Consider the following 72,089-nt stretch of genomic DNA (forward strand, 5'->3'; position numbering starts at 1 on the left):
GTCTCCTTAACTTGAGCTTGAGCAGATGACAAACTCTGGCGCTGTCAAATACTTGGACGTTCTTAGAACTCACGGGTCGGGATGTCTTGCGCTATTCCTGGACATGTAAATACGTGATTTGGGGAGGGGGGGGGGGTTGAGACGATTCAGGCACTGGACTTGTATGAGAGTAAAAAAAAAGAGGGGGGGGGGGCGATTCGATGCATGCTATTGCTTCTCCGTGCCCACCCAGCTAAAGCCAGTGCAACAATGTCCCATGTAGCCAGTATAAAAGCTTCGGACGTCTAAACCCAGACACATGAACACTAGCCACTTGGAACGGGATAAACTATGCTCCTAGTTTCTAATACATCTTCAGACCATTACAGTGATTTCTATTTGGACTTTATACACTTTGTTCATTCTAAAGCGTGCTACTATTCATTTCGTTCTAGTCAATAAAGGAATACTAAATGATTAAAACAGAAGTTAAGTCAAAGGATAAACTACGCTGCTTCAACTAATACAAAGAATAGTTCTGTTTGAAGAATTGTCTAATGAACAATTTCTTTTGGTTCAGAATTGAAAATAGTAAAAAAAGAAAGCGAAAAGCCTCTAATTTTAAACGTTTTTCTGTCATTAAGGAGTATTTCTAATTGACTATGTGTTTTCACATCTAAACAAAGTGTGGAGCTCTACAAGTGTCTGTGTCATTGAGTCAGCTGAAATGTTCTTTCAAGAAGTCTTGCTACACTCTGTTCTAGTGATGTTCTATCAGGTGAGGACATACTCAATATCTTATTTGATATATTCGTTATATGATACATGTTACTACTAATGCATGGCCAGCTATAAGAACTGCTAAAAATTAGTTTAATGATATACTAATGTAATACTAACGATATGCTATCCTTTAAAAGATAGCCAAAGTTCTCGTCAGCAACTTTGGCTCTTAACAAGTCTTTGGGTTATATAGGTCTGTTTGGGAGTCGAGTGTGAAAGCCCTTTTTTAAAACAAAATATTTGGGTGAAGGGGGCGATATGTCAAATCTTGATGAATACTTTTCATACGGGACTTTAATGGGGTCCCTAAATCCACGAAGCTGTAAATAGTATAGACCTATATGATTAAGAAAGTAAAAAGCGGTTGGCCGTTGTGCTGGCCACATGACACATTAGTAAACCTGACCTACATAAAGTGACATAGAAAACTAGATCTGCGCTTGAAAAGGAAACGTTACTAACATGACATGCACGATGAATATTAAAAATCTTGATTCTAAAAAACAAAACAAACTGTAAATCTCTGCCATTTTAATAATGTTCTCTTTCCTTCAACTTCTTGCACCCAGAAATAGACAAACATTATCTGTATAAATCTGTGCGCCAAAAATAGACATACATTATCTATATAGATCTGTGCGCCCAAAAATAGACAAACATTATCTGTATAGATCTGTGCGCCCAAAAATAGACAAACATTATCTGTATAGATCTGTGCATCCAGAAATAGACAAACATTATCTGTATCCATCTGTGCGCCCAGAAATAGACAAACATTATCTGTATCGATCTGTGCACCCAGAAATAGACAAACATTATCTGTATACATCTGTGCACCCAGAAATAGACAAACATTATCAGTATACATCTGTGCACCCAGAAATAGACAAACATTATCTGTATCGATCTGTGCACCCAGAAATAGACAAACATTATCTGTATCGATCTGTGCACCCAGAAATAGACAAACATTATCTGTATACATCTGTGCACCCAGAAATAGACAAACATTATCTGTATAGATCTGTGCGCCCAGAAATAGACAAACATTATCTATATCGATCTGTGCATCCAGAAATAGACAAACATTATCTGTATACATCTGTGCATCCAGAAATAGAAAAACATTATCTGTATAGATCTGTGCACCCAGAAATAGACAGACATTATCTGTATAGATATGTGCACCCAATAATAATAATAATAATAATCTTTATAATCCATATGGAAAGAATTTGTGCATTACACCAAACAAAAAATGATTACTATAGAAAATCAAAATACATTCACACCAGACTCACTCATAATTTACAAGTGAAATAGACAAACATCTGTACAGATCTGTGCATAAGTATATTTAAAGTTAAGCTACATATAAAATGAGAAGTAATTCTAGACATATAGATTTAATGATCTACACGTGCAATTATGTATTCAGGTACAAGGCGTCTATTCCAGCGGAGTGTTGACTGTTAGGCTTGGAGAATTCAAAAATCCTTCGGGTCGTACATATGATGGAACATGTTGTGACCCGTTGGCCAGACAGGATGACCCATTGTGCAGCGACCAGTGTGATTACGTAATGAGGCTTATAGTGACAGGGCTTGGCAGGTTGGTAAACATGATTTGACGAGCTGGTAGAATAGACATGAAAACTTATGGTCACATGACCTGACGAGTTAGTAGAACTGACACATGACACTTGATCAAGTGAAATTGCATAAACAAAAACAATTAGTAAAAATATTTCTAATCGAACAGATTTATTATTGTTTGTCTAGATCTATTACAAATTTAATTACATGGCTGATCCAAACTGATTGATACAATTATACTCAAAATAAGTTTTTTTTATTTGTATTTTTCTTGTATTTAACCGTGTAGACAGAGAGATGGACACATTGGATCATTAGTTACATTATAGAGTATATAAGACTGAACAACACGAACTGCCATTCTTTAAGAAAGGTGCAAAACAAATAAACCTAGATTCAGACAATTAAACCTAGATTCAATACTCTCAAATTCTTTTTTCCTGTCTGACATGCAGATCTACACAAATCTAGTTGATCAAAAACCTTTTTGTTCTTCCCAGAGCCAACGATCACGTGTTCTTGTTTCATCGACCTTTGAAATACGACAGCAACAACATTGAATTTGACCACAAGGACAACAATTTGTTACTTACAGTTTTGTTTGACCACTGGCCAGAAGACGTAAGTAGCCACCATTTGTTGACAATGGAGGCAACCCAGATAGCGATAGAGTAATAAACACTAGACACTACAAACTTGTATGTTCTCTTTTAACTTTTAAAGGTCACACAGACTATTCCTTTACCTATAGTATTCACGGGATAATCTTTTCACTTTTTATCTTCTATTGTCACATGTCATGTCTGGCATCTCGGCTTGTGATATGGTCACATGTCATGTTTGGTATCTCGTCTTGTGATATTGTCTCATGTCTGGCATGTTGGCTTGTGATATAGTCACATGCCATGTCTGTAATCTGCTTGTCATAATATCACATATCATGTCTGACACCTGCTTGTGATATTGTCACATGTCATGTCTGTAATCTGCTTGTCATACTATCACATATCATGTCTGACACCTGCTTGTGATATTGTCACATGCCATGTCTGTAATCTGCTTGTCATACTATCACATATCATGTCTGACACCTGCTTGTGATATTGTCACATGCCATGTCTGTAATCTGCTTGTCATACTATCACATATCATGTCTGACACCTGCTTGTGATATTGTCACATGCCATGTCTGTAATCTGCTTGTCATACTATCACATATCATGTCTGACACCTGCTTGTGATATTGTCACATGTTAGGTCACTGTCAGCTGGTATTAATTCACATAATATAACATTTAATTGAAAGAAAAGTAATACAATTACCTTCTAGCAAACATCGGGTAGCCTACTAGTACTAGGTAGACATCGGGTAGCCTACTAGTACTAGGTAGACATCGTGTAGCCATGTAGCCAACTAGTACTAGGTAGACATCGGGTAGCCAACTAGTACTAGGTAGACATAATGTAGCCATGTAGCCAACTAGTGCTAGGTAGACATCGGGTAGCATTGTAGCCTACTAGTACTAGGTAGACAACGTGTAGCCGTGTAGCCTACTAGTACTAGGTAGACAACGTGTAGCCATGTAGCCAACTAGTGCTAGGTAGACATCGGGTAGCCAACTAGTACTAGGTAGACATCGTGTAGCTATGTAGCCTACTAGTACCTGGTAGACATCGTGTAGCCATGTAGCCTACTAGTACTAGGTAGACAACGTGTAGCCATGTAGCCTACTAGTACTAGGTAGACAACGTGTAGCCATGTAGCCTACTAGTACTAGGTAGACCTCGTGTAGCCGTGTAGCCTACTAGTACTAGGTAGACCTCGTGTAGCCGTGTAGCCTACTAGTGCTAGGTAGACATCGGGTAGCCAACTAGTACTAGGTAGACATCGTGTAGCCATGTAGCCTACTAGTACTAGGTAGACAACGTGTAGACATGTAGCCTACTAGTACCTGGTACACAACGTGTAGCCATGTAGCCTACTAGTACCTGGTAGACAACGTGTAGCCATGTAGCCTACTAGTACCTGGTAGACAACGTGTAGCCATGTAGCCTACTAGTACCTGGTAGACAACGTGTAGCCATGTAGCCTACTAGTACCTGGTAGACATCGGGTAGCCATCTAGCCAACTAGTACTAGGTAGACAACGTGTAACCATGTAGCCTACTAGTACTAGGTAGACATCGTGTAGCCATGTAGCCTACTAGTACTAGGTAGACAACGTGTAGCCATGTAGCCTACTAGTACTAGGTAGACATCGTGTAGCCATGTAGCCTACTAGTACTAGGTAGACAACGTGTAGCCATGTAGCCTACTAGTACCTGGTAGACATCGTGTAGCCATGTAGCCTACTAGTACCTGGTAGACAACTTGTAGCCATGTAGCCTACTAGTACCTGGTAGACATCGTGTAGCCGTGTAGCCTACTAGTACCTGGTAGACATCGTGTAGCCATGTAGCCTACTAGTACCTGGTAAACATCGTGTAGCCATGTAGCCTACTAGTACCTGGTAGACATCGTGTAGCCGTGTAGCCTACTAGTACTAGGTAGACAACGTGTAGCCGTGTAGCCTACTAGTACTAGGTAGACAACGTGTAGCCGTGTAACCTACTAGTACTAGGTAGACAACGTGTAGCCGTGTAGCCTACTAGTACTAGGTAGACAACATGTAGCCGTGTAGCCTACTAGTACCTGGTAGACAACGTGTAGCCATGTAGCCTACTAGTGCTAGGCAGACATAGTCAGATTTTCATTTCAAAATAAAAAGGGGGAGGTAACTAAAACGTCAAGTGCTCTAACATCAACAGACAACCTTATCAGAACCCAGAATATGAGTCCAGAAAAAACAAACATAAACTATCATTCCATTGAAAAAAAAAAGAACAACAAAAAACACAAAACAACTCACGTAGGCAACAAGAATCAACTCTTAGTTATAACCAATGTGACGAAGCACGTTGGCGGAAACACGCACACACAAACTTACACTCTCGGGGCTGTCTCTTGATCTTCTCACTCGTCTTCTAGGGTCTGGTGAAGATGAACGCATTCTTTTACGACTACGATGACTTTGACCATACGACTACACTGGTGGACTGGTTCGAGACTGATCTCAAACAAAGCAACTTCACGTCTGCTAGTGGCGCGGTGTGGGGACAGTATCAACAGCAGACTGTGGTGGGCAACAGACATCTGGATAAAACCTTGTAAGTACACTAGTTTATTACTCATGGGTCATCAGTAAATCTTTCAGCTATCTATGGGGTCCTGTATGGACAAGTTCAGATCTAAACAGAATTAACTTAATCAGTTAATATAAACAAACAAACGAAACTTTGAAAACATTATACAAAAATCAAAGTAATGCGAAATGTTGTTCTTACATATTGCAGATCTTTAGTTCTAGATAAGTTATATGTTTTCGTTGAAATATTAAGATCTCAACTAGCCCTACTGCAAGTTTAAACTCAATTTAAAAGAACTTTTTGTCATTGAGAATGACAATTGTAAAAATAACTTGTCAAAAATTTGTCCTACTTTAAAGTTGAAACCGTTTTATTTACAGGCTTACTTTTGATTGGTCAATTATGCACCCGGAAGATGAACTAGACACACCCAGCATAGAAGAATATGACCAGGAAATGAAAGAAACGGACTTAATCACTACCCGATCAAATATTGTGAAAGACAATTCGGTATTTCGACAGGAATCAGTTGAGGTAACAGACACTACGGACACTGGCTATAGTTTTACCGAACACCCAACAAAGGTTTCTACAAACTCAGAAGCAGACAATAACGTGATGAAATCAGGCGAGGAAATACAGACGAATAATGTCAAGTTTAAAGAGCCAAATATTAATCTTAAAGATGAAAACATAGATACAAATACCATTATAGATGAAATAATTTACAAAGGTAACTCTCCAATCAAGGAAGAAACCATTATTTTTGAAAAACAAAACTTTGATCAAGAAAATAGCCAGAAAATCGATTCGAGTGGTTTTCAAAATAAAATCTCACTCGAAGCATTGTCAGACGCTGATAAATCTAAATCTAAAATTAGTTCTCCATACAGATCAAGTAATGTCGTAAGTAATATACCAGTAGCTATTATGGGAACCAAGTATTCTGTGACATTACTACCAACAGTGTCCAATAGTAGTCAACAAACGAATGTGTACTCTCGTTTAACTACAGCGTCCTTAGCAACCAAGGCTTCTGATAACAATTTTACATCAAACGAAAACATTATGTCTTCAAGTGTTGCACCAACTCTGACGTTAATAGGTCTATCTTTAGATGACTACAGTTCCACTCTTAGTTCTAACAACAACGAGAGAAATAAGTCTGGTGAACTTTTAATGTTATCTTCATTAGACAACATACATGAAAAACCGCAGGGCCAGTTTGAAACAACGAGTAGTCCCAGCAGAACTAATCAGAACTCTTCCGAAGACGAAATGAATAACAAACTAGATAGATCTAGTGTTACACAAGAAACAGCGCCACCTACAGCTAGAACTCAACAGAACGTCTCCACAAGTCAACATGTTACTCAGAAGAACTTATTCTTTACTACGCTGTCTTTCAATCTTGAAGACGACCTCCCAATGTTCATATTTCCTCCTCGTGCTCCAGAAACCCCTTACAATCATCCCAGACGAGACCATCAAACAACGGACATTAACTCTCGCCACTTTCTGGAGAATGTTTATATAAGTAACGTACCATCTAGTGCCAATACGACCGTCTCGTCTGCAAGTGTAAGTAATGCCACATCCAACATGTCTACCCAAAACTCTGAAGACCACTTAGCAGTTCATCCATCGGCAGTCACTTGGCCTGTAATGTTAACTTATTTATCTCAGGATCAAAATCATTCCACCAAAGACTCTTCCTTTGTTTTACAGCCATTGCTTGGCAACACTGACACTACCACCAAGCAAGACGAGATATTTCAATCAAAGCATTTGAAGGAAATGATGGAATTAACTGAAGTTAATGTAGGCGCAGTAATCAGCACATTAGCAGACGACATACACCCAGCCAACGTTTCAATCAAAAAGTACATGGCAGACATGACTTTATCAAAAGACAAGACGGTCGACATCGACGATGACATAAAGCATGAGTCTACTGAATCGAACGTCCATGAATCAATCTCTGGAAAAAATGAAAACGAGGCCCCAAAGTTGTGGTACAACGCGAAAAAATTTCAAAAAAGCAACAGAGAGTTGCTTCATGACAACATTCAGGTACTGAAAGCAGTGAAGTTTCAAACAGCAGCTCCCGTCATGTGGTTTGTCACTGCACAAAGACCACTGACTCAGATAAAGAGTCAATTTTCAGAATTTATCGACGACATTATTCCTGAAATATCAGCTTCATCATTAACAGTTGCCAACTCAAGAGAACTCCCAGATATTGTCAAACAGAAAGATAATGCATTCTACACCAACGCTATTTTAAACTCGACTAAAAATGAGCAGTCAACGGACTCTAGCCAGAAGCTTAATATTAAAGAAATGGATGTCTTGGCGAAAACTGCTAATAAAAATGCTTCAACATCAAAGGTACGACCAAGTCAGTTAAACAAAAAAGCGGACATGATTAACAGTGTCGCTTCTATTGAATCTCCTAAGGACAGAAGTCAAGCAAAGCTCCCAATGGAACATTTACCAGCTCTAAAGGACAATGTCAATGACGGTGAACGTCGAACAAGTCAAGTGACACCAACAGTCATGACAAATCAGAAAAGAAATACTTTTCAGAAACTAAGCGATATTCATGATCAGACAACCATTAGAAGCGATGCTGTAGATCTAACTAGAAAGGCAGAAATATTAAAAAGTGGCACCACCTTTGCTGACAAAACAAATAACGGTAAAAATGTAGATACATTTATTTCTAAACAGACGGAACCATTTTCTTCCTTTGAAATCACTCCAAAAGTAACATTTTCTCTGGACTTAAGAAATGTCAACATCAATGATAAAGCAGATGCCAACACAAATAATTTTAAACTGGACTCTAAAGATGAAGCCAAGAAATACCCAGCCATCTACAGCTCTAACACATTACAAGATGAATCTCTTGCAGCGACTTATGTTGGCACAACGAGGAAGCCGATTGATACAATTAAAGATGAAACTGTAGCATCAAATTTTTTTACAGGCCAGATCTTGAGTTACCAGTCTAAGGACTACAAAGATGGCGCTGCTCAAGAAAAGATTGTTGTAGACGACATATTTGAAATGCAGCATGACTATCGTGATAGAGACGCCGCAAAGACTAATGTCAAAATAACTAACACTTCAGAACACGGGCAGATTGATGAACACTATTTCAAGGGAGATCAGTCTAGAGTGGAAAAAGCTGAACCGGATGACAGGAGTGCTGCCAGATCACTCCAAGTGATTCATTCCACAAACAAAGTCAAGGCCAGCCAAGACGAAACAACTAATATTTACCTACAGTTTTTAATGAACACTGACCCTTACAATAACAGAAACAATTCTGCTGAAAGTGTTGAGGCTAAAAAAGACGTTAAAAAAATGGATACAGCACTTGACAAAATTGAATGGAACACAATTCTTAGTAAAACGGAAGACTTTGTGAACATAAATGAGCAGACGACTAGAAGGAATGACATCAAAGTTCAGCCAATAGATGGTATACTATCAACAACTGTAACTCCAACGAAAATAGATGAAACCGTTCAAAGTCTCAAACCAAAAGTTCTCCAACAATCTGCACCTAATCCCAACTTCTTGTCCAATAATATTGGAGCTCGTGACGTTGAGATTCACACGTTCAAAGACAACGTTTGGACGACAACAATGGCTAGCTGGCCAATCACAGACCAGGAGCTCTCCAATCAATTAAAAATAAATAAAGAGACTGACGATACTTTGGACTTTTATAGCAACAAGATGAACCAGAAATCTGACAATTTAGAATCAGCCAATCATATGTTTGAATCTCAAGAGAATAGCAAGGAAGCACATGACATGAATTTAAAAACTAAAGGCACAGAAGAATTACATTTTAAATCTCAAAGTAATAAATATAATAAACATTTTCACCAAGAAAAAATTGAGGACACAAAAACATTTTCTTATTTAGCAACTAAAGATTCCAGCCATCATTTAGATCAAAGCAACCTGTCTAACGAAGAACAGCAGGATTCTATAAAATACGGAACACCAGTAACAGAAAACGTCTTGCATAGTCAGTCAACATCCGACAGATACACAAGTGGAACTTCTTCTTTCGAGCGCCAAGTGACTCGACCAACATTAGGTGCTAATAATGTTGCTAAAAGCCTTACTGAAGTCACCAACAACCCTCAAACAAATCCGACAAACTTTGACTACACTGCCAACATTCTCACAAGCTCTGTTGATGTTAAAGACAGTCAAGTTAATGAAGTAACACAAGACTTCAACGAGCCCCACAGAACTATCGAAAGGATTGTATTGACAAGTCAGACCACTGAGGAAAGACCTCCCACAGGAAGTGCGACACCGAAAACTATGACCGAAAAAGCTGAAGAGAAAACAGCCATTGAAAGTTCTACAAGGAAATTTCAATCCACTGCTGAACAAACTACAGGGAAATCTCAATCCAATACTGAACAAACTACAGGGAAATCTCAATCCAATACTGAACAAACTACAGGGAAATCTCAATCCAATACTGAACAAACTACAGGGAAATCTCAATCCAATACAGCACAAACTACAGGGAAATCTCAAACCATTACTGAACAAACTACAGGGAAATCTCAAACCATTACTGAACAAACTACAGGGAAATCTCAATCCAATACAGAACAAACTACAGGGAAATCTCAAACCATTACTGAACAAACTACAGGGAAATCTCAAACCATTACTGAACAAACTACATGGAAATCTCAATCCAATACTGAACAAACTACAGGGAAATCTCAAACCAATACTGAACAAACAACAGGGAAATCTCAAACAGCAACTAGTTTTACTAATGTGTACATATCGACAACGCCATCTCTCAGGGTTGCAACATCTAAGAATGTAGCAAGTGTTTCCAAAACCCAGAAAATCAATGACCCGTTTGATCTGATGAGTTTGTTTATGGCTAACATCAAGCTTTTGAACATTCCAGTTACGACTGAGGAAATGGCGAATGTAGCAGGTAGTGTTACACCATCAATGTCTGAAAAATATGAAAAAACCTTTCAAAACGGTGGTTCTTTTAACCAGCAGATAGAAGAAAAGGATTTATTCGACAGAACATATTTGAACGAAGAGAAATATAAAATAATAAAAGACTTACCCACGACATCTAAAACTTTAAATTATAAAGATCAAGACAGCACTAGAATTGTACTAAGCACAGAAAGCAGTAGGCCTACACCATTTGTACTTTATAGTGCAGCAGTAGACAGGGGTGTTGAATTGAACCAGAATAGAAAGGCGACATTAGCGGAAAGTAATTTACTACAAGCTGAGCCAGATGGTCTTACTGATCAGCAGGGCGAGAAGTATTTGGACAAGCCAGATATGTCTGAACACGAAACACTTAATACAAATGATTTAGAAGATAAGACAAATTCAAAACTGGCCAACAAACAGAAAGTTGAGGAATCAAAAAGTACACTGATACCAGGGGACATACATTTAATACAAAAACACGGTAATAAAAATAACCAAGAAACAATAAGGACAAATTTCAAACCGGATGAACAAAGCAAACCTGAAACAACAACGCAAAAGGTAACTGAACAGAACAATCCAGAAACAACAACGCAAAAGGTAACTGAACAGAACAATCCAGAAACAACGACGCAAAAGGTAACTGAACAGAACAATCCAGAAACAACAACGCTAAAAGTTAACGAACAGACCAAAGTAGAACAAACAGCTCAGAAACAAACTGAACAGAACCAACCAAATGCAAAAACAAACGAACAATACAGTTTAGCTGATCAAACCAAAGATGAACAACGAGATGAGTACAGGTCAGAAGAAACATCCCAGGTAATGATGACCCAGGTCGAATTAGAAAATAGAAACATGTTTAATACAGCGGAAGTAAACAGATCAAAAGAAGAAATGTTGATGAAACATGTCCAACAGTTAGAAAATATGACACAGAATTCAATCGAACAAAACAAAGACAAACAAACCAACCAAATATTTGAACAAAACATACAAGTTGAAATATCAACAGAGTCCTTACCTGAATCAGAACAAATCATCACACATTCAATAGAGCAACTAACTAGACAGTCAATAGATCAAACTACCTTTCAAGAACTAACAACATTTAACCCCGATAATTTACAAAAACAATCAGATTTTTCTTCAATCGAATCCACGTCAGAATCGAGATCACGTGATGTTGAATCTCCAGAGGGAAACACTCCCTCAGACATCAAGGCATTGTCGTCTGACACCCCTACAAACGAAATGGGATTGACATCCGAACTGATATTTGGTAATAAAGTTGCAGCAACCAAAACTTATCAATTAAGTCATTCTAGAAATCTTAAGTCCAACTTGCTACCTGGCATATTACAACCTGTTCTTTATGTCCCTCCTTTAAAAGAAACCAAGATGGCTGCTGTGGACAGCATTATTCCAAAACGAACTGTCAACACAGAGATGAAGACTTTGCCTGAACATGGCTTCAAACTTCATGCTAGCGTTCAGAACGATGGAAATGTACATCATTCATCACTTCAGGAATTGCCAACTTTGCAGCTCTCTGGAGCCAAATCTGGGACGAAAAGAACGAATATCCAAGCCAAAATAAACTTAGACAAGTTAAGAGACTACATGCAAATAATTCGTTATCGACCCACCGTTAAAGTGCCTAACCACGGCCTCTATACGCCCAAGAGTGAAGTGCTCAATCTGACTGAGTTCACTGCCCTAGTGCTGCCCAAATCAGTGGAACGCTATGGATCAACGTACCAACCACTGGTAGGAGTCAGCACCGTCTTTACACGTTACTGGCCTGCTGTCTTGGGTGTTACCATAGGGACAACATTCTTGTTGACGGCTTTGATCACATCTATACTCTGTAGACAACGAAGGTGAGTAGCGTGTTTTAGGCAATAGGCCTATCATTCATTCAGTTTTAAAAGCATGGTTCGTGGGGTAGGTTACAAACTGGCTTTGTTAATTCTTAGCTAAATAATCTAGAGCTTCCTTATAAAAGAAATCCTAATGTCTCGAACGAAAAGTAAGCCAACTGGATTAGGTTTTATTATTTTGGCAATGGTGGCTAAATAGCTCAGTGGCAAAACGTATCGGCCTTCCATCTTGGAGGCTCAATCAGCTTTTTTTAAATAAAAAAAACAGCTTTTGAAAAGGCAGCACTGAAACCTTTTCCCAGATCCCGCTCGCCCCACCCCAACTGGTTATTTCTCCCACTAGCCATTTTGGGATCAGGTGGAGACTTTGAACAGTTATCTCGAGATCTCGGGTTCGAATTCAGACTCGAGCAACAAAAAAACAACAACTTTTGAAAGAGGAGCACGGAAACCTTCTCCCGATTCCTTCCCAACAGTCAACACACAAAGTGATATAGGACCATAAGGCACTGAGCATGCGTTGTAAGCATGTAACAAAAACAATAACACTTTTCCAATCACACAAATCGTATTATTATTAGTCTTGATCTAATAAAAATAATTATATGATTGATTCAAAATAATTGATGCAATTTTACGCTTTTTTTAAAAAGTATTTTTAATATTTTACTTGTTAACTTTTGTAGACTACTAATTCAAAGAGCGAGGTGGCTGGACTCGCCCCAGCATCTAAGTGAACCTCCAGACCCAAGTGAATACGCCACATCATCAGCTGCCTCCTTAACCAGCGATTTAACTAGATCATCAGTCAACTTAATAGGATCACGCCATGGTTCACGGTAGACTACAAGGGTTCTTGTCCAGATGTCATTTTTCCAGGTTAAACATCAAGTCCGGCCATTCCGAGTCATCACTGAATCTAGATGATGACAGACGAGTTACTGTCCATTGATTCACGTCTCGTCATCCCTGGTACACAAGCCTTATCCAATGAACATGATACAGCTACTTCAAATTTCTGACACAAAAACGAACTAATTTAAAGTGGCCAACCAAACGTCACAATAAAAACCCTGCTTTCACGCCCCCCTTTTTTTGTACATATTATATAGAGCTAGTCTTAAACGAATGCTATTTAAGTCACATGTACTTTCATTAAATGCAGAGGCTTGATCTTTTTAATAGCCTGATATGTGGAACCTTCTAAAACACCCATCTTTCTTACTAATATCAAAAGGGTGTGTCAGCGGGATATTTTGGGACCTGCAATAGAAATAAGACATAAATCGGGACTTTTGAAGAGTTTGCTATGCAGTGATTTCACCAATGAGGTTCCCCTCCCGCAATATTTAACGAAATTGACTAATAAACATTCCATTCAAAAGACATGTCAAGATATTCTCTCTTACTACTCTACTTAATAAATCCTAAAAATAGAACTTAAATGGAGATTTTCACGGAACTAAGTAAGGTCAAGGTCGCTAAATTGAAATCGCCAACTGAAAGCCACCAATAGAAGAGCTTTCAAACTGCTCCAATGTGCCCACACATGAGATCTAGAGTGTCACTTATTAGAAAACAAAGCTTACCAACACGACGTCCTTGACGTTGAACACCGGATACACCAAAAAGCTTGCTATTTATAGTTTGTCCGTATGAAACTCTCCACTATTTGGTGAACATGTATGTACAAAGACATCTGAGCTTGACTGGGATAGATAGAAGTCATGTATGTTGGAAACAAACTTTCTTTGTAATAAATGTTATGAGTGCTACTTGTGTGGAGACTATGTGTATGTGACAATCATTTCATGCTGGCATGAACATATCAAACGTTACATGGTAGGGTCGGATGTTTCCTTCAGATGTGTAGATGTGAATGTTTCCTTCAGATGTGTAGATGTGAATGTTTCACGTGGTGAAAAGATCCCTAAACCATAGATGGGATGGCCTACTTTTATAAACTAGTTTCAATGGGGAAGAAAGGATGGCGACACGTTCATAATATCATCTGCAACCCCATGACAAACTTACCCATTCAAACATTTATTTTTGGTTCGATATTTTCAGAAGATAATCACTATATTATTATTTGTATAAATCATGTGTGTAAATGCTAAACAATACTATCGGTATTGTGCGGATGTATTGCTCTGATCAACTTCATTCTAAATTAGTTCGTGTATCTAACAACCCGCAGGAAAAAAACAACACTCCAGCGTCCATTATAATTTGATCACGAGCAAACACTCAATGCAATGTTTCCACAAAGTCCTCGTGTTTATAAATGAAATAAAATGATGATAGATTTAGTCTTTATATTGTTGTTTTCTTAGGATATTTAAATTATTGTAAAAGCAAATAAAATTGGTATCCATTTAGGAAATGAAGTTTGTTTCTTTCTTTACACCATGCAGAAAAAAACAAAATCTTGTTCTGAATGAGTTCTTTAGGCCACTGAACAGTGTTGACATTAGACAATACCAAAAATTTCACTTCTAATTTGTTAATTCTCATGATTGTCAAACCATCTATGAATCTGTGTAGCCTAGCTGTCAAGTTGATGTATTGAAACTACCAATAGCCTTAAGGCATTAAACAATTAAGTTAACATTTTTTAAAACATTGGCTCCGGATATATTGAGATTTTATGTGAAAAGAGATCCAATACTTGTGTGACATCTTGGTATTTTGCGATTTATGAAAATTTTATCGTATGCTTTTGAGAATGGACTTATTGATGAAAAAGGATTTATTGATAAAGTCATACAATGAAAAGGGCTTATTTAACTCTTAAGACAAAAGAACTTTAACAAACTTTCAAAAGTGACTTTTGATTTTCTGATGCCTCAAGTATCACAGAGACTTCCTTAATAAATAATTGTCTGTACATAAGACAGCCTAGAATTATGTTCTTACTGACTCTTTCAATAATTGAAACTTTGTGTTGACACAATCAGGTAAGGACTAGGTCACTAGAAGACATGACTCTAAGAATGCTGCTTTGGATTTTTACAGGGAACAAAAAAAAAACAACTTGAATAAAAAGGGAAGGGATCAATTTGAATATCTAAGTGTAGAAGCAAGCTGTTTGTGCAAGAGCATGCCCAGACGAATGTAACCCAGATCAAACTTTATGATCTCTGGAGAGCACAATCGGCTCTATATGTGTGAATAGTTCACTAATAGGTGCAGGACAATTATTTTGAACTTTATCCAATGAATGATCTTTTTTAAATATTTGTATACCTTTTTAACTATTGTTTGCTATGTGCCCTTTTTAAACATGATTTCTTAGCTAGCAATTTACTTTCATTGGTGAATAAATCCATCACAGAAATTTGAAAGAAGTTTTGAAAATGCTTTATGATTGTGTTGAGGGATGTTTCAGACCTTGTGATCTATAGGGCAGATGATGTAAAGGTCATGTTGAGGGATGTTTCAGACCTTGTGATCTATAGGGCAGATGATGTAAAGGTCATGTTGAGGGATGTTTCAGACCTTGTGATCTATAGGGCAGATGATGTAAAGGTCATGTTGAGGGATGTTTCAGACATTGTGATCTATAGGGCAGATGATGTAAAGGTCATGTTGAGGGATGTTTCAGACCTTGTGATCTATAGGGCAGATGATGTAAAGGTCATGTTGAGGGATGTTTCAGACCTTGTGATCTATAGGGCAGATGATGTAAAGGTCATGTTGAGAGATGTTTCAGACATTGTGATCTATATGGAGATGATGTAAAGGTCATGTTGAGAGATGTTTCAGACCTTGTGATCTATATGGCAGATGATGTAAAGGTCATGTTGAGAGATGTTTCAGACATTGTGATCTATATGGCAGATGATGTAAAGGTCATGTTGAGAGATGTTTCAGACCTTGTGATCTATATATTCCACTCAGTTTCACACTAAACACTGATACCGGTATTTCACAAATCCAATTTTATGCTGTATTTTGTTCAGTTAATCGACAGGCTATAAATAATAAAGATTTTTTTCTTACAAATACAGTAGAGATGTACAGATTTAAATTAAAATAAATTTAGAAAAGGAAAAAAATTCATAAAATTAAAACCTAACTAAGAACAATCATGTATGAAAACATAAAACATGAATGCAAAACCTTCATTATATAGAACGCAAATCTATATTAGATTCATTAATATCGTTGTCTACATAAGACACTCAACTCTTCTCATGTCATCCATAAAAGACATTTAAAAAAAAATATGTCATGTAATGACATTTACACACTCTTATAATTTATGAATTCAATGTCCTAGTTAATTCAAATAATATATTAACACATAAGAACACATCAGGTAACATATGAACACATCAGGCTACAAAAGTGAACACATTCTGGGAAAAATTTGAAAGCATCAGTGAAGTACAAACTTTGGGTGTGATGTTCACTATATGAACTGTATCAAAGTCAAAGCTGTATATGTTGTAGTGACAAAGGTTGCATCATGAACAAGAGAAACTCAACACCAGTAAACTCAACGTACTACAATTTTTATCTCATGAATGAGAATATCTGACATAGAAATATAAATTCCAATACAACTATTGTAGTCTTTAGTCATTCTAACAAAGTTCACACTATAAAGAAGTGACATGATGTAGCTGTCTCTGAGTAAAGAAACGATTTCGTACTAATTCAGGCTTGCAATCTTTTTTATTGAAGAACTGCGTCAAAGTTGGAGTACCTTTATTTTCATTCTCATCATCATCATCTTCCCTATAAATTAAAATAAAACTTTTAATGAGTTTTTAAAGAGAAAAAGCAAAACATTAATTTAAATTTCTTAAGGTTAAACAATGACCAAATCAGAAACTATAGTGACAACTTACCATAAAACAGAAACACCCTTTTTATCAATTATCTGTGAGGCTGTTGACCAGCTGTAGCGTACAAAAGAAGGGAATCCAAAAACTTTGTCAAAACTTTCTTCCAAAAATTTCTTGGTTTTAGGATCTAAGGAGACAATGTGAAATAATTTTTTTATGACAGTATAGCACACAATTTATATTTATTTTAAGTTTCTATGGACTAAACTGTTTTCGATTTGATTTATTAATCTGAATTAAAATACTTGCATAGACCAACAATTTAATATTGAATTTCTAGTCCAAAAGTTTGGCGAGTAATAAGAGATAAACTTACAAGATCAAACAAAATAATTCCAAAGGTGAGAAGAGCACAGCTCTATCGATTCCTCATTAGTGTCAAAAGAGGACTTTGTGAAAAGAGAGAGAGTGAACATCTCATCAATTTTGAACCCACTTCCTGATTAGCTCCAATAGGTGAGCATAGTAAAAAAAAAATTTCTGCTGATAAAAGTGGTACACCAAAGAATGCTGACCATGTCCTTTAAAGCTGCATACAAGAAGAAAAGTTGTACGAAGAGCTGCCTAATCTGGAAACCACTGCTCATTTCATCTCAGATTTCGGACTACTTGTCTGAACCATCCAATATAAAGATGAGAACACCAGTTGGGAAGAAGATGCAAACATTGCCAGACTCCCATCATGCTGTTCTGATGCCTGATTATCTCGAATAGGAGCAACCAGTAAAAGAAAAATGGAAAAAAAAATAATTTTAAGAGTACCTCCTGGATAGCCTGATCCATAATCTGGTTCTTCAAGTGAAATATTTTCCTGAAATTTCCAATTTTTGACAGCCTGATCTCTTGCAACCTGACAAAATTAAACACATTGAAAAGTCAGGAGATTTGCTATCCATTTTAGACATAGAGCTAAATTATTTAAGTTAAAAATTTTCTTTTAATTAACTACTGCAATATTTCACAACACTTTTTATGAAAATAAACAGGTTCAACAAAATAACAAGACATTAGACAGACTAGATTTCTAGTCACATTCTAATCATTTTTTTTAGATCGACATTAAATGAGGCTGCTATCAAGGAGTTCAAGTCCCAACTTGAGCTGAGTTGAGTTTGCTGTGCACCTAAAGAGTAGCATGGAAATCATCTCCCCCAAAAGGTCCATACGGCGGAAAACAGATTTCCCATTGAAAATGCATTTTTGAATGTCAATATTCATTATCTCTGAATTTAAGCCACCTGTAACGTATTTTTTAGATCTGATACGTAGATCTATGTTTGTGTAAGCTTCATAAGCAACATTTTGTGGAAATTCGTTTTTATTAAGATTTTGTGCACTTGTGAAATTCACCAAGTAGGCTATTCACGACAGAGAGGTTTTACTTGTGGTTTTATGTGATCCCCTTTGAAAAGGTAAGAAACATATTATTTTTATAGTTATATGAAAAAAATTGCCTACTTATCATTAAAAAATGGTTGTTGTAAATGTTCAAGGAAAAAAAAAGTAAATTGAATGGTTCGTTTGTCCTAGATTTTAAAAAAAAATAGCCTCGATGCAAATACGAAAATTGGCTGTCGCGAATGTACGCTTGCCGATATTTATTTATTTACACTTAAATATTACCAATTTTAATTAGGAAATACATATTTTTATTTTAGAAATCATATTGCAATATTTTCGTACTTAAAAAAGAGGAAAAAATATAAAAAATAATGTTTTATTACGTTTTTTATAAACCAATCGGAAGTGGTGTCGTCGAAATCGGAGGGCTTACGCTTTTTTAAAAACTTGTTTTTTCAATCATTCGCTCTGAATCCTCGAGAAAGAAACATCGCTAAAAGCGATCTCAGTCCGAACTATCCATAAGACAATAGTTTTTATAATATTATCAACTATTAAGGTAATTATTGTACTTTAATACTACGTTGTCGCTTTCGAACAACCGATTTTCGAATAACCGGACATCGGCAATAACGCACGCGTGCTAAACAGGCTAAACGCTACACAGCGTGATGCCGCATGGAGATCGATATATCTTAATTTTAACTTATATTTTATAATCTAGACTAGATCTAGATTATAGAATACATAGATCTATAATAATAGAGATTAGACCTAGCCCTAGTCTAGATCTAGTGAAATAATAGAGGCTAGATCTAGATCTAGAAAAACTTCTACGGCGACTACGAGTGTTTTTTTCCTTTGTAAATTCTTTTTACTAACGCCAAGAAAACCAAGATCGGGATTTAAGATTGGATTGTAGATATAGACTCTAAATGTTTAGATTAAAATTAATTACGGTATTGCTAGATTAGATCTAAAAAAAATGCTGACCGGTAAAAAATCGAGTGCTGTATCACTTCCATTGTTAGATCTAGATCTAGACAGTAATTTAGATCTAGGTCTAGAGGTACTAGTAGATCTAGACTAGAGATACCAAAATAACGCAGATACTACATTTTTCTTTATCTAGACACTAGATCTAATAATACTTGTTATGTTTGTGATTTATAGATCTAGACTAGTCTAGATCTAAGACTAAATAGTAAATTCTAAATCTCTATAGATTATAGATTCTAGATTACTATAGATATAGACTATAGAAGAATAGATCCACTTATCATCTTATGACTTAAACTTAAGACATCGTTAAAAATAACAACAAACACATATAAACCAAATATAAATGTTTTTATTTCTTTTCTCAGCAACATTTACAACAGATACAAAAATTGAGATTATTTGAGATAGTAAACAGAAAACACCATGCACTTCTAGCTTAAGCCTATTATTAGGTCTAGAGTCTAGACCTCAAATGCCTAGATCTAGAAATGATCAAGAACAAGATCTATTTATATCTTGATAATAATTCATTTAATATTAGATCTTTTCTAGTCTAAAATACATCTATATATTATACTGTATTTATGTAAAAAAAAATGAAGATAAATATAAGAAAAAAAAAGTGACTTTTTATGGTAGGGTGGGTCGAAGAGGAGACTTATTTATTAGTTATAAATACATTTCAAAGTTGTTTGTTTGTTTTTTCAAATGTTGTATAAATATACTTTACTTTGTGACACAGTTTTATGTTAATAATATTGTGAATTTGTGAAATTCATGGAATATTGGACATATCTTCTGTGAATTTTGGATTTTTCAATATTAGGGGTAAGTGTGTTTGATCTCATTTTTTTATGTTAAATACTTGTCTGATGATAATGAATTTACTTTTTTTGGATTCCTCTGTTCTTGGGCATTAAAATTGATACATAATATGTCAAAACTGATAATGGTTTTGTTATTCAGGATGATGATAAAGTATAATTTGCAACTTTTTTTTTTACCAAGGGGGTGGGGTCTGGGGGGGGCTCAATTAATAGGCATAAATGTCTTAAAACACATGTTTATATATTTTTTTCAAATGTTCTATAAATATACTTTACTTTGTGATACATTTTTCTATTAATAATATTGTGAATTTGTGAAATTCATGGATAATTGGACATATCTTCTGTGAGTGATGGATTTTTCATTATTAGGGGTAAGTGTGTTTGACCTCATTTTTTCAAGTTAAATAATTGTCAGCTGCTTCTGATTTTATTTTTTTTGAATTCCTCTATTCTTGGGCAATAAATTTGATATATAATATGTCAATAATAGCCAATTTGAAATTGGTCAAAAAAATGGTCCTAAAAGTAGAATGTTGAGAACTCAATCTGTTTTCCGCCATACGGTACAAAATATTGAACCCAGAGGGCACTGAGCATGCTATAGATTGAAAAATGTGCCATACAAAAGTAATGTTTTTTATATATAAAAAAAAAATTAAGTTAACACGCATTTACCTTGCTATAATCACATTTGATGCCATAAAGTCAATTTTAAGAATATAGTTATTTTACTGGCATCTTAAAATGTACAAGCATCTAATTTTAGTCACTGTATTTCAATAAATGCATTAATTTTTTTAAGGGACTGACTCAATTGGTTTGCAGAAAAATATTGCTAAGTTAAAATTGAAGAGAAACTTAATTTGAGAACTGTACAATACCTTAGCACATATACTTGCTGCACTGACAATAGGAAACAAAGAATCTGCTTTCTTGCTGACTGTGATGCTAATATTTGGAAATATATCTTGCAGCTTTGCTTGGTATTTTGTAGCATCCCCAACAGTATCAACATACACCTTAGAAAATGAAAAAAAAAATAAAATCAGCCATAAATTAATGTATTAGAATAAATTTTACAATTATTTTATTTTTACAATTAATTAACATATTTAAGATTATTTTACAAAACTTGTTTTTTTTATAAATTAGATGATTGAAGATAAAAAAAAATTGATTGCAGAGAATATTTTTACCTCTGAGACGTTTACACCTCTGTTCAATGCTTGTTGAATTAGTCTAATGGCACAGTCATGGGACAAAGCATTCAAGTTGTATTTTTCTCTGAAAAATATTAAATATGTTTTTTTTTAAAGAGAAAAGTAATAAATGTCTATTAGATGCCATTTTATTTCTTGAGTAAATAGTTTTATTTTAAATGGTGGTTCCATTGCTGGCAGTGATAATGGATATGAGCACTTCACTACCTTTGAATGGCATGTTTCAACAGCCTCTGACAACCAGTCGAACTCCTGGCCTTCATGTGTGGCTCAGATATTGAATCCGGCAGAACTTATCATTGACAGAAAAAAGGTAATGGCAAGTGTCACAGGCTCGCTTCACATTAACTGTTATTTGTTCACCTTGGGTCAATAAGGTGAAAAGCACAAGAATCCTCTGGAAGAAAAGAGGAAGTTGGAATGACTAAATTCACTTTAAGTCAGAGGCAGTGGCCTTAGGTACTTGAAGCAGTACAGACATTTTGAGAATTGTATTGTTACCTGCTGTGATGTGGACGTGATTTAGTAGTGAAATTGAATGTACACCTATTCTAGAAGATTTAGTATAATTGATACCCCTGTGATGCGGATATAACTGTGTTTCAACATTTGGATTATGTTTGTGTAACTATTATGAAGGATATCATGCCAATTCTCACTTAGCCAGTGATTTGTAACTGAATGCTTGAAGTTGCAGTATATTATCTTTATTAAATAAACGTAATTTCGTCTGCTGAAAACGAGCTCAAGTCTATATGTACTATCTATGTTTGTAACGTACTAAGTGTAGCTCCAAGACACACAAACCCAGCATTCGACATCTTGATGACCAGCAAGTTCATGTATAATATTTATCGTTGTAACGTTATATTTTGGTGACCAGCATTCTACACATTAAAACAACATATCTTTACATTTAGCCAGTCTATGTGTAATATTTATATTCATCATCTAATCTTTACAGAATTACAGCAAGTGTCACGACCTGTATATTTGTATAGGCCTGGACGGTCTTGAATTGGTCTGCCTCTGTGTGATGTAGATACCTATTCTGGTATTATTATAGTGTTCTTGTCTTACTTTCACACACGCACTAGATTTGCTGGTGCGTAAGAATACTAACGTACTGAGCTCTCCAACCACAACCACAACACTTAGAATCATTAATAGACTCGATGTTAGCAGACATGGTTTTTATTTACATGAAATATATGAAATAGTTCACAAAAGATATTGGTAACTACAGCCATCACAAATTATACACTTTAAAATTACTCCAGTGGAATAAACACTGCACATACTATAATAATTACTTTAACACTTATACATTATACTCGAGGAGATTACAAGGCTCCTCTCTCTACAGGAGTCCAAGATCAACTGAGGTGTTCACCCCGTGGTCAGTTACTGACCAAGCAAAATCTCGTGCTAACTGCACGGAATAGTCAAATGACTACAAGTCACTAAATGTTAGAGGGGTTCTAAAACTGGTGTGTGACAGCAAGCAACTTGCATCTAAACCAGTAAGCTTACAGCAGGAGGGCTCCTTGGCTGGCTACTGACCTAGGAGAAAAAAATAAATAAATTCAAGCCTCCATGGCTTCTAGCTATCCCGAAACATGGGAAGGCTTCGGGAGTCAACCCTAGGGAAAAATCAGGAGCTGGTAATCATAAGGCACACAGTGCTACAACTTGTCAGAGCTGATCCCAAACTGTATGGCACTAGCTGTTCCATTGTACAGATCACCTGTGTGGATACTTGGGAACTGCTGTGTTGTTAACATTGTTCTGACCATAGCTAGGCTTTTATCTCATTTGATCTCATCTTGCTTTGTGATTGAATTTTTGAAACCTTAAATTTAAAGAGGTTTCATTACACCCCCCCCCCCACACACACACACACAAACAAAAAACATAAATGATAATATATAATTTAATTAAAAAAAATAACTGTTGAACCTGCTCAGCATGCTGGTGGAAATATATGTTGGAGACAAAATTTCCACCATCCATCCCAACATGTGTAGTGATTCATTGATCTGAGAGAACAGAGACTCTCGTTGTTCTTCTGATAATGTTTTTGAATCTGTGGAGAGAAGTTGACAACAAGCAAAATAGAAAAATACTTTAAAAAAAAAGTTTATCTAAGGGGAAGAACTAAACACATACAACTATATATCTCAATAATGTAAAAGTTTTTTCCTTGTTCTACATAAAAAAAATATCAATAATTAATTGACTAATTGGTTAATTTTCAAATTCATTTATGTTTAGTTAGGTACAATAAAAAATTGTTTAGAGTTTCCATTTTTTCTGAGAATGGGTGTGGGAGAAATATAGTGTACAATATCTAAGGGACATAACCCCACATGTTTAGCCATATCTGTGAATACTAACAAACAAAATACTTAATTACCAGTAATGAATTTACTAATTTTTTTTTTTTTGTATTGATTCATGTATTGCCTTCGATAATGAATATTTTTTTGCAAAGTTTCAACTTGATCCGAGAATGTGTGGGAGAAATAACATGTGTTTGAAATTTTTACTAGACAAAGTAAGTAGATAATTTATAAACTTTGTAAAAATTAAAGGAAAACAAACATTTATATCCCTCTGTAACCAACTAAATAATATTTTTTTTAAGCTGCAAATGCTAGTCCCAAGAAATTTGATACTGAAGTTGTAAATACACAAAATTATAATATATTTACTTTTTTAAAATACAATGCTAATCATCATCATCATCATCAAACTCCATTAGAGTGAGGGCTTGAGAGGCTCAAATCCTCTCTTGCAAAAGCCCTGGACAGAAACCCTTCTGTCTTGCGTAGTGCATAAATGTCACCATACAGTTCAAGAATTTTGGGTTTCCCAGACCTGTCGAGATGGAGATCAGCAAGTCTGGGGCAGTCAAACAGAATATGAGGCACGGTTTCCTCTTCTTCTCCACAGCGGGGGCACCGTGAATAAAAATTTGTCCATAGCCGCGAGAAATATGAGCCAACAGGACAGTGGCCTGTCCTGCACTGTGCTATAATAGCTTGCTCAGGCCTGGACAGCCTCCACCACGGGGAAGTGCGGTCAGGGCGCCACGGGCTTTTTGGGACTTGTCCCAGCACTCAAACCACTTTTCCATTTCTGTTTTTGTATTATAGCCAGGGCTTGATGAAAGCTTACAACCTGTTCAGTGGGTGGAATTTGCCCTCCCTGGTGGGCCAAAGAGTCTGCAATTGTGTTGCCAGTCACACCTATGTGACTCGGTACCCACTGCATTATTACAGGGGTGCCATAGCGTTGTTTAATGTTATGTGAAGCCATGATGGCAATGTTAACATTGGGGGGCCATGGTCTGGGGCTTTGCAAAGCCTGTAGTACAGATTTTGAGTCAGTGACCACAACAATCTGTGTTGCCCTCAAATGTCCCTCGCCAAGTTGAGAGTCAATGACTTTTAAGGCTTCACAGGCTGCCATGGTCTCCGCATCAAAACTGCAAACTCTACCACATGGTCCAAAGATTTTGACTGTGTAAGAGCCAAGAAAGTCGATGTAGGCTCCATAGCCTGCTCTTCCAGAATCTATTGATGCTGACCCATCAGTGTATGCAAAAATAGCACTGGGCTTGAAGGTATTAATGGTCTCCAGAGCTAGGATTTGAAGGTCGTTAGATGAACGACTTTGCTTAGTGGCATTAGGGTCTACTAATTTCAAGCGTATGTCTGGGGTCGTTGGGCGACACCAAGTGGGAAGGGGATGAAAGCGTTGAATGTTTTGTCGGTTGATGGAAAGGCCAGCTTCATCAGATAGTCCTTGGGGGAGCTACCACCTTCTACCAAGCGCGTCCCCAGGTGGCGGATAGGGGAAAGACCCTTAGATATAAGGGTTAGCTGTGAATAGCAAATAAACAGCCGCGGACCAACTGGTTTGCAGTCATGGAGGTGAAGTATTCCAGTGGTAAGAATATTTACTAAAAAACATCTCAGAAATCCAGGGAAATGATTGCAAAAAGCGAGTATAGGGCGCTCTAACTCTAAACCCGGGTAGATGAAACCCGTTAGCTAGGGATAGCAGTTCATCTAGGAGAGAAAACTCCGAAAATAAACACCTGCTGCCTTGCAGATGATCTTGGATGATCAAAGGCTATGGGAGCACACCCAGAAAGAAAAGCAGGCTGAAGTCGGAGTCAATGGGCCTCCTGGCGCATAACACATTGACACGCAACCTCATCTATGTTGGAGTTCAGTAACGATTCTAATAGATGTGGCGTCCTGCCTGTGGAATCCCGCTGCGCAGGTAGGGGGCCGGGCTCTTCGCCTTGAAGGAGCCCACACAAGCGAGCTGGTGGTTCTTCTATCTCTGCCTGTGGAGCCAGGAGCAGGGACAAGAAAGTAAATACTACTACTGGCCAACACTCCAAGACCAAAAGTCTAAAAATCTTACAATGGAACGCAGAGGGCATCCAAAAGAAAAAAGAAGCTCTAAAAATATTTCTGCATGAGAAAGAAATTGATGTAGCTTGCATCCAAGAAACTCATTTGAACAGTAATCTTCGTTTCTCCATTAGAGGCTACACCTGCATCAGACAAGATAGAGAAATCATACCCAAAGGAGGAATCCTCACCCTCATTAAAAATGACATCCCTACCATAGACATAACTATGCCCAACTCCTCAGAATCAGAAATAATGGGAACTAAGCTAATTCTCCCAGATGGAAATATTAATCTATTTAACTGCTACTTCCCACCTGACAAGGAAATAGAGATTGACCACATACAAATACCTGACCAAGAAGACTGTCTAATCTTAGGAGATATGAATAGTCACTCTCAGAGCTGGGGATACCCAGACCTAAATGCCAGGGGAGAAGAAATTGAAGAATGGCAAGCAGACTTATCTTGCTTAATAAGCCTGAGGACAAACCAACCTTTTTTTCAAGAGCCTGGCTAACATCAACCACTCCAGATCTAGCCTTTGCAACAGACAACTTATCCAAAAAGTGCACCAGAGATGTTGCAGACCAGCTAGCCACCAGTGACCACAGACCCATATTGATCAGTATCGATACCTCCTTCAAAATATCAGAAAACTCCACCATCCCCAGATGGAACTACAAAAAAGCCAACTGGCACCTATTCTCAAAGCTCACAGACCTTTACACAACTTCAATAAACTGCAAATCAAACCAGGTTAATAATTCATTCTCAGCTTTCTCCAAAGCAATCCTCCTAGCAGCTAAGGAATCAATTCCTAGAGGAGCAAGAAAAGATTATATCCCCAACTGGTCTGATCACCTTCAACAACTCCACAATGCCACTATTGAAGCCAGAAACACAGTAGAAAATAACCCTTGTATAGAAAATAACATAAATCTAAAAGCAGCTAACGCAGTTTTCAGGAAAAATTACCTTTCCGCCATGAGGAAAAGTTGGCATAAAAAAACAGAACAACTAAACGTAGAGAGAGATGGCCACAAACTCTGGCGTATAGCCAAATGTCTCAACCAGGAAGAAAACAGAACAACTCCTATAGTAATAGAAAAGGACAACAAACCCCTGAAAGGCCAAGAAGCAGCAAATGAATTCATTAAGTTTTTCCAAAGCGTAGGACAAATACAAATTAATGAAAGTAGAAATAAAGATGTAAACTCAGAAATCCAAGATAAAATTAAAGAAAACAATCCAGCTTACTCCTTGGGAATGACCACTAATCTTAAAATGAAGGAAATAGATGAATCCCTAAAAGTCCTCAAACCAGAACAAGCCCCGGGCCCAGACAAAATATCAAATGACATGCTTCTTCACTTGGGTCCTCAAGCCAAAAGAAAACTGCTACAATTATTCAATGCTAGCTGGAAATCTGGCAGAATTCCAAACATCTGGAAAAAAGCCATTATGATCCCTATAATAAAGCACGGCAAACCAAGAAATAAACTGGATAGCTACCGTCCCATCAGCCTCACTAGCTGTACTTGCAAACTGATGGAAAGAGTGATAAATAGAAGGCTGACATGGATCCTTGAGTCAAATAACCTACTCACTGAAGCCCAGGCTGGCTTTAGAAAAGGCAGATCAACAGAAGATCAAATTGCCTTCATCACACAAGAAATAGAAGACAGCTTTCAAGAAAAGAAACCAACAACAATTGTGTGGGTTGACTTAGAAAAAGCATTTGACAAAGTCTGGGAACAAGGTCTCTTGCTCAAGCTAATCCAGCATCACATATCCCACAGAATGTACAACTGGATAAAGGAATACCTAAATAACAGAAAAGCCTTAGTTTGCATGCAAGGACACAGAAGCCACACAGTGGGTATAAAAAATGGCGTCCCCCAAGGAGGAGTCCTATCCCCAACACTTTTCCTAATATTCATAAACGATCTAAATCAAAACCTACCCAAAAAAGTTAAAAGCAGCATGTATGCAGATGACCTTGCCTTAATTAGCACAGAAGAATATGTAGGAACATCGAAATTTCGATTACAAGATGCTCTTGATAAACTCAATAATTGGTCCAAAGACTGGGGCACGTCCATTAACACAAAAAAGACAACATATACCATATTCTCACTATCAACAAAACAACAAACAATAAAATTAACATTAGATAAGGAAGCTTTAGAAAAAAATGACAGCCCTACTTATCTTGGAGTCACCTATGACCCGAGACTAACCTGGAAAAACCAAATAGATAAAACACAGAGTAAAGGCATCCAGAGACTATCCCTCTTGAAAAAATTAGCTGGCACAGATTGGGGAGCTAATCACAACATCCTGAAAAAGACCTATACCAGTTATGTAAGACCTGTACTAGAATATGGTGCCACAGCATGGGGCTCAGCAGCCCAAACCAACCTAAGAAAAATAGACAAGGTTCAAAATATTGGTCTAAGGATAATGACAGGAGCAATCAAAACAACACCCATAAGAGCTATGGAGGAAACCGCTGCCCTGATTTCTCTGGATGAAAGAAGAGAAATAAAAATCCTTTCCCAATTCACTAAATTGGAAACCTTGGAGAGGCACCCACTCAGAACAAAAATCCACAAAACTGGCACAAAAAACCGTCTCAAAAGGACCAATTTCATACAGGAATCTCTAAACCTAAAAAAGAAACACCAACTTGAAAAAATTACTCTGGAATCCTCGATACACTATAATGAATCTCCACCCTGGGACGAAAGCCCTCTTCCTACTATAAGGGACCATATTGAAAACATAAAAAGAAAATCTGATTACAGACCAACAGAGCTCAAGGAAATAGTGAACTGTTTTCTACATACCAATTACCCTAGCAATCAGTGGATCAGAGTTTACACGGATGGCTCATCCCATAAAGCCACCACACATGGAGGAGCTGGAATACTTATCGAATGGCCAGATGGAGGAAAACTAGAAAAATCCATGACAGTCACAGAGCAGAAAGGGAAGCACTAGCACTAGCTACCATGCTAGCAAATCATCCAAGTTCCCCTCACAGTCAGATTGTCTTTCTAACAGACGCGAAAACAACCCTCCAAAGCTTGCAAAACTCTGATTCCCCTTATATTAAAAACCTCAGAACAGCACTTATAAAGCTCAACAACAACAGCAAAAAAACTGTTATTCAATGGATACCAGCTCACATACAACTAGCAGGAAATGAGAAGGCTGACACACTCGCCAAGAGTGGGAGAACAAACTCACAAGTAAACTCTGCACTCTATCCAGAAGAAATTAAGAAATTAATTGTACATAAAATAAATGAGAAATGGACGAGCTCTCATCCAAATCACAAGAAAGATGACGCTTACTATAAGCTATCCCGACAAGACCAACGTCTAATCTTTCGACTCAGGACCGGACACAACAGAATGCGACAAGACATGTTCCGGAAGCTCAAAATTGGAACCAGTGAAATCTGCCCATGTGGAGTATCACCAGAAAATGCCGACCACGTCCTCCAAAACTGCTCTCTCTACCAAGAGGCCCGTATAAGACATTGGCCCCAAATCACCCCAATAGAAAGAAAACTATATGGAGAGCTCCCTGATTTGGAAACCACTGCACAGTTCATCTCATGTATTGGTCTAGTCATATGAACACTCCAACATAACAATGAGAACGATGAAGAAGAAGAAAGAAGATCAGATAGTCTAGTGGCATGATGCATAAAAGACTGCATCTGGATACGTCTTCTACATCTCCAACCATCCACTAGTTTTCTAGCTGGGAGGTATTCATCCAGCCTTTATACCGCTCATAGCAGGTCAGTACTGACCTTCCCTCCTAAGGTCTAGTGGACCTATATTAGCCATTATTTCAGCCGCATTTACTGGACTTGTCCTTAAGGTTCCACAGACAAATCTTAGTGCTTGGGACTGTATTTTATCATGTTGTTCAAGAGCCATAAATTTGCACAGGTAGGCTGTAGTCTATCTGTGATCGGACTACTCCTAAATACAGGGATCTGAGCATGTCTGCTCGGGCTCCCCACTTCGTGGATGCTAGCTTCCGCACAATGCAAAGTTTCCCTGAGGCCTTTCTTACAACATCCTGGATGTGCTCACATATTTTTAGTTTGCGATCTAAAGTTACACCAAGGTACTTGGGTAGCTTTTCCATGCTGAGAGCCACTCTGTTGAGGGAGAGCTGGAAAGGTTGCCCGAGAATGCCAATCCCGAGCGTGAACAGAGAATAGACCGTCTTGGAGGTGTTTATTTCTAGCATCCATTTTTGTGTGTATGAGCAGAGCGTATGGAGATCTTCTTGTAACACTTTTTGTATAGAGGTTGCGCTCCTTCCGGAGTTCCAAAGGACAATATCATCAGCATATAGCAGCTTTTGGCATTTTAGTGGAGCCGGTAGGTCATTTATGAAGGCAGTGAAAAGGGCGCATGATAGGACGGAGCCCTGGGGAAGGCCATGCTCAAGGGTCATTTCCCCTGAGACTTCTCTGTACATCCTTGTTCTTATTGTACGCTCTTGTAGGAAGTCTCTAATCCAGTAATATATCCGTCCCCGCACCCCCATGGCTCTTATCTTATGAAGCAAACCAGGCCGCCATACTTTATCATATGCCTGTTTTAAGTCAATGAAGACTGCGTATGTGCTTTCGGTCCTTTGGAATCCATCTGCTACGCTCTGCACAAAGGTGTTGACTTGGTCTATAGCGGACATTCCAGCCCTGAAACCAGCCTGTTCTGGAGCTATAAGACGGGCACTCTCAAGGTACCAAACCAGACGCTCATTTACCATTTTTTCAGCCATCTTTCCCACACAAGATGTGAGTGAGATAGGCCTGTAGCCCTCAGCAATGGAAGCATCTTTTCCCTTTTTTGATATAGGAATAATGGTGGCACGTTTCCAGGCCATGGGCAGATAACCATCTGCCCAGGTTCTATTTACAAATGCCAAGAGCACAGCCCTTCCTTTCCCCCCTACATGCTTAATGCTAATTAATGCTTCCATATTTAGTACACAGATAATCTATTTTTGCAGTTAAATGACCAAATAAATTTATAAAACTGTTCATAGAGATAGAAAATATTTCAAATTGAATCTTAAAATAATTTGTTTTACCACTATGTCTTTGGTTGAACAATTCCTTAATTTACAATACATTTTAACTACTACAAATTTATTGGCTTCTCATTAAGAGTTGCGCTATTCTAACTTATTATTTAAAATTTATTTGGGCACAAGTTGTATCTTAATAACTGTATGAAAAAAAAAAAGAACTAAAAGTATTGAAAAGTAATTCAAGATGTTGAAGCTCACCTGCAAATTTTAATTCTGTTAGTTTTTCCTTATCTGCTATTGGACTAAAACATATTCCATAAACCATGGGACCTGAAAGAATTCAAAAGCATATAATATTATTTTAAATTATTAATATAAAAGTAAAGATATTTGGATAACAATTGCGAAAAGCGGCCAATATCAGTAGGTATGGGTCTCCATGGAGACAGCTTGATGTCAAATGAGTCTGAGTTAGTAATTTATAGTGTTACAACAGTTAGGTAAAAAGAATTTATATATTTATAATAAATCTCATTATGACAAATTGATGAAACAGAACATCCCAGAAAGAAACAACAAATCCAGCTTAGATTGTACATTGTGAAGGAATTAAACTTTTCTATCATTTGCAAAATAACATTTCAAGACACTGTACATATTCTTCTTCATCTTCGTTTTTGTCCTAAAAAAATGAGTTATAGGCTCTAGGCCCACAGAAGGCCACCTCCATCTTCCTGTCCGACCTAATTTCTGGCTGGGAAATATCCAATCAGATGTAAATTTGTACATCTCTATTACCTATGCTCGTATTACACAGAGAAAACTACGCTGGCTCGGTCATGTCATCTGCACGCCAGATGGAAGAATTCCTAAAGACATCCTATACACTGAGCTTGCAGAGGGAGTCAGACCCAAGGGCCGCCCAAGACTAACCTACAGAGATGTCTGCAAGCGAGACATGAGAACAAAAACATCGAACAAAACCCAAGACTGGACAGCATGGAGACAGTGACTCACCTGGGCCCATCCATTGTCTTCTGAGACAGAAGGAGCCATATATTACTGATGGCTCGTATTACAAGAAGCATAGGTTAGAAGAGAGGCTAAAAGTTGAGCACACAGGAAACTCCCATTATTAATTTTCTGTATCCCATCAGCTGTGCAAGTGTCCGCCATTAAAATGATGTGTAGACAATGACAAGTTTGTTGGGGCTTTCTTCCATCCCTTCCAGTGCAGTGAACTCAGTATATTTAAGTATCCCAATATGGGTTTGTTTTGCTTACCAATTGGCCTAATTGTCTTCTCTAATGACATGTTTCCACCAAAGCACCACTTTGAGGATAAGAAGCGTTGCCCAGTACAAATGCTAATTCTGTTATTATTAAAATTATTTTTCATTAGCAGTACTTTGAATAGCAACTTTGTTGATGACCAATGCAATCCACAATATTCAATGGCTTATCTAAAATGCAAGATTTCTAGTGCGACTAGTAGATCTAATTTCAAAGCTCAAGATCTATATATATTGTTTTGTTTCTAGAGACAAGAGAATAAGTTGTATCACATACAAAGACAGCATCACAAACAAAGAGATTAGAGAGAAAGAAAGAGATTAGAGAGAAAGAGATTTGAACCCCATGATGACCTGTTAATTACTGTCAAAGACGCAAACTAGAACTCTATGGCCATATTACAAGGTCTTCAGGGCTTGCAAAGACCTTCCTTCAAGGGAACAGTACCAAGAAAAAGAAGTGATAAGAAGACAACATAAAAAATGGACGGGCCTGCCATTGAAAGAGGTTCTATCCAAGGCAAAAGATAGAGGAATGAAGAAAGACAGTTGACAAATCTTGTGTGGTGCCACAATGGTTCATCAGACTAAAGGATCTAGTTTAAGTTTCAATGTTATTTGTCAAACAGCCCTTAGGTCTAGATTTACATATCTCACATATATGTATAAAAATAATAAATTGTATTCATGATAATAGGGCAATACTCATAAGATTTAAAATATGAATATAATTTATAATTATATTGTATAGTTTCTAGTATAAAACTAATCTTTTGTTTATGTCAGCTGTGTATCAAGGATTGGCCTCGTCACACAAGAAGTTGCAAAGGGAAAAGGAAGTCTCTCAAGATATAAAATACCACAGAATCATATAATGTATCTATATCTAGACTAATCTTGAGGTTTTATTTTCTAGACTTAGATCTAAAGATTATAGATATACTATTATATCCATCCATCCCAGTGGCGCTACAGCCAAAAGAGGGCCCCCCTGGCCTTCTCCATTCTGATCTATCCTGTGATTACATCTACATTTAGCTGTTGTAGATCTGCCTCTACGGCACCAAGCCACCATACTTGTGGTTTACCTTTTGGTTTTTGCTGCTGCACAATTTTTGTTCCTCTGTTCTCTGTCATTTTTTTGAGGTGACCTACCCAACGTAATCTGTTTCTTTTTATTTTCAGTCACTATGGAGAGGGGTCTTCATATAGTTGGTATATTTTATGGTTGGTGCAAATCCTTCCTTCAGTTTCCTATGCATGGACCATACATTTTTCTGAAGATTTTCTTTCCCAATTATTTCTAGCAGATTTTCTGTGGTTTTTGTCAGTGTCCAGGTTTTCCTGCATATATAATATATATATATCATTAAGGCTAGGTCTGATGATGGTTTTGTAAATTGTTTTCTTAGATATCAATTTGCTTTTAAGTATGTGTTGTGTGTTATAGAAAGCTCTGTTGCCTGCCACTAGTCATTCCTTTACTTCTGACATAAGGACAATTAGGTAATTGATGGGATGCTTCCTAAATATTAAAATTTTTTAACTCGAGGTTATTAATTTTAACATTTTGTTCTTCTGCCTGATTTTCTCTTGAGACTCTTGTCATTAGTATATACTTGGTTTTGTTGTCATTCATTTCAAGTCCAGCTGGTCAAAATGTTTCTTGAAAAACTTCTTCCAGTTGTGTGAAAGCTCCAACTCCATCAATTTCATACTAATATAATACATTATAATAGATATATTATTTTATACAATATTGTCAATATACTTATAATCTTATAAATATTGTCTTATAATAAGTCTAGTTATAAACTTAAGATCTGGGCATATGATATATCTAGCTGAGTCAAATGGTTGATCAAAATTTTATGATAAATAACCAACCTAGAACAGGGCCTCGTCCTGCTTCATCAACACCTAGCCAACAGGGCTCACTTTGTAAACGTTCAGAAACAGATGACTCGATTAAATTTAAACAATTTTTACTTCTATTCGCTTCGTATTGTAATTGATCCATTTTAATTTAGAATTTTAGTGTAAGATGATAAAGACAAAGATGATGATGATCTAGAATCTAGTCTAGAATAATTAAATATTAGCTATGAGTATATCTAGTTCTAGATAGAATATATTTACTTAGAATAGATGTAGACTGTAGATCTAGATACAAGATAGTAAATAGAATCTACTATTCTAGTAATTTAGAGTTATCTTTCACAGTTAGCGCCAATATTGCCAGATTTTTAATAAAATTTATCTTTGTGAGTAACCGGCCCTACTAATCAACACAGTGGTCGCCCACTTTTACGGTATACGGATATATGCAAACGCGACATGAAGCTCTTCAAAATCGACACTAGCAGCTGGGAAAAAGTGGCACTAGTTAGATCTACATGGAGAGCGAGGATCCCGGATTGCAGATGCCATACACAACAGTACCGGTAGTAGAAAGAAGGGTGAAAATGCAACGGCACCTTGTGATTACATATAAGCCCAATCTGTGACCGCAGCTGTGTATCAAAGATTGGCCTCTTTAGTCACACAAGAAGTTGCAAAGGGAAAAGATCGTCTCTAGAGACGAAAAAATGCCACAGATACAGGAGAATATAAGGCATATGTAATCTAGTCATGCATGTTAACCAATGACTTAAATTCTGCAAAGTCATTGATTTTCCTGGCTGACTTAGGTAACCCATGCTACGCTTGTCCTATCTTATGGAACAAGACATGTGCCTATATATTTAAACTGTGTCTTTCTGAGTATTTTATTAGTGCTTCAGAGTTTTATGTATAAATGCTACTTTACAAGCATGAACTAGTTGCGCTATATAAAAACTATTATTAATTTAAGTCTTCAATCCTGAAGGCTTTCTAAATTCCATGACAATTTTTTCATTTATTATAACATATTATAGATAGCCTATTTTGCGTTTTTAGTCTGTGTTAGGCCTACTGGTTTACCATGAATAAGATAAGTGGAATTTTAATTGTGTGTTGTTGTTTTTTTTGTTACCCCTATTAACTGATATTCTTCTGAGTGGAAACAAATGCTCCAATTTGATTCCAATATCTGTAATTCATCTCATTCTCCGTAGTGTATGTTCAATGTCCCCGGGGTGGAAAGCGGGCTAACAATAAAAGATAATAGGCCTTATACCTTTTATACATTTATCTTTATTAAGAGTTCTAAATCAGAAGTTTATGTCTAGGGTTTAATCTTGATGTCCATATAATGAATACACTAATGAATAATCGCCAAGTATGTATTGCCGGCTGTCCGAATTATTAGAAACATCAAACGTTCAAACAGCTGACGGTTTCACGGGTTCCAGACCGGTTCGAACTAAATATTATTTGAAGCTGAATTAGATCTCGAGGGCTCAAGCCAACACACTAACCACTGTGCCAGCGAATTAAGTATGAAAGTTTCATAGTTTTCTATTGTTAGTGTCAAACTTTTAACCGACGACCAATTTCTCTTGACACAAATTTTTCTTTGATGAGATTTATTTATGATATACCGGTATGCGGAATCGGGGGTGCCGTAATTATAGTTCAAACCACTAAAACAATGAAATGACACAGTGTAGATATAATTTTCGTCTACAGGATACTTATTACAGGATACTATAAGTATCCTGAGGATGAAATAAGCTAACCAACTATCTTTTACACAAAGTATAAATATAGCCTATTAATTCAACATCTCTCGAGTACAATTTCTTTCCATTGTTCGATACCAAAAATATTAATTAATTATTAAAAGTTATTCAATTAATTGTTTTTTTAAATTGATTCTTGCTTTGTCAGATGCAAGAAATAATTGTGCACAATTTCAACTTGATCCGAGATCTGGTGTGGGAGAAATAACCTGTACCAAATGATTGGATACAAACTTTGTACACAAAAACGTGAATTTTACTGTACGTCAGTTGCTGAGATTTCTCGATATCATGGGCGTAGCCAGTGAGGGGTGTTTTGGGGGTTCAACCCTCAAGGCCCCCACCGGATATGGAATTTTGTGTCCGATTTATGCTCTGATTTTTATTTTAGGTGAGATTTTAATGTTAAGGTGATTTTGAGGTTACCCCCCCCCCCCCTTTCTATAAAACAAAAAAAAAAAGCCTATTATTAAGGAATTGCATTGTACAATTATGTATGCTGGTACATGCTCAGTCTTAATTCATTTTTCAAACTTTACATACCGGTATAAGGACATGTAGGCTATGAGCCTATGCTCACAATAAAGAATGCCATTTGTGTCCCGGATGACATATATATATATATATGGTAATGCCAGGGTGGATTTTGCTAGTCCCCCAGGCTAGCTACTCTGCCTCATCGTGGCGCCCGGGTCGAAAGGATCGTGAGAGGAGACTGTTAGGCAAAAGAGTAGCAAGACAAGACTCCAATGGGGGTGCGGGGTTGTAAAAAAAGCCCTCACAACCTTTGTCAACGTCCAGGCGCCGTCCCTCAAGGGCCGTTACACAAATGGCGTGTCCCGCTCGGTTAGTCTGGTAAAGAAAATGCTCGGCGTTCCAGTACCACCTCATCGTGGTCGCCGGGTTAACACTCCTGCTCTTAAAGGAGTGGCCAAGGGTACTGGTTGCTTGCCGCTGATGAATGAGCAGCCGGCAAGTGTAAAAGGAAATCAAAGGGGTTATGTCCAGCCCCCCCCCCCCCCGTGGGACCCCGGGGCAACGGTTAGTAAGAGACTCACGGGTTCTCCGAAAAGCGGATAGCGCTGGACACCAACTCGAGGGTTAGTCGGGTTCTCCTGGGACTCGGCTGATTCGCGGGTCTCTCTTTGGGCAAAGACTGGACTGACTGGCGCGGCCTTAGCGGGCTGCGTCGGGCGGACTGGTTGGCGTCCACGAGCTAGGCTCTAACTAGCCCATCCCCTGTGAGGTAGTAGAGGAACGCGCTTCCCAATAAGCAGTTTCGATACTGGGGATATCGATCAATCCTTACACAACCACTCCTCCTGTAGGTGAGCTCTTGCCATACGGAGGTGGTGACCAGTGGTGCGGACTTCCCGCACCCTAAGATCCCGGACCCTCTTGCAGGCCCTGTGTACACTACTTTCTAATCGGCAATAACTAAGGCCGCCAACTGCCTTCGACTCCTATGCAAACATGAATAATACTCATCAAACCAGAAAACCCGGGTACGGCAGGCCCGACAACGAAAAATCCTCCACTACTCGCCCCGTGGTTCCGATCCGGCGGAACCTGTCGAACCACGAAAAATCAGCGAAGGTTCCCCTTCCCAGGACGAAGCCCTCTTCCCTCGGAAGAACGGTAGCCAAGGTGTGGCTAGCCAACCACACCAACCTGGTGATCATGTCCCGCACCAGGCCCAACCAACCATTACCACCAAAAAGGCCCAACCAACTACGACCAACGAAGCGAGGACCATCGGTCCTCCAAAACACCAACCATTACAACGGTTTGTCGCTACCAGTCCAAAACCCTTAGGGAGCGACAAACTTAGCCAGATAAAAGTACTTCAGCTCAATATCTGTGGCCTAATACCCAAGATATTAGAGCTCACAAAACTCCTCCATGAGAGGGCAATAGACATCGCGCTATTGCAGGAGACTCTGGTAGGCAAGAAACGAAGTAGCCACATCAGTGGCTATACGGCTTATAAATGTAAATGCGATGAGTTATCACATATGTAAGAAACGGCATGACAGTTTCTCAAAATCCTGGCCCTCAAAGCGGGCGAACCGACGCCATCTCGCTTGATATATTCAAAGCTGGTAGAAAACTTACGGTCATTAACTGTTACAATCCGCCAAAACACGAACTTGCCATTAACCTCGGCAATAAGAATATTCTCACTAAAACTCTATTAGCTGGGGACCTAAATGCCAAGTCTCCTGCATGGGGCTATGACGCAACCGACTCCTCGGGCCAAAAAGTCCAAGAAATTCTCAACACTACGAACCTGTTCTGCATGCAGAATAAACACAGCCCGCCAACCCTCCTACACACTGGCAACGGGTCTCTCTCGAGACCCGATTTAACTCTGATCTCCGCCGATCAAGAGGGGAAAACCACAATTAAAGTGCTTGAGGATGTTGGAAGCGATCATAGGTCCATAGAAATTACTATTGCCCTCGCAGAGGCCAGGGGTGTAGCCACTAAACGGCCCAAGAAATGGAGCTACACTAAGGCTGACTGGCCAGCGTACGGGGCGGCTGTCGATCCGCCCTGTCGAGTATCGTGATGGAGGAAGGGACAGTCGACACAAAATACGGCGAAATCACTGCAGCGATTTTGGGTGCGGCTAGGAAGCATATCCCGCGGACCTATCCCGGCACACGGCATAGACCCGCCTGGTCCCGAGAATTAGATCGAATGGTCAGGGCCAGGGAACGGGCGAGGCGCAGAGCAGAAAAAAAGGGGACTCCTGAATGCCGCAGGGAGTTCAACGCAGTATGCCGGGAGGCCAGCGAGGTGGCCCAACGTGTACGGGCGGACCACTGGAGGGATGCCCGGCCGATGTTACATAGACGGGTCGGTCATGAAGGACCCCGTAAGAGCTGGGTATGGGGCCTATATATGTTACCCAGACCACGAACCAGACAAGTTGTCAGGCACATGCGGCCTCGCCGCATGTAGCTTTGATGCAGAATTAACGGCGATAACCAATACTCTCAATTACGTGCTCCAAAAACTGCGCAAAAATATAACCGTTGCGACTACCGTTGTAATGGTTACCGATTCCCAGTCCTGCCTCCAAGCCATGGCTGGCTTAGGGGGAAAGTCCAAATTGGTGGAAGAGGCATTAGGCGCCGCAAATAACATCCGCCTACTTATTGGAGCTGTCATCGTTATGCAGTGGGTGCCCTCGCACTGCGGCGTGAGGGGCAATGCCGTGGCTGATGCTCTAGCACGAGAAGGAGCGCTGGCCGTGCCCACTTTCGAGTCACCAAGTACGTTCCAACAGGCTACAACAACAATACGAGAGTGGGTACATGAAAAGTGGTTGAAATCCTGGGATGACTCCAACACTACCAGGGGAGTCTGGCAGCACATGCGTCTCCCAAATCGAGAGGACCCGTGGTGGAGGCTAAAAAGGTCGGAACAAACAACAATAGCGCAGTGGCGTACGGGACACTGCCCCATAGGTGCCTACTTCGCCCGGTTCCGGCCAAATTTTGATGCCCGTTGCCGACACTGTGGGGAATCAGAAGAGACGTTGGCGCACGTCTTGCAAGAGTGTCCGCAGCTCCGCGAAGACGTATCCAGTGGTTCACTATGTTTGTATGGAAGCTAAGAGGCACTACGCCAAACAGCAGAGTTCCTTACCAGGGCACTACGGGAGACCTAGGTCTCCCTGCCTTGTCACCAATTGGAGTTCATCTCAGGTAAAGAAAATGAATATGGCGGGGGGTCTGCGAGTCTGACCCCCCTCCCCCCCCCCCCCCCCAGGGCCAGACAGAATAGTGTATAGGCCTTCTGTGTGTACACTGTTCATTCAGGCCGGTAGGAGTGAGCTCTTGATCGCTTTTACTGGCCTTAGGGTACCAAGTGCAATCCACAACTCTACACGACAATTTCAAATGATATCTAGTCCGCCCCTGATACTAAATAACCTTAGTGACTTGTAGGGGTGGACCTGTGTTGACAGGCAGCCCAGCTGGAATAATATTGTTGCATGTTTTGTTAAAGTGTCTGGATATTTCAATAAGAAATGTTATGAATCTATAAAAAGACTTGTACCTTATAATATGATAAGTGATTATAGAATTGGAAGAGAGAGAGAGAATGAGAAAGAGATATGCTTTTTTAAAAGTATTTTTTTTTTAAACTCCTGTTACAGAAAAGACAAAGTTTTAAAAAACTTTATTATAAAATTACTTAACTGGATACAAGTATAACAGTAACAATTAAATAAATGATGTGTTGTGTAGTAAGAAACAGTCAAATTGAAATAGAGTATGTGATATACTAATACATATGTAAGATACAAATATAAAAGCTGCATAATTAATATAACAAATTTGCATATATATCTTTGTAGATTGAATACAAGTGACTGTACCAAAGGTTAAAACATTGATTCAGTCTAAACAGGACAGATAGCACCTACTTTTCTCAAATCAAAGTACGGTATTAAAAAACAAAGAATAAAGCTAGTTAGATGCACTGGCGGATCCGGGGGGGGGGGGGGGCGATAGGGGCGTTCGACCCCCCTCCCCCCCCCCCCCCCGACTTATGTTAATAATATATACTAATTATTTATATTTCAACCTATTTTTAGATTATTCCCCCCCCCCCTTTTTCTAGTATTTTGGCCGATTTGGTAGGGTCGGGAGGGGCGATGGCATCAATCTGCCCCCCCCCCACCATAAACTTTCGAGTGGGGGGAGGGCGGTCCTATTTATTTGTAGAAATCACAGCTTGCTAACAGAATCAAATATCTATATGATTAAAACTTGTTATGGGTATTTTAACCGGTCTTTATATTATGTCGTTCACCTGTTGGCCGATTGGAAGGAGAGGAGCGAATACCTCTACTGCCCTTCCCATCTAAACCCTTTGAGTGGGGGGGGGGGCGGTCCTACTTTTATGGAGAAATCTTAGTATGTGAACAAAATTAGTCGAATATCTATATAATTGAACAAAATTAGTCGAATATCAATATAATATAAACAGGTGGAAGTGCGATACATGCAATCCCCTTCCCCCCATCCGACAAACCAATCATTTTTCTTTTTGTATTATAGTAAGAAATTACAAAATTAAAAAAAATCATCAGTAATATAATTTATATACGCTATAAAGTACATTCTTATTTCGAGTCGCCCAACCCCTATTCTTTAATGCAAAATGCAATCATTAGCAGAAAGCATAAAAAGGAGCGAGGATTAATCGTTTTCATTTAACCACCCTTCCCCTTTCCAGACAGAGTTTGTGTAATTTCACATGAATTTATCATAACTATTTTAAAAAATACTTTTCTTTGGAAAAGTTATAATTCAAACGAAATTTTTCAATATAACAGTCATGGTTGAGATGAGTTCAAAAGCCAAATAATCTTTTCCTAGTCGACTTTTTCCAACCTTTACTCTATCTCAAATTTTTCTAGTTAAATAAATTTAGGACTATAACTCACAATTTACACTGACATTTTATTGAATATTATTAATCGAATTTTTTTTTCGGCGGCGATCCTCAAAGCCTTAATCTAAATATGTGGGGTATCTTTTCAAAGAACAAATCGGTTGTATTTGCAATGTATTAAGGGACTATAAATTCATATTAGAATATTTTTCCACATTTTTCAAAAGGTCTTTTATAATAGAATGAATAATGAACTGTAGGTCAGGAGAATGCGTTACTGCAGTGAAGAATGCAAGAAGACGCTTTTAGCGTCGAGGATTCGCCCCGAACCTCACTGATGAATAATAAGCTGTAGATGTCACGAGAATGCGTTTCTGCAGTGAAGAATGCAAGAAACGCTTTTGGAGTCGGGGCTTCTCCCCGAACCCCACTGATAAATAATGAGCTATAGATGTCAGGAGAATACGTCTCTGCAGTGAAGAATGCAAGAAAACGCTTTTCGAGTCGAGGCGAAGCCCCGAACCCCACTAATAAATTATGAGCTGTAGATGTCAGGAGAATGCGTTTTAGCCGTGAAAAATGCAAGAAAACGCTTTGGGCGTCGGGGCGATCCCACTAATTAGTAATGAGCTGTATATGTCAGGAGAATGCGTTTCAGCCGTGAAAAATGCAAGAAAACTCTTTTGGGTGTCGGCCCGAACCCCACCGAGGAAGCTTACAGCTCTCTCCCAGACCCCCAAGCTTGCAAGAGAAAGGCCTCAACATGACTGTTTTTTTTCGCCGAAGATTGAGAAACAGTCTTATTTTATTCTCAAATATCGAATATATATCGAATATATATATATATATATATATATATATATATATATGTTGTACGCACGTTTATGCATAGGGTTAGGGTTTACTGGGAGTTAGGGTTAGGGTTTGGGAAAAAATCGCCCCCCCCCCCACTCCAAAGTTCTGGATCCGCCAGTGGTTAGATGAATGTTTTGATTACCGTACCATACATTTTTATGATAAATGTTGAGCATATTTAGTTTAAGGGAATAACACAAAAATAATTCATAAAAACATTTGAAATGTGTCTTAGGAACCATAAGTTAAACACAAACGTAACAGTTGTTTGTGTGTGGATTTGTTTTGAGGGTCGGAGGTGTGGGGAGGTCAGTAGGTTACAATGATCGGTCATAAATTTTTTTTTTTTGAAGGGCACATTCGTAACCCTAATAAATTAAAACCTATAATACATAGTAAAAAAAATCAACAAACACAATACCCGCTATAAGTTTTAAAATGTCACATTTGGTGATAAAGTGCAACTTTGTAATTCAACAAGGTAAGAATATTTTTTGATTTAAACGATTACACAGAGTGCAACAAGAGAAATGTAAATATAAACGCTTAAAAAAAAAAAAAAGCTTATAGACATAAAGTGGGACTATTTTTTTAAAGACAACATTAATTTACTAATCCTATAAAAAATTTTCTTTGTAATAGATTAAATATACATACAGACTTGGTATAATTTTTTTCAACATACAGTCTTGGATATAATCTTTACAATAACATTTAATTATTTTATTCTGCTCTAGCTATCTTTCAATTTTTATCATCTACTCCTCTACACAAGATTTATCTCACCTTATCTAAGAAATCTTATTTTGTTCACAAAACTTATCTCCCCTTAGTCAGGTGAGATTTTAAAAATATATTTTAAAACAAAATGATTAATTACAACTAATTGTAAAATAAAAAAAAAAAACAGAAAAAAAAAACAAAAAAACAATGTGTACAAAAATTGTACCAGAGTAAGTTTATATAATCTTTGTAAAAATGATTATGCCTTATGCCTATAATATGACACAGAATAGGTTAATATTTGTATTCTATTGGCAACATCAATTAGAAGATTTCTTGAGCATAGGTGTTCTCAAACTAGGCAGCCACCTAGGGCCTCCAATTGATGGGGGCCATGCAGAGGACTCATAACAATTTTGGTATAGAATAAATATTGAAAATTGTCCTTAATGTTATTGTTGGAGCACATTAAGTTTTTAATAAATTGCATAATTTTAGTTTTTATTTCTCTGCTTTTTAAAAAGAAATTTTCAATTTCATTCAGGGTCACCAAATTTAATTCCCCTAGGGCATCCAATTGTCTAAAGACGGCCCTCCCAGCATGTTGGAAAAGAAGACACTGGATAAGTTCGTGGATAAAATAAATGATAACTTGAACTAAACACAATGTGTAATAATAACAGGAATAGTAGTTTTTCATTTGATTCAATATAATATATTAAAAATATATATATACCCCAGAACCACAATTGATTGACTAATTATTCTATTCCCTTTTATAAATTGAGAACCTTGGTGGTTCCGAAAGTTACCAAAATAATTGTGTATTGTCTCAACTGTTTTTTATTTGTCTATATTCTTGTCTTCCATTCATTGTATCGAAATGTCCACTTGTCTAACATGAGATGTCTATAATAAATGCATTACTTATGTATTGATTAACAGCAATTTATAAACAAATAAATAAAATGCATCATATATTGCTTCCTTATCTGGTAATGTTATATGATGTATCTAATTGAAATATACAATACAAACTGCACCAACTGCAACAGTTAGCAGGTTGTACACTTGATGAATAAGAAACACATCGAAGTAGCCTTTGCCAAATAAAACATGTGGAGCCTCCAATAGTGTTGTCAAGCAACTCAAGCCAACCCCAAATTTTACACCATCTATTAATGAGCTTGACTTGAAAAAATCTCTACAAATAGAAAATATTTTAAAAAAAAAAAGCATTTCATAAAAATGTATGTGAAATACAAGTAAGTGAAATTGATAAATTCTAAAATGAAAACAATTCATAAAAATACATATTATAATGTAAGTTTTCTTTGAGACTTTCTTGTCAACAGAGTAGACAAAGTTCCTTTGAAATCCATACGTCCATATAGGCCTATAGAGCAGGTAAAGTTTACTCTAAGACATAGCAGTCTACACTGCGAATAATTCCTTTGAGATCCAGTTGTCTATATGACAGGTTAAATTTCCATTAATACTTAGTTGTCAACAGAGCAGGTAAAAATAAAAATCTAACTCTAGCAAATGATTAATGAGGCATAACTTTTCCCATCAAAAGTAAAAAAACAAAAGCTAGGTGGACTCTAAGAGTACATTTTTTTTTATTAAAACAAATCATGAACCTAAGATAAACAGATTTATTATTTAGGCCTATAAAAAGTGAAAAAAATAAATCTGATAAATATCTAACTAGAACGTTGAAAACTTTTTTTTTTCTTACATGAGAATGAATCTCAAAAGTAAACTCAGTATTATACTAGCAATGATGCTAAATGCCATTGCAAAACCACTTTCTTTGGAAATATCACTTTCAGATTTGCCAGGGTATACTCGTCTCATCCATAGTCTTCCTGTGGGAACTTTACCACTATACCAGACAGCTCCAAGTATGCAGTTGAACACAACAGACAGAGCACATCCCAACATTTTGATAGATTACCAATTTATCTTTTATAAATTTATACTAGAGTCTAATTTATAGAAATCTAGACCTAGATATTATTTAATTTTAATTAACAAAAAAAAAAAGTTCAGATAGATCTGTCAGTTGATAAAGATGTTCAATATAGTATATAGATAGATCTATCATTAATCTAGTCTATAAATCTAGGCCTAGTCGTAATATAATGTTACGATGATATAGATTAGATCAATAATGTCTATATAGATCTATCTAAGGTCTATGTAGATTTTAAATTCGCACTAAAAGAAATAAAATTTAAGGCGTACTATTTTTTGAAAAAAACTAATATACCAGTTAGGCCACAATTTATATATCAATATTCTGAAAACAAAAGCAGCTTTAATGCCAACATTAATTTTAATTATAATTCAAGATTGTATAGTTAATATTTGAAATTCTTTTTTTGATGTTTACAATAAAATAAAGCACGGAAAACAATTTTTTACATCAGATAAATTGAAATAATAGATATAGATATAGATCTAGATTCTAATTATTTTAGTCAAAAATATTATTTTTGATCTGTTATAATAGCGCACAAGCACAAACTAATCTCTCTAATAGAAGAGTTATTGCTGTCCTCGATATGGTAAACAATGATTTGAATGATGTTAAAATTAAAATACATATCTTTTTTATTTTTCTTTGTTTGATTGCTGTTTATGCAATATCAATATGAGTTTACATATTAATATTTCTAAATGTAGATCTAGATCAATAGAATAATTGAAATACTGCTACTTCTACAATATGAATATCTAGCAAGATATAGAATATAGATCTAGAATAGATCTAGAGACTCTATATTTAATATTTAATATATTTTAAAGAAAGTTAATAAAAATAAAATAATAATATTATTTATTAAATTATATTATTATTATATTATTATAATTATTATTTAGATATCTATATTATATTATTCTATATAAATATATTATTAGTAATATTAGTCTAATGAAGTCTAATGTATTACATTTTATGTCATTTATGTATGTATCATCATTGACATCAATTTCACTCCGATTATTGATCATCAATATCATCATAGACATGACTCAGGATTATATTATTTATATAATTATAATAATTATATCTATGAATTCTATGTCAAGTTTCAAGTCTATGTGACTATGTCCAGAATGGAAATCTAAACCAATCTTGATAAAACTTGTTTTAGATCTAATCATCTATATAATTAATAATAAGTAAAATAGTAAATAGTTAGATTTTTAGATAGATCTAGTATTCAAATTCTAGTATCTAGTATATATAAATTATAAATTCTAATCCTAGAATGGCTAGATCATTACTAGAGCTATTTATGGAATGAGATCTTGGACTTGATCTATGCCTAGACCTCTATATACTATATATATGATCTAGGCCAATCTAGAGCATATCTACTGACAGTCATGTGTGAGTCTAGTCTGAATTGAATAGATCTAGTCTAGAAGAGTCTAGAATATCATTCTGTCTTTCTAATCTAGATCTAGAATAGCTCTAACTCTAGACTCTTGAGTAGATAGATCATATAATGTCATAGGCCATAGGGATGATATTGATCTATTCTGTAGTATTCTAGAAATAGTAGGGCCTATTAGACATTATTAGTACTTAAATGTGCTATATTCTATTCTATATAATATAGATTCTAGAATCTAGCCCTAGATTGACTAGATCTAGCAGATCTAGATTGTCTAGATTAGATATATTAAAAGAATTCACTATATGATAGATGATAATAATTTGATTAATTAAGATAGTAAAACTTGAGACAATGAATTTTATCTTATATTTAATAATAGAGACGTTACTTCAAAAAAAGAAGATGATTACGTCCTACGCGTCATGCATATTAACCAATGACTTAAATTCTGCCAAGTCACTGGTTTTCCTGGCTAGCTCAGGCAACCCATTCCATGCTCTAATTAGTCTAATAGCACTAGGGAAGAAGGAGTATTTGTACAAATTTGTCCTAGCATATGGGACAAGGAATGTGCCTTTATCTTTGTGTCTTTCAGAGTATTTTATTAAATTTTGTTTTTGTATATGAAGATTATGGTTCAGTGTTTTATGTATAATTTGCTACTTTACTTTTGAGTCTTCTGTCCTGAAGGCTTTCTAAATTTAGTGATTTTACTAAAGGTGTTACTCTAGTCAAATGTGAATGTTCGTTTGTTATGAATCTCATTGCTCTATTTTGTGTCTGTTCCAGTTTCTTAATGTTTTCTTCAGTTGAGGGGTCCCAAACAGAGGATGCATATTCTATAATTGGCCTAACCAAGGTTAAATAACATTTTAGTTTTATGTTCTTATTTGATTTATTGAAATTTCTTTTAATAAATCCTAATGCTTTGTTTGATTTTTTTATAGTTTCATCAATATGTGGATTCCATGACAGTTTTTCATTTATTATAACACCTAGGTATTTTGCGTTTTTAGTCTGTGTTACTGGTTTGCCATGAATAAGATAAGGGGAATTAATTTGTTTTAGTTTTTTTGTTACTCTTAACAATTGACATTTTTCTGGGTGGAAAGACATGCTTCAATTTGATTCCCATTTCTCTAATTCTCTTTGTAAAATATCTGTGTCTTGTGTTGTTTTTATTGTTCTATATATTATGCAATCGTCTGCAAATAATCTGACTTTTGTTCCTGAAGTAATGCAATTTGGTAAATCATTTATGTAAATTAAAAATAGTAGTGGACCCAAAACTGTTCCTTGAGGTACACCCGAGTTTACTGTTATCTGTGTTGATTTAGAGCCATTTATTCTTACAGTTTGTTCTCTCCCTATAAGAAAATCTTTAATCCACTGATGCAGTGGACCATGAATGCCGAAATATTTTAATTTTTTAAGCAAACTATGGTCTATGTTTTATCAATATAGTACATATTATTGACTAGATCTATAATCTAGATCTATTCTAAATGATCATGAATTCATGAGGTATAAATAAGGAATAAATATATAGAATGACACTGAAAAGTATCACCTAGATTAATATTTATTGCTAAGTTTTAATGGATTTTAGGCTTCATATTCAAGAAGAGAGCGCAATTCCAGGACTAGAAGAAGCAGCAGAAGCAGAGTCCATGATACACATTCAGTTCATAATGTGGATGAAGATCCGCTAGAAAGTAAGAATGAAAATATTATTTTTTAACATTTGTAGACTATTTTAATCTATTGTTTCTTAAAAGAGGAAGGTTCTACTGACTCATAGTACAGCAGGATATGGGATTGTTTATTTTGATGCAAGTGGGGGTGGGGGAGAGAATTATATTAAATTTAATCAGCTTATATAAATCTGCTTTGAATACATTAGGAAATAAAACAACTCAAGTTATGAATTAATTTTTTTGCTTTAAAATAAAACTATAACATTTGTCTAGAATATTTTTCATATGTCTAGAATTTTCTAACTGGGGTGTGTGTGTGGCTGAGTGGTTAAGTGTTTGGGTTATCTTCTTATCTTATACAATACAGACGTTACTTCAAAAAAGAAGATGATTACGTCCTACGCGTCATGCATTTAGTCATGCATATTAACCAATGGCTTAAATTCTGCCAAGTCACTGGTTTTCCTGGCTAGCTCAGGCAACCCATTCCATGCTCTAATTAGTCTAATAGCACTAGGGAAGAAGGAGTATTTGTACAAATTTATCCTAGCATATGGGACGAGGAATGTGCCTTTATCTTTGTGTCTTTCAGAGTATTTTATTAAATTTTTGTATTTGAAGATTATGGTTCAGTGTTTTATGTATAATTGCTACTTTACTTTTGAGTCTTCTGTCCTGAAGGCTTTCTAAATTTAGTGATTTTACTAAAGGTGTTACTCTAGTCAAATGTGAATATTCGTTTGTTATGAATCTCACTGCTCTATTTTGTGTCTGTTCCAGTTTCTTAATGTTTTCTTGAGTTGAGGGGTCCCAAACGGAGGATGCATATTCTATTATTGGCCTAACCAAGGTTAAATAACATTTTAGTTTTATGTTCTTATTTAATTTATAGAAATTTCTTTTAATAAACCTTAATGCTTTGTTTCATTTTTTTTATAGTTTCATCAATATGTGGATTCCATGACAGTTTTTCATTTATTATAACACCTAGGTATTTTGCGTTTTTAGTCTGTGTTACTGGTTTACCATGAATTAATGAACCTAGGGACCTGGGTTTTAAATCTCTGTGATGACTGGGATTTTGAACATCAGAATTTTTTTTAGGGTGCCCCTGAGTCCACCCAACTCTAACGGGTACCTAACTTTAGTTATGGAGAGTATATGGGGTTGGTTGTTGCACTGGCCACCTGAAACCCTGCTCGTTAACCATTGGCCAAAGACACAGATGACCTTACCATTATCTGCATGGTCTGAAAGGGGTACTTTCTAACTAGCTTCTTTTGGAAAAATATTATAGGTTGTAAAAATTAATGAACTGCTCTTTTTTCTCTATCAAATAATGGATTGGCTAAGGTTATCAAATTTCCTTGGAACTTTTCTATTAAAAATTAGAATTAAAAAAAATAAAAAAATGGTTGCATGTCTAAAAGGCAGAAAAAAATGTAATAAATTTCAGACAATTGATTGATGGATAGTTGTTGCTAATACCATTAACATCTTTATACATTGATTCAATGCAGACACTTGTATAGACCTGACTGTAGATGCACCCAATGAAGATGTGATAGATCTCACCAGAAGTTTTTCTGTGATAGATTCATCGGTTGTGGTAAGATAACATCTCTTTTGATATCTTATTTTAAAAATTCATCTGCACAGACTAGAGTATAGTTTGAGTATTAGGTTGCTTTCTGTTTTCAGTAAAAAAAAAATACTTGTGCTTAAAATTGAGACTTTGTGTTTCTATAAACATTCTTTATTTATTTTCAGGTGTTACCTTTAGCAGATGATATAGGTAATGTGATTTGTTATGATTTAGTATCAGTTGCACTTTTAAACAAATATAAAATACTTATTTTTAGTTTTTTTTTAAATATCTAACTTCAATAAATAAATACTTGTAAAATATATGTCAAAGATTTTAAGGCTACACTCTAAGTCACTATAACTTATGTAAAGAGAAATTATTTAGTAATATGAAAAAAAACAACAACTAATAGTGAAAAATGTTTTAACTTAGAGAAACATCCTATTGTAGGTCTTGAGAGAAGAAGAGGAAGTGGAAGGCGTGGAAGGAGACGAAGTCGCACACCACGGTCTCGTAGGCCAGAAGTTCCTCCTTTAGAAGTACATGTTCTTCATTCTGATGATAGCAGTGATGAACTCCCAGACATCCCCTTTGAGGTGCCTCAAGAAGTGTGAGTTTAAAGATAAACTATTATTTTGTCATATTATTTCTTTAAGTTCCATCAAATTCCTAACTAATCTCTCACTCTCTATGTTTGGTATCATATCTAATGCTCAAATATGAGGTTTTGTAGGATGTAAGCATCTGCTTTTTTGAAGTAACGTCTGTATTATATAAGTATGCATATTTTAAACATGAGAAGAATGAGATATGGTTGTTCTTCTTTTAGATTGTTCTGTTCAACAAAATAATAATCTTTAGGCCTAGAGCTTATACCCTTATTTGATATCATTACATCTTAGTGTGTCTGCCAATGCAAGCCTTTTAAAGTCACCAGAAGGTGTTAAAATTTCATGTCCTATTTGTTTGGATGACATTAAGCAGGTAATTACTCAAGATTTAAATGACTATATTTAGTTGAATTTTTTTACAACCCAAGCAATTTTACAGAGTGGTTGCTCTTGTTGTTTTAATATCTTAACCCATTGGACATAATTCAATTGGAACTACATCTACAAGTCTTACGAAAAGTTAACCTTAGCAATCATTAGCTGTACATTAAAACTTAGAACTGTAGGTTTTGAAGCAATCATTAGCTGTACATTAAAACTTAGAACTGTAGGTTTTGAAAACATCTTACATATTACATAATGTACTCCTTAGATTTGATGATGGAACACACACAGTGTTCCAATTCAAGGTTTAAAGAACCTTCATCTTAAATGAAACATTATTACTTTACCATAATAGCCTACTAAGAAATACTGAATTATTTGTTGACTATTGTAATAACTTATCAGAAGCAAAGAATTTCTGTAGTTTAATTGACGTGGATGATTTTTTATTTTACAGATCCAACGTAGCAATCGGCAAGTGATGTCTACAATTTGTGGACATATTTTCTGTGATGTATGCATCAAAGCTGCTATTGCCTCTCAAAATGTTTGTCCTTCATGCAGAAAAAGATTAACAGTACGAAACATTCATCCTTTGTTTTTATAGCAAAAGACTGTTAGCACACCTCATTTTAAGATAGCTTACTAACTGAATGACTGAAAAATTTCTAAACATATTTTTTTTTAACTTGGTCAAACTTTTAAAAGATCTATTGTAACTACAATCATAAGTACAATATTGATAAAACAGTACATTTTAATTTTATTTTTGCTTTGATATTTGTAAAATGAAATAGTGCGATTACATTTTTTAAAACATGTCTTCTTTTTGTAAAATTAACTTATGATAATTTTATTATTATCTATTAACTGTCGAGCTTGCCTGCTCTGTCTGAATGTGCTATTCTCTTTGATTGGAATCTTATAAACTAAGTTTATTGTGGATGATGTGTCATGAACTCTGATGAAGCTTGTGAGATCATACTTTGGATACTAATTATATATATATGTTCATTTCAAGTGTTAAGATTTATTTACACAGAATGAAACCCAAAACTGAATTTCTTTTGGTCTCCCTTGCATAGCAATGTCAACATGCAAGTGTGAAGCTTTTTTGATCATTAAAGAGCACTTGACATCAGTGTCAATTAGAAAGTTTTGGAACCTCTTTTGCTTCAAAACATTGTGTCCACTACCTAGCCATCCTTGGATCTGGGTATTAATTATGTATATTTCCTTATTAAATTATTATTTTTGTTTCTGGATACTTGTTAGGCTGCTTTTTTCCCCTTCATTTGTGGAGACATTTTTTTTAATTTAAAAAAAAAATGCTTAAATGTAACCTAATTAATTTTTTTTTCTGTGCATTATTATTATACATTTTTAAATCACTTCCTAAAACAATATCATGCTAAAAAGTTATTTATGCTGAAAAATGTTTTTAACCAAGTTATCATTGTGAAATATTTGTTATTTAAATCTTCATAAAATTATACTCAATGTGTTCAATTTATCATAAGTTAGACGCAACTGCATTTAGGTCAAACACTGGACCTCAATTTTGAGGAAAAAATGTGTAAATATTGAGCTTTGTCTTCTTAAAAGTTTCAATTTTAGCTCCAACTGTAACAAAATCATTCTAGCCTCATACACTCCACAAGTAGGATTCATTACCGGTACCTTTTAAAGGAATAATGACTCCATCTAATTTAAAATGTTACTGAATATATATATTTTTTTTTGGTCACAGCTAATTTCTATTTTTCTTTGGTTCTCAAATTCAATATTTCACAATGTGCACCTCCCATTATTTATTCTCACAATTTACTTTCCAACCATTGTGTACAGTCATGTAATAACGTGCCATTATTCACTGGCTAGGTCTGAATTTATATCTGATATCTTACTCAGTGGAAGAATACAAATAGTTATTTAAAAAAATCTTTTGAGGTTGTCATGATGGATAAACATAAATGGCTCCTTCTGTCTTGGAAGACAATGGATGCGCCTAGATGAGTCACTGGTTTTGGTTTCCCCTTGAGACAGGGTAGAATCTGGTGTGACTGATGAAGCCAATTCTGGAGAGGCAGAGTTTGCCACAGTTCATGCATGTGTATGAATTGTTTTAGGTCTAACTGTTAGGGTAGGTTTCTTTTTTAATCACTTGACTAAAGTCGCTTTGTTTCTTTTGCTTTTGGCAAAGGTCGTGCCAGCACACATAGTCTGTCTCCATGCTTTCCGATCTTGGGCTATTTCCTCCCACATACTTTCAATGATGGTTCTCTTGTCTTGCAGATGTCTCTATAAGTTAGTCTTGAGCAGCCCTTGGGTCTGACTTCCTTCGCAAGTTCAGCATATAGGATATCTTTAGGGATGCTTCCATCTGGCATGCGTGTGACTGTCCGAGCCAGCTAAATCTTCTCTGTGTCAGAAGAGCATAGATAACTATGACATGAAATATATTTTGTGTTGTTCTACCTTTCTTTTATAAAATAGAATTGCTCCAAGATTTTGAGACTTATAGATAGTTTGTACATTAAGAAAATCTCTTATAAAAGGTTTAATAGAATACACCAAGAAATCAAATTCATCAATGCTCTTTCCTTGATATACATGTTGTTTTTTTATGTACATTTTTAAAAACAAAATACTATCAAAACTAGCTTTGACATCTTTTACTAGCTTTTTTTTTAGTATCAGTTAATGTTAATTATAATGGTACTAAATTTACACCATAATTATGTCCAGATGGAAAAAAACAACAACAAATTTTATAACTTTTTAGGTGGCAAATATTTATAGTTGTAGTCATTTTATCAATTTATTAAACATTAATTTGTTATTCATCAGAAGTAAATTACAATATGTACGGTAACCCTGTTATTAAGTTGTTACACTTCATTGATTCTGTATGTACATGTGTACTCATGTCGAACATAAATTTATACTTCTGTCCCCTGCACATGGTTAGATTTAGTTGTGTATACATGTTTTTCCTAGTAAATAAAAAATTGCTACAAATTCTATAATTCTACTGATTGACATATTCAACATTGGTCTGTAACTTAGGTCAGAATGACACTAATGTAAGGATCAGATGTGAAACCAACATGAAACAAACTTATGGTAATGTCTGTAGAAACACATGCTGAAATGTTTCTAATTAGGAAACAAAAAAAATGTACTCAAGAAAGTACCCATGTTATTATTAGTAATGGCTGAAACAGAAAGCAAATGTTTAATATCTAGAACCAAGTGAGTATGTATAGATCATGTTTTGTACAAGTATCTTTATGAGATACACAGACGTAACAAGAAAATAAAATGTTTTTGATCTATTCTATTGTATAGTCTGTCTTTTTTTTTTTTTTTAAGCAGCACCTGTATGGTATTAAACCGTTAATAGTTTTGTGTAGTCTGTCTGTTCGTTTGTCACATTTAGATCTTAAAAACTAGAAGAGCTATGAAACATCCAATTTCACCATAGATCTATTTTTGTGGCTCGCAAAGTTTTGTTGCGACAGCTATTTTATGTTTTCTGAAAGCGAACTATTTTTTATTTAAAATTAATTATGCAAGCCATTTTTTTTTCATGTAAGTACACCTCTTTTTAAAACCATATACTTAAATGTAAGGTGAATTATAAAGGGAAATATAGCCATATATTAATCCGCGAGTCTTGATTTGCGTATCACGAATATAGTCAATGGGTGTAGTATATTAGAAACATAGACATATATATATTGTTACGACTTTGGAGTAGACTAAAGAAAGTTAACTCACCGATTGTCAGGTCGCCGATATCGTTCTGGTTGCAGAAGCACAATCCACTACGAACAGTCAATAATCCAAGTAATCGAAATAATTTCACAGTCCTCCTAATCAAATGTACATACATCTATCCACAAAAACCGATTTAAGAAAAACAATCCTCCATTCAAAAATCCGCGATCATAACTAAAATCTCTTTTAACACATTTTACCTTAGTCAAGGTCATTTACGCCCAACAGCATAAACAAAAATCACCCTACTTTGCACGTGGAAACAAAAAATGGTTAGTCAGGATTACGTCACTGCCCCCTCCATATTTCTGTTCGTCCCGAACAGACCCTGGTCTCCTCACAATACCGGTGCAACCGATGCAGGTGCACAACCTCGTCCTGGAACACCAAATCAGTCTGGCCGAGCCCATTTTCACTGTCTGGCGCGACGTCCGCAAACTCCAGCTACATTTGCCCAACCCCACCGCATTCTTCCTCCGATAGATCCTCACCCTCATCTCCAAGTATCCGATCAACTCGAGAATCACATGACGAGGCACTAGCTACATGGACCACCGCATCACACGATGCAATAAGTTCCATTGGACAACAAGTGGCGATAACATTCTTCTTTTGAAGGTTGTAAGCTTGAGTGTCAAACTTCATAACCCGACCAGGTACCCTTCGGTCGTTTCTATTAACAGCCAGTATTCTCCCCACAGGCAGTCTGCTGCGTGCTTCCTTTGACTGCTCTATAAGGCTTGCGACAGACACAGGACCATTACCGTCCAAATAACTGCATGAAGTCTAGTCCCAGAATACACTCATCCATGATATTGGCGACCAAGAATTCATGACTAAAATGTTGATTTGCTATCTCAATGTTTACAGTGATCTGTCCTAAAACTGGCAAAAGTTCTCCACTAGCTGTTTTTATAGAATAGCCACCTATTTCATGTATTACGTTATTCTCAATAAGACTAGGATGAATTATCGATCTCGATGCGCCCGTACCTAATAGAAATCTGCAAAAACGAACTCCTATTTTCCCTTGCACTCTCAGACTTCTATTTTTTCCTAGCACAGCTACTGGGATGATAAGCCTAGGGCTTCCTGTGAATCTCGCTGCCTGTCTCCGCCCCACGAGACCGACAGAATCTAGTTTTCCTGTTTCTGAGATTGGATACTGGCCTGGTGACTACCCAATCCCTGTCTCTCTCTTGGTGGGCCTGCATATCCTCGAGTACAATTTCTCTGAATGTGGCCAGGAGCATTGCAATTCCAACAGTAAACGACCGGTCTATTTGGTCTGGGCATTTGCTGAGACCGTCGGTCATCTATAGTTTCCACTACTTGTCTGATGATATCCGTGAGGTCCTCCTCCTGAACATGAAGCCCCCGACTGCAATGGGTCGTTTTTGATGCGTCTTTAGCTACCTCAAAAGATAAGGCGTAGACCAAAGCATCGCTTGCCTCTCTTTTTCCACTTAATCTGTTAGCCTTCTTCAATTCGGGGTCACGAACACCATCAATAAACGCGTCTGTTATGAGAACTTCTAAGATCTCCTGGGTCAAGGTTGGATAAGCCAGGCGTGCCAGTCGTTCGATATCAGCCATCAACTCCTGTAGTGTCTCTCCTGGTTTTTGCTGCCGAGTCTTCAATTGCACTCTATAAACCTCCTTCATGTGTTCGTCCCCAAATCGCAATTCCTTTGTTCTAACAATGGCCTCGTAATCTCGCTGATCGTTAACTATCTTTAGCAATTCAGAGACTTTCTTCGTAATGCTAACATTAATCCAGTTGCTTTTTCCTCGTTCGTACTCCAGTTGTTCACTTTAGCAGCCGCCTCAAATTGTCTTTTATAGACTGTCCACGAGACTGTACCGTCAAAAATAGGTGGCTTGACTTTCCAAGTTGCTTCGCTCGATCCTGAATTTGTTTTTATGCGTTGAACCTTGCCCAGCTCGACCTTGACTGCCTGGACCTCGTCGTTAAGGGCTTTAATCTTTTGCTCCATCTCTGCTGTAAGCTGTGACTTCACAGCGGCGATTTCCTCCCTTAACTTACTTCTGAATTACTCCAGATTTGTTTTCAGACCAGTCGCCATTGCTCGCATTGACCCTAGAAGTTCCTCTTTTATTTCACTCAACATTCTGCCGAGATCAGCCTTCATTTCAAACTCGTAAGTGTCCGGGTCAAACCCGTCTTCTTTCAAAGCATCTCTCAGACGGCGGTACGTGACGTTTTGGCGCCGCCGTTTTGGCGACGGGACGTTTTGGCGCCAGCCGTTTTGGCGACGGGACGTTTTGGCGCGAGATATCATTTGACGATAATTTAATAAGCACGTAGCTTTTATAACAATGTTTATTTCACTCTACCATAATATTGTATGTATAGTATGAATTCTAACACCGTTCAGTGAATTGTTGTTGTTTTTTAATTATAAAGGTTTTGCTTATTTCATGAATATAGGTCTATAATAAGTCAGATTCCTGAATGGTAATGACATGCTATATGTGAGTTCTGCTAATCGCACTGGATGACATTTTTGGATTTCTTTCCAAAAGATTTTTTTTTATTTGACATTAGTGTAATATACGAACAAGCTAAGTGTCACACTTTAATATAACAAAAACCATGTTAACATCTAAAGCTCTAGTACGCTGAATGACGACAACAACTCCACACATAGTAAAGATCAAGACACGGAATGTGGTCAGTACAAACTCTAACGTGAAAAGATATATTTTGAGAAATTGGTAGGGGTGATTTGGGTGACACATCTCACATTGACGCAGGTAGAGTTAAACAAATGAAGACAAGACCAGCACCGAGCACTGGTCGTTGGCGTCATGCGTCTGGCGATCATCTCCTTGGGAATGGTCATTACATGTGACACCTATCCCGCCCCCTCTCTTCTGCTCACATTTCACTCCTTGTATATACTCTTTCCTCCACCCCTCCCCTCTCTCACGCGATTTTTGTTTTTAATTTTAAAGTAATTTCTGAAAAAACTTTTTTGAAAATAAAAGTGTGCCTCTTAATAAACACACATACACAAGCCAAAATGTTTATTAAAGAAAATGATGTGAAAAACAAACACACATTTACATTTAGTACGTGAAAAATATGTGTTAACACAAATACTCATGCAAAACATAGATATGAATAATTCTTTTAAAAGAAATAATACAATAAACGTACATAATGTATTTCGCGCCAAAACGTCCCGTCGCCAAAACGGCTCGCGCCAAAACGACCTTCGCGCCAAAACGGCGGGGCCAAAACGGCGTCGCCAAAACGGCAGCGCCAAAACGTCCTGCTTCGCTCAGACGGCTAACGAGGGCTTCTTTGTTTCCTGACGCTGGGATGTCCCGCCTCTTTAACTCCTTACGGATTTCGTTAATCTGGAGCTCATGTTGGCGTTTAGAAGTAGACATGTTGGTAAGTAGAGTAGGCGCTATCCCGCTTCGACACCAGTTGTTACGACTTTGGAGTAGACTAAAGAAAGTTAACTCACCTATTGTCAGGTCGCCGATATCCTTCTGTTGCAGAAGCACAATCCACTACGAACAGTCAATAATCCAAGTAATCGAAATAATTTCACAGTTCACCTAATCAAATGTACATACATCTATCCACAAAAACCGATTTAAGAAAAACAATCCTCCATTCAAAAATCCGCGATCATAACTAAAATCTCTTAACACAGCATAAACAAAAATCACCCTACTTTGCACGTGGAAACAAAAAATGGTTAGTCAGGGAGGAACAGGGTTACAACAATATATATTGTATCTAGGCTGGACATGGAGATCTTTTAAAACTATAAAAAATGTGAAAATTAAATTAAAAAGTTGAAACAAAGCGTTATTTTGTAAAGCAGCTATAAGAAGTTGAACTTTTTTTTTCAACCCTAACCTATGTAACATAATTTAATTTTTAGATCTAGATCTAGTAACTGAACGTAAAAAATAAAAGTACTCACGTCTCATAATTATTATTTTGCAATTTTTACATACATAATCTAGAAAGATCTAGGTAATCAATCTATTTAAATGTACATAAGATGATTAAAATCAATAGACATGAATTATTTCGATCTAGGATTTTTGAATCATTGTCTCAATCATGAGCTTAGCCGCGGGGGGTGGTGGTGGTGGTGGTTCCCCCCCCCCCAATTAAATCCCCTCCCCTCCGCATTGGGGGGGGGGGGGGAGGCTGGTCTGAATTTAGTGACTGATTTTTAGCGGCCCCCGAAAGGGGAAAAGACGCTATTAGTTTTGTGTGAAATGTCTGTCCGTCCGTCCCGTTTAGATCTCGTAAACTAGAAAAGATAGTGAAAATCCGACATCACAATATTTTAGAGTTTAGACCATTCAAAGTTCTGATGCAACGGCTACTTTTATCTTTTCTGAATGCGAAAAATCTCATTTTTAAAATCACTTATGCAAGCAGTTTTTTTTAAAATAAAAATACACCACTTTTACAACTAGGGAAAAAAAAACATGAACGCCAAACGATTGTTTCAAATACTTTTTCCAGACTTGTAATGCGTTTAAATTTCTTGCAGAAACAGCTAGAAATCTCAATATCGATAATAGGTTGTTCCTGATATTTAATGAAAAAGCAAATAAATCGCTCATATATTAGCCTACATTTAATTTTCTTACCAAAATGTTAAGAAATCTCGTTCTCGATAATAGGTTGTTCCGGATTTTTATGAAAAAGAAAAATTAACGCTAAATGATTGTTTAAAATCTTTCTTCTGACTTGTATTACATTTAATGTTCTTCCCAAAACGTGGGAAAATCCCTGTTGGAAACTCTGGTGCAAATACTATAAGACGTCATATGTTTATTAGAACATGTTTATGAAGAAAGATTTCAGTGTAACTAAGACGTGGGATGTAAGCGGAAAGATAAGGAACAGATTCCATTCCTAAAAAATGCATTATGGCCTATAAGAAATTTAAAGCCAAAACAAATTTTACAATAATGAAACATTTTAAAACCAATATAACGGTTGACCTTGAGTTGTCCCGGTGTGACCAATAAGGTAAGATTTTTTTTTGTCCTTAAAATATATAGACATTGACGTTGTAAAGAAAATCGTAAGAATAGTTTTCTAAATAAAATGTACCTGACGACAGAGCCACGCCAGGTGAAATGATTGGATAAAGAAGCATGAGCGATGATATTTTCACATGAACTCTTTTGGAAACTTTTGTAATGACGAAAAAAAAAAAAAAAAAAAAAAAAAAAATGTGTTCTGAAGAATTGCTTTTATGTTCTACTAGCACTACACACCGGCTACGCCCGTATTATTCATTGGAGGCCCTATTTAGACGAAATTTAGTTGGTGGCCCCAAATGAAAATTTAAAATAAATAACAAAAAAAAAAAAAAAAAAAAAATACGCAATTTGTATATATAAATAATATAAAACTATTAAACTTGCTTTCGACAATTTCTGTAATTCTGTAAATCTTAAGGAATAGAGCATAAATTGTCTAGTCCTAAATTTTCCAGTGGCGAGGCTGAGAGAGTTATACAGACAATGAAGAAACTCTGTGTGAGCAGGTCAGGCAGCGCGAGTGTGGTGGCCTATTCTCTTCTGCTGCTCATCATTTATTCATTTATAACAGTAGGCAGGTGGTAGCTCTACTGGGTGGGCCCAATCTGTGCACCTCGGTCTGCGACCAAGGGGCTAGAGTCGCCTAAGCAACCAGACAGCACAATTAAACTAAACTAAACTAATCTAGCTAACTAAAAGAACAAACTAAACTAAATTTATAAAACAGAACTTATATACACTTTATTTACAACAAACTTACAAAGCAATAAAAATATAGATGAATACAAAAAAAAAAAATAAACTTAGAAATAACCAACTAATCCACCTGACTATACCACTACCAACACTAACAAACTAACCAAACCAACTATCTAACCAAATCACTACAATTACTACCCTAGACCTATATCTACACAATTCTACACTAACTGAACACACTACAATAAACTAGTCTACATATAACAAAAAAAGGTACAAGGAGGCGATGGCAGACTAATGGCAGCTATAACTGCGGCAAACAGGCAGTAGACTAACAACAGTTACAGTATATGTAACGACAGCAGGAATTATAGCAGGCGGTCCCAGCTGAATATAAGCACAACAATTAAATACTTATTTCTTCTACATGGTTGCACTGACCAACGGTCAACACCGGAAAAAGAAAGAACTGACCGCACCCGTTCTATTTATAGAGCCAGGTCATGACTCGTACAAACTAACTTCTAAAGTAAAAGAGCTGGCGGGAGACATGCATGCGCTCAGCACTAGCCTAGATAGTTTACAAAACTTAAAATACAGATAAAAATAGATAAAAATTAAATCTAGGATCGCCAGCTCACATTTGGAAGAATAGCGAAGACAAATTTCTTTCGCTATTAGACTACAGAACTACTCCACTGACTAATATTAATTTGTCGCCAGTACGAAGACACATTTCTGTCGCTATCAGACTACAGAACTATTCCACTGACTAATAATCATTTGTCGCCAGCACGAAGACACATTTCCGTCGCTATTAGACTACAGAACTATTCCACTGACTAATATAATTTTGTCGCCAGCAATTACTCATGAGACGCCGACCCAGAAATTTGTTACCTTCGAGCGAGGAAATAGGCTTATTTACATCTAAGACATCTAAAGGTGGTGAAGAAACACTTTGATTCAGAGAAACAGTCTCAGAAAAACTATTAAAGCAAGAGGAAAGGAGTTTAGAGTCATAATCCACTACAGGACGGAACGGCAGTTAGAATGCAACTTAATTCTAAGTGGAAACCAGGAACAGTAGTTTCGAAACATTCTAAGCCACGATCTTATAATATCAAAAGTGGAAATCAGATCTACAGAAGAAACAGAAAGCACTCCAGAAAGTTTTCTGACAAAGCAAATAGTGTGATGTACTTGTTCAGGCTGTCTTGAGGTCAACTATAGATGACTGTAAAATTTCGATCAATTACTCTGCAAGCGTTTGGGTTTTATTGTTCGGGTGTATTCAATGTAGTTGGTCAACAATACAGAATAAACAAGACGATCGATTTAACGAGTAAAGAGATGTGGTCAACACCGATGAACAGTTCATAATATATTTATTCCAATAAAAGGCCACAGTAAAAGTCTCTGTCAAAATAAACACGTCGTTACCCTAGAGGATTCTATCGCTAACTGATTTTTCCAGTCTCTAACACAAAATATCCCAAACGTCACTAGTCCCGTTCAATATACGTCTTCTATGGTGCGTTGCTAAATAATTAATACTATAAACAAGGTGTCTAACAATAGATTAGACAATAATAATGACTTTCCAGGTGACATCTCAGAACAACCAGAACCACTAGATAAAGAGCATTGGTTTTCAACCTTTTTTTTTTTGCCTACCGCCCCCTTTTCGTATTTTTTCCTTTAAAATATCCACCAGCGCCCCCCCCCCCCTTGTAAGAAAAAACTTATAAAGAAGCGTGAGAAGGCAAATTTGAACAAAAATGTCATTTATTTATTAATGTTTATGCTGTCAATAACACTTATCACGCATGGGAGACGACCACATGCCAAAGGCGATCTTCTTTGACGAGCTTAGAGGAGGACGGAGCTACAGAGGTGCCCCCCCCCCTCCGTAAGAGCTATAAAGATAAACTCAGGCGCCATTTCCCCCTCATAGGCATAGAGGAAAGTACCTTGCAGCAGATGGCTTCTGAGAGAGACAGTCGGAGAGCTCTCACAAAAGCTTCGGGACAAACATTTGAGACCCCAAGAAAAGCCAGGCGCCAAAAGACGTAGTTTTGTGAAACACTGTACTCAGCCTAAATCTTCGGAATCAAAGACATTGCCATTATCATTATACAAAAATTATTTCAAATAATTTGCAGTGAATACATACAAAAATTAATCTCACTGTCATTACTTTCTTTCAAATCCTAAGAATAGTTCCTTTTTAAATTACTGTATATTTGGGCCTATTTTTTTTTTTTAGGTCTAATTGTAAATTGAGTTCTCTTTTTAAAATAAACATTATTATTAATCAATTCAGTACAAAATGAAATTAAGCTAATGGGAACCTTGTGTCTCCTGCAGTCTGACAATATTAGAAATTTCAAGCTTTAAATTTAGCCATAGCAAGGCTAAATCTAGGTTAGTCACTTATGTTGATGGAAAAACTAACAAATAATTCCATTTTCGACCACAGTTTTGAAATTTTACTGAAACATTTAAGTGCAGCCACATCTCTGTTGTGTCTTCTATGTTAACATTCTTTTTTACTGAAGACATAATTTTGTAAATCTATTTCTTCCTGCATTTCAATTTGAACATCAGTAACAGATGTTTAATGATTGTCATTTATATTTATTTCTTTAAAAATTTTTACATCCTAGAAGCGAATCGTCATTTCTTCATAGAGCATTATCAGCAGGGCCGCCGCTACCTATTGTGCAGTGTGTGCAGGCGGCCGAATGTAAGGTGCGGCCGAATCATTATTGCAAGGTTAACTTTAAAAAAAAAAATTATTTAAAAAAAAATAAATTCTTAAATATTGAAATATTTTATATGAATTCTAATTATTCCATTATCCTTTTTTAAAAAATGACATTCGTATATTCGTGGAATTTGCCCTCCCTGGAGTCTGCAATAGTATTGCCAGTCACACCTATGTGACTCGGGTTTCCCTATAGACAAGTCCACGGTCTTCTCTCATTACCACTTGTTTTGTTATTTTGTATAACAACAATATTCTACAGCAACCATCTTCAACAGCCGCTACAGCGTAAACTACGAAGAGTTGATAGACTTCTCGGAGACATACTTTTAATTTTCTGCTTCAATTGTTTGATACTTTTAAGTTAGGGAAATCCTTTTCTTTCCCTTTGATCCTCATTCTAATGATGAGTCTTACTTCAAGATGATTGCACAAGATAATTCCTCATTTAGTAGAGGCTTGAGCTTGTTGCGATCTAATCTAAAAATTCTGTTACTAAAACACAAGGTTATAAACCTCCCTTACAATTTAACATTTTAAAGGCCAACACAATGTCTATATCTTTTCAATTTAAAAATGGTTTCACATCGACGATTTAAAAAATCTTTCGCCCAGCAAAATTTTGTATGTTTCATTTTTTTTGTTTTAGAGGAAAACCTCAACCAACAAGAAGCCATCTTGGAACGCTCAAGTTGCACACGTTTTGTTTCCCCCCCTCTCCTATAGTGTAAGGTGTTGTTCAAGATAAATGATGGAACTTCTGGACGTTCTTGTAGATCTTGTTGTCTTCAGGTCATTCCAATCGATATGTGATGACGTGCAAGTCATGCATTAAACTCTTGGATGTAGAGTTTCTTGTCTTTGGGCTCATTCCAATCAATAGCTGTGGCTCGACTGAAAGTCAAGTACATGTATTTACTGGTATGGAAGGAAATGCTTATAGGGCTAGTACACAATAATGTATCTCTGTATTAACACGTCATAATTGTTCATTCATTTAGGAAGTAATAATTTGTTCATTCATTTAGGAAGTAATAATTTGTTCATTCATTTAAGAAGTAATAGTTTGTTCATTCATTTAGGAAGTAATAATTTGTTCATTCATTTAGGAAGTAATAATTTGTTCATTCATTTAAGAAGTAGTAGTTTTTTGTTCATTCATTTAGGAAGTAATAATTTGTTCATTCATTTAGGAAGTAATAGTTTGTACATTCATTTAGGAAGTAATAATTTATTCATTCATTTAGGAAGTAATAATTTATTCATTCATTTAGGAAGTAATAATTTATTCATTCATTTAGGAAGTAATAATTTATTCATTCATTTAGGTAGTAATAATTTATTCATTCACTTAGGAAGTAAAAATCTTCTTGTTGGAAGGAACGTCTGTAACTTTTATGACAAGAAAAAACAACATAAAAAATGCTTTAAAGTAGGCCTAAAATCCCTAAAACAACTAAAGCTTATATTAAGTGTTATTGTATTAATTATTTTGGATCAGCCATGTAATTAAATTTGTAATAGATCTAGACTAACAATAATAAATCTGCGCGATTAGAAATATTGTTACCAATTGTTTGTGCGGTGGCTGAGCGGTAAAGAGCTTGGCTACCAAACCGGGAGTCCCGGGTTTGAGTCCTACTTGGGTCAAAGAAACAGAGAAGAGCTTTACATCATCTGCCCTATAGATGAGAAGGTCTGAATGGGGAACTTTTTTTCTAATTTAGCGCAATTTCATGTTTTTTTTTTTTACTTTCAAAATTATAATGGTCAAACTTTTCCCAGTGTGGCCAACAATCTAGTCATTCTATTCTTATTCAAAATATACAACTGTCTAATTTCTATAGCCCCACCCCCCTTCTTTTGTCTGAACGTCCCATGCTCAGCATTGAGAGTAAATCATCAATAGGGCTATAAACATGTAATTCATTATTACTCATAAAATAATAGTAATGCATTTGTCTGTCCTTTGTTTGTCTGTCTTGTCAGTCAAACATAACTAGTCTCTCTGTCATTATGCCACTCTGTGAAATGGAGAGCAAACAGCACAAAAACAATGTTTAAAAAAAAAATCTAGAGAAAAACAAGACGCTATTTAAAGATGACTGGAATATATCATATTGTTTAGTTCAAATCAATAGTAGTCCCCGAGCTTGACTGCGGCTACAATGTCTTGGATAAGCTCTGTGTGCCTGTCTTACAACAAATAGATCTGTCACGTGGCTTCTGATATGGCTTGGTAGATTAAGAAGTGGCAGGCCTGAATACATCCATAGTGAGCGTACTGTTACCTCAAGGATTGGTCACTTCACCCGCACGAGTGTCTGTCAGAAAGAAAAATTCCCTAGACATAAATATCGACGTTCTATCTATCTATCTATCTATCTATCTATCTATCTATCTATCTATCTATCTATCTATCTATCTATCTATCTGTCTGTCTGTCTGTCTGTCTGTCTGTCTATCTATCTATCTATCTATCTATCTATCTATCTATCTATCTATCTATCTATCTATCTATCTATCTGTCTGTCTGTCTGTCTATCCACCCATGCATCCATCCATCCATCCATCTATCTATCTATCTATCTATCTATCTATCTATCTATCTATCTATCTATCTATCTATCTATCTATCTATCTATCTATCTATCTGTCTGTCTGTCTGTCTATCCACCCATGCATCCATCCATCCATCCATCTATCTATCTATCTATCTATCTATCTATCTATCTATCTATCTATCTATCTATCTATCTATCTATCTATCTATCTATCTATCCATCTATCCATCCATATATCCATCTATCTATCTATCTATCTATCTATCTATCTATCTATCTATCTATCTATCCATCTATCTATCTATCTATCCATCTATCCATCCATATATCCATCTATCTATCTATCTATCTATCTATCTATCTATCTATCTATCTATCTATCTATCTATCTATCTATCTATCTATCTATCCATCTATCTATCTATCTATCTATTCATCTATCCATCCATATATCCATCCATCCATCTATCTATCTATCTATCTATCTATCTATCTATCTATCTATCTATCTATCTATCTATCTATCTATCTATCTATCCATCTATCTATCTATTCATCTATCCATCCATCTATCCATCCATCCATCTATCTATCTATCTATCTATCTATCTATCTATCTATCTATCTATCTATCTATCTATCTATCTATCTATCTATCTATCTGTCTGTCTGTCCGTCCATCCGTCCGTCCATCAATTCTATCTATCCATCCATCCATCCATCTATCAATCTATCTATCTATCTATCTATCTATCTATCTATCTATCTATCTATCTATCTATCTATCTATCTATCTATCTATCTATCTATCTATCTATCTATCTATCTATCTATCTATCTATCTGTCTGTCTGTCTATCTATCTATCTATCTATTTATCTATCTATCTGTCAGTGTGTGTGTCTCTCTCTGCCTATATACTTGTCCTACGAGTTGAGTTAAGACTCTTGGAACTTGGAAGCTTGCCCCATCTGCCTGTGTAAACAAATTTCTGCTTTGGAAAATCTAAGCAGATGTACATTTTGACATTCCTATTATTACCGATGGCTCATTACCCAAGACGCTTAGGTCTGAATCCTGAATCTCTCCAATACAATTCAAAACGAACTAAACATTAGCTCTTAATGTTCTTTTTTCACTGATATGTTTTGATTGCATTTTCATGCTCTTGCTCTACGCAATCTACAGGGAGATCATTGAGTCAGACCGAAGGATATAGATCTAGTACCACACGTTATATGATTTTAGGTTTCAAAAATGATATGTAAAATATTTATAATACTTCAAATGATTCCTAAAGGGCACAATAACACACATACACATTAATTTATCCACTGGACAAACAATGTCGTCTAGTAATCATGTAGGCTATCTGAGGTAACCACCATTTCTTGGCAGAGATATAGTTTAACTGTGTACGGCTTAGCGAATACTGTGAATATAACTAATCTGTATACTTTGGCAGTTAATAACACTATACTACTCTAAATACTCGGTCCAATGTAGAGCCCATGTACGTTCAGAGATTCATTAAAATCCTAGACGCTATTTTCTGTTGTTGTTTTTTTGTAACAAGAGAGTTCTCATAACAGACACCAGAAGCCAGTGATATGTGCGTTGTGTTCCCGCCGCTTTTAATCAATCTCTCACCAACCAAACTGAAGTACAGTTTTTTTTTTTTTTAAATAAGAGACTTGAGAAACAGTATGTGGAGAGTGCACAAAAATTACTATATTTCCTGAATCTCAGAGCTAAATGAGATTTTCTGATTCAATGTCTTAATGTACTAATTTCTTCCTCTATTAATAAAATAAAAATAACACATTCACGCACACACGAAAAGCACAACAAATACATATTAATAAATATATTTATGCATGTATAAAGAGAGAGAGAGAGAGAGATAGAATACTGACAGTAACTATCAATATTAAGATCTTTGTTAATTTCCTGCTATTAATGTTCTCCTACCTAATGCATGTCTATATTTAGCCTAACTCAAAGACGTGTCATCAGTTAACTCTAATCATCTCACACAAATGAAAAGTGTAAGGTGCTAATACCATTCCTAATAAAATTCCTCTTCTCTATATCACATTTCTACGTTAGCCTTCAAGGCCTTGGCACCAGCCATTAACATCAGAGAGCGCGATTCATCTAATGGACTTCATTGCTTTGACCAAAGTACCATAAGTATTGTAAAGGGGTCGATACTTTGTTAGCTTGTGAGCAGCGATCTAGCTGCAAATGTTCGTTTCTGAAAATGTTTATTAGATTTCAAGCTAGAATGAGTTTGTAAAAAAAAACAATATTATTGAATCTTGAGTTTATTTTTTTTTATCTCTTTGTAGCAGCGTTTCTCAAATTGTTGATATCGACCAGATAACAATCGGTGGTGTTTGGGGGCAAAATAGTATTTTAAACCAAAGACACAAAAACTGTTGTAGGGCCTATTGGTTATTGTGGGTATAAATCCATATTTGAGTATTAATCAAGAAAAAAAAAAACGACATTAACACCAGTGTTTTAAATGTAAAATTCTTAAATTTAAAATTAGGACTTATTCACGAGAGGCTGATGCAAGAAGATCAATTCAAACGTTAGACTGAAAATGATATTTCAATAAATCTTCGCCAATGCATTTTTAGAGTCCATCAACAATTCTTATCTTATATTATTACATACAGACGTTACTTTAAAAAAAAGATAATTACGTCACGTTCCTAGGTCAATCTAGTCATGCATGTTAACCATTTCATGCTCTAATAGCACTAGGGAAAAGGGAGCATTAGTACAAATTTGTCCTAGCATATAGAACAAGGAATGTGCCTTTATCTTTGTGTGTTTCTGAGTATTTTATTAGGTTTTGTTTTTGTATTTGAAGATTATGGATACGTTGTTTAAGAATAATTACTACTTTAGTTTTAAGTCTTCTATCCTGAAAGGTTTCTAAATTTAGTGATTTTACTAAAGGTGTTACTCTAGTCAAATGTGACTATTCGTTTGTTATGAATTTCACTGCTCTATTTACGTCAGAAAAGTAACATCCCTCTCGAGTGACGTACTTATCGTTCTGTTGTTGTCTTTTGCATAAACTAAACGGGCCCTCGACGAGGTGATTTGATGAGGATCTCAGTTTCGGCCCGACCCAGCATTTCTTACAAATTATTTGATCTAGTCTAACTATTACAAATAGTGCGTCGTAGACGCCACGAGATAACATTTTGTAGCTCAGAATGCTAGACCCCTTGGGGGAACTTGACTTTCTAGTTGGTGTGAACGTATAATTTTGGTTTAGGGGCGAAACTAGTAAATGTTTGAGAAACACTGCCTTAAAAAATGTTTTATGACCAAAACGGGACACTTTGATCTGGCCAGAGGAGAATAAAAATAAATTACGTTATCAAATCTTTCTGTTCCTTGCCAGAAAAATCTGGCCATTTAGATTTTAGATTCTTGCTCTTTTTAACGAGAGGTAATGAATGAGTTGTTGTTGTCAAGCGATCTCAAAATGGAGTAATATGTTACTATATGTATAACTAATAAGCAATGCATTTGCTAAACATTGGTTAACATATCCATGTTTGTAATACAATGTTTATTTATGGGTCAGTAACGATGCACCTTTTTGATAATTAAATGTAATAGATTGACTAAATTAGCATACAACGAAGTGGTCTGTTAAAAAAGAAGGGAGTCTTAGATCTATATTATATTTGAGTATTTTTGAGTATATTTATAATTTAAAGACGAACACTAGGCTCACTACTAGTTACGTACTCACACTAGGGTTTGACTCAAGTCAAGTTAAAAACAAAACTTCTGCTTTATTTGACATCCTGAGTTGCATCCCTTGTTATATACATGTAAATGTGGATGTTCGTGAGGTTAATTTTGAAGAGAAATAGAAGAGACTAAGGGAGTGAGTTGAAGAAACAAAATAGATCTAGTGCGTGAGTGGAAGACCGACTGAAAGAAACATACTGATTCATTGATTGAGTCTTTGATAGACGACGTAGCCTGTAATCTCTAACCCCCCCCCCCCCTCGTGTATGACAGCAGGTGAGAGAACGTAATTAGAGAAATCTAGTCCATTCTCAATAATATTCATGTCTCATCTATTTGTGGAGAGAAATTAACAGTCACTCTCATCGATTGGTGGATCCAACTTCCCAGTCGTTCAATAGTGCTGCCAGTCCGGATTTAATTGATTTATGTCATAACCCTCTCAGAATCAAACCATTAGCAAAGATCGTCGTCGAATTCTGTACGTATATACTACCGACTTTATACTTTACACTTGTGACATTACTGTGATACATTATATATTTTTCTTAAGCATAAATTAAGTACAACAAAGAAATCATTTTGTAACTAGTTACTATCAGCCTCGATTTTTTAATACAAAGTTTTTTTCATCAACTCTTGGTAAAAAGTTTGAATCCTTTTTTCTAGGTTTCAAGTTGAAATTTTGCACAATTATTAATTGGGGTAAACAATACATGAATCAAAAAATATAAATTAACCAATTCTTCAATTAATGTTACTAATAGTTATTATTTTGTTTGATACCAACAGAGGAAATTAATCCTTTAGCATTCTCAGCTATGTTTAAATATGCCGGGTTTTGTCCCCTTAATTAATTGCATTTGTTTTTTCTCCCACACTCATTTCGGGTCAAATTTGAATGAATTAAAATTAAATAACTAGTCAATTAATTATTGGTAATTGATTATTTGATTATTTTGTTTGATATCGAAAATGGGAAATAACTTCTATATAATTAAGAGATATAGTTGTAAGTGTAGCATTCTTCCCCTTAGATAAGCTTTGTTTAAAAAAAAAAAATTTTTATTTGTTTGTTTGAACATAAGTTCGGTCCAAAATAGTAACAAAAAAATAAGATCAGCCTAGGTGACCTAGGCTATGGTAATTCAACTAAGAATGCTATAAAAAAAACTTTCTACATGCTATGCAATAGCTATAAGAAATTATCATCATGTGGACAAAATAAGAAATGCCATTTTAGCCACTATTCGCCACTGGATTTCTTCTACCAAACCACATCACCCAACCGGAGTTTCTTCATGGTGTTATTTTAACTTTGCTGTCGCACTGGACAAAGTTCCTGTAAAAGTATTTAATGTGTTAGCATTTCTTGAAATACGATTCACTTGCTAATCTCTTGGAACATTTCTATCGGCAGTTGTCATATCAAAACCTTTACAGTGGCGCCTTTCGGGAGCCACCCAGAATGCAAATGAGACCATTCACCCAAAAGTAACTAAAGCAAAACAAAATGTATCTAATTTAAAAGAATAAACTTTTCAGTCCTTGGATCTGTTGAAAAATTGGCTCTGGATTTTTGTATGACTTAAAAAATGATTGTATGTTTCCATTACTATTCATAGTCATCAACTTGCAAAAAATGGGACCTACAAAAAACCCTGTCAAACTCAGTATAAAAGAGAAATAAAGCTATTGAACACTGATGCCACTTAAGGAGAGCAGCTTAAGCTTGCAGGGAAATAAAATTAATTGAAAAAATTGGCCCTACCTATGGAAAATACTGTTTAAATCATTTTAAAAAGACTTGTTTCTTTTTATTTGTTTTTCTCAATAATCACATTTTTGCTTCGGTCACCTTCTTCAATTTGTATCTACTTTTTTATTTATTGATGGATTCTTATGAAATTTGGAATATATGTTAACAACATAATGTAGTTCCATTCTATAGAGCCAGTTTTTTAATTTTTGTCTTCATTTTTTAAATTTCAACATTTTGTCTCCAAAATTGTGATTTTTTATAGAAAAAAACATAAGTTCGAATAAAAATATTTAAAAGTAAAAAGATTTATTCAATTTCTAAGTCTATAGCTTTCTAGATGCATTGTTTAAGTATTGAATTCAAGTTATTTCATTCATTTTCAACATCTAACTTCATCTTCACTTTCCCTTATCTCTTGGTCTGCTGGACCGTTGGGGCATTACAAAGGATCGGTCAACCTTCTTTCTCCATTCTTCACTGTTATTTGCTTTTGATATTTTTTTCTGAAAATATTGAAACCTTGAAACCTGCCTTTTTAAATACCTGGATGGACCACTTCGGGGGCCGATTTTGAGTTTGTGTTTCCACACAAACTGTCTTTGTAACCTTGTTATTTTTGCGCTTATAATACAGATCACTAGATTGGCTTACAAAATCTATTTTATGTCATTTCATTATTCAAACATAAGTGATTAGTCTTGTTGGATTTATTAATTAATTTATTTGGAATTTGTACTTTTGGATTTGTTCTTTGGTATATTCATTTTGAAGACTAGCTGCGCTATAAAAAGTCTAAGAATCGGTTAAAATTTAACATCGCAATTGAAGACATACT

At 36.1% G+C, this 72,089-nt stretch overlaps 4 protein-coding genes across 6 annotated transcripts; 3 read left to right on the forward strand and 1 right to left on the reverse strand.

The window, feature by feature from the left end:
• The first annotated feature begins 257 nt into the window (after positions 1 to 257).
• Positions 258 to 14,776, forward strand: LOC106051790 (uncharacterized). The gene is made up of 6 exons (XM_013206993.2): positions 258 to 757; positions 2,201 to 2,373; positions 2,858 to 2,978; positions 5,386 to 5,564; positions 5,924 to 12,445; positions 13,132 to 14,776. The coding sequence occupies exons 1-6, from the start codon at positions 707 to 709 to the stop codon at positions 13,286 to 13,288; spliced, it is 7,203 nt and encodes a 2,400-aa protein (XP_013062447.2). The 5' UTR covers positions 258 to 706; the 3' UTR covers positions 13,289 to 14,776.
• A 1,598-nt stretch (positions 14,777 to 16,374) lies between these two features.
• On the reverse strand, positions 16,375 to 34,612 carry LOC106051792 (ribonuclease H2 subunit A-like). Of its 2 annotated transcripts, none has more exons than XM_013206995.2 (8): positions 34,373 to 34,612; positions 31,452 to 31,523; positions 23,654 to 23,780; positions 21,671 to 21,758; positions 21,356 to 21,493; positions 18,064 to 18,151; positions 17,305 to 17,428; positions 16,375 to 17,191 (listed from the first exon to the last, which is right to left on the reverse strand). In XM_013206995.2, exons 1-8 carry the CDS (start codon positions 34,503 to 34,505, stop codon positions 17,053 to 17,055), a joined length of 909 nt encoding a protein of 302 aa, XP_013062449.2. In that variant the 5' UTR covers positions 34,506 to 34,612; the 3' UTR covers positions 16,375 to 17,052. The 2 variants fall into 2 exon arrangements, with proteins under 2 accessions (XP_013062449.2, XP_055894005.1); XM_056038030.1 differs by lacking the exon at positions 34,373 to 34,612 and adding an exon at positions 34,105 to 34,135.
• Positions 34,613 to 38,179: 3,567 nt separating this feature from the next.
• Positions 38,180 to 38,722, forward strand: LOC129924623 (uncharacterized). The gene has a single exon (XM_056020838.1). The coding sequence runs from the start codon at positions 38,180 to 38,182 to the stop codon at positions 38,720 to 38,722; it is 543 nt and encodes a 180-aa protein (XP_055876813.1).
• A 6,911-nt stretch (positions 38,723 to 45,633) lies between these two features.
• Positions 45,634 to 54,179, forward strand: LOC106051788 (E3 ubiquitin-protein ligase RNF4-like). Of its 2 annotated transcripts, none has more exons than XM_013206990.2 (7): positions 45,634 to 45,716; positions 48,166 to 48,271; positions 49,774 to 49,862; positions 50,024 to 50,048; positions 50,292 to 50,451; positions 50,744 to 50,825; positions 51,294 to 54,179. In XM_013206990.2, the coding sequence occupies exons 1-7, from the start codon at positions 45,714 to 45,716 to the stop codon at positions 51,441 to 51,443; spliced, it is 615 nt and encodes a 204-aa protein (XP_013062444.2). In that variant the 5' UTR covers positions 45,634 to 45,713; the 3' UTR covers positions 51,444 to 54,179. The 2 variants fall into 2 exon arrangements, with proteins under 2 accessions (XP_013062444.2, XP_055894012.1); XM_056038037.1 differs by lacking the exon at positions 45,634 to 45,716 and adding an exon at positions 47,338 to 47,415.
• The last annotated feature ends 17,910 nt before the right edge of the window (positions 54,180 to 72,089 follow it).

Source organism: Biomphalaria glabrata, chromosome 1 (assembly GCF_947242115.1).
Source record: "Biomphalaria glabrata chromosome 1, xgBioGlab47.1, whole genome shotgun sequence".
Lineage (NCBI taxonomy): Eukaryota > Metazoa > Mollusca > Gastropoda > Planorbidae > Biomphalaria > Biomphalaria glabrata.

Coding starts and splice junctions, on each gene's coding strand:
- LOC106051788 (XM_056038037.1), top strand. CDS start 47,353: ATGTTTTCTTCAGTTGAGGGGTCCCAAACAGAGGATGCATATTCTATA. Junction 48,272..49,773: donor GGATGAAGATCCGCTAGAAA/GTAAGAATGAAA, acceptor GATTCAATGCAG/ACACTTGTATAGACCTGACT. Junction 50,826..51,293: donor GTTTGGATGACATTAAGCAG/GTAATTACTCAA, acceptor TTTATTTTACAG/ATCCAACGTAGCAATCGGCA.
- LOC106051792 (XM_013206995.2), bottom strand. CDS start 34,505: ATGGATCAATTACAATACGAAGCGAATAGAAGTAAAAATTGTTTAAAT. Junction 21,494..21,670: donor GAGGTGTAAACGTCTCAGAG/GTAAAAATATTC, acceptor TCATTTTCTAAG/GTGTATGTTGATACTGTTGG. Junction 18,152..21,355: donor CAGCAAGTATATGTGCTAAG/GTATTGTACAGT, acceptor TAATTTTGTCAG/GTTGCAAGAGATCAGGCTGT.
- LOC129924623 (XM_056020838.1), top strand. CDS start 38,180: ATGACAGTTTCTCAAAATCCTGGCCCTCAAAGCGGGCGAACCGACGCC.
- LOC106051790 (XM_013206993.2), top strand. CDS start 707: ATGTTCTTTCAAGAAGTCTTGCTACACTCTGTTCTAGTGATGTTCTAT. Junction 2,979..5,385: donor TTGACCACTGGCCAGAAGAC/GTAAGTAGCCAC, acceptor CTCGTCTTCTAG/GGTCTGGTGAAGATGAACGC. Junction 5,565..5,923: donor AGACATCTGGATAAAACCTT/GTAAGTACACTA, acceptor TTTTATTTACAG/GCTTACTTTTGATTGGTCAA.